This window comes from Hyperoodon ampullatus (assembly GCF_949752795.1).
Source record: "Hyperoodon ampullatus genome assembly, chromosome: 3".
Taxonomy (NCBI): domain Eukaryota; kingdom Metazoa; phylum Chordata; class Mammalia; order Artiodactyla; family Ziphiidae; genus Hyperoodon; species Hyperoodon ampullatus.
In genome coordinates this window covers 43,615,222-43,687,310 of record NC_136916.1, presented here as the reverse complement: position 1 = coordinate 43,687,310, position 72,089 = coordinate 43,615,222, and the positions used below count along the sequence as shown (strand labels likewise).

The window sequence follows — 72,089 nt, the reverse complement described above, 5'->3', positions numbered from 1 at the left end:
CCTGATCACTTGTCACAGAAGCAACTTGCCATGAAATCCGCTAATGCGCCGCGACTCGCCCACCAGGGTAAGCCAGTCTCACAGGCGCGTGCGGGGGTGGGGGTGGGGGGTAGGCCGGGGCAGGCGCTCCTGGGGCCCGGCGTCGCTGGTCCTGCTGAGCCTGTAGCCACGCAAACAGGGTGGGAGCCGAGGGAGGAGGGCAGAAGCCGCGTCACGGCCAGAGAACCGAACGAGGGCGCCCCCCTCCCAGCCTGCCCTCACAGCCTCGGCCGCTAATAAGTCCTCCTGGCAAATTTAAAGTAGCAAATGAGGGCGGGGAGGAGGCCTCCCAAACAGGGTGTAAATAATCCAGGCGTGCCCAGCGTGGTGGCGGGTATGCGAGCGCGCGTCTGCGGTTTGTGCGCGGTTCTCCCGCGAAGCCGCGTGAAGCGGCAGAACCGCACCTGCTGTCGTGCGCGTCGTAGAAGTGCAGCTAGTCAGAGTCACTGACCCGAGGAAATCCCCAAATTAGAACTTGTCTACAGTTCCCTAGGCCGGTTGCCGCTTTCTAAATCCCCCAGGTTGCTTGGCTGTCTCTCCAAATCCAGCCCAAACCTGCTAAGAATGATCACAGGCCACTGTCCTTGCAGCACTGACCGTTATCTCGATGGCAGAAACAGCTTCTCTGGTCAGACAGCTTAAAGCAGCAGCTAAATTCGTGTCTTTTTTTTTTTTTTTTTTCCTTTAATGGCGAAAAGAAGCACAGATTTCCTAATGTTCTTTGTTCATATCGGTTCGGGTGCTGGAAGCTGTCTGACCATGAGCTTTTTCGTTGCGCCTGTTTCATGCAGAGCACTCGGGATGTTTTTTAGTCTTGCATCTTAAATATATATATAGAGAGAGAATGCTTTCCCGATCGTCTTGCAATAGGTTTCTTAAGAACCAGACATGTAGGGAAGCTTTGGGGATTGGATGGTGAGAAAAGCAGACTGGAAGGTACAAATAAACCCAATGCAAATTGAAAACAAATTAAACAGAGGAAATGATTATGAAAGAAGATGAGGGTATTAACTGGTCTGGAAAGAGCAATTTTAAGGTCTGAATTTTTCAGATTTAATGGCCACACATAACAAATTGAAAGGAATTAAATCTATTCTTTTACCTGTGTATTTTTTATTCACAACCAAAGAACACAGGCACTCCTGGGTTTGTCGGTCAAGTGCACATTCTGAGGCATTTCAAAGGACAAGTCAGCTTTGGGGTGCTTTCCTACTTTTTCCATAAACTACAACCAGTTTAATTCTGATGGAAAACAATTTAAGATTTACTTCTGGTTGTAGAAAAAAAGAAAAAAATTTAAATCCTGACAGTTAAACGATTACCAGATTCTAAGGGGTTAATTTGATGTAAATAACCTACTTGCCTGTGAGCACAGAATCTGGAAGTTAGAGGTCCTGGTGGCAAAAAGACTCTGTCTGGTGGTAACAGAGCTTTGTGGGTCTGAGGGGGTCTGGAGAGGCTCTGAGCCTAGCTTTGGGTTTGTTGCATCCCTCTCACTCTCTTAAAACAGTAACTCAAGATGTAAGTAAAAGTGTTTTCATTTTTTATTGATCCCACTAACATCTTTCATTATCCAGCATGTAGCCACAGCAAATTATTGCTCATTTGATACCGAGAATTCTATTGACCATCGCTTTCGTTGGAGAGAGAATTCTAACTACTCTGGCTTCTCTGTAGTCAGAGCTGAGGCTGAGGACATTCCTCGGCTAAAACCCAAGTAAATTGAGCCCTCGGCCTCCAGGAATTGATGGAGATGTGTTCATTACATTGAGCCGCATGAACATGCATAGAGATCTGCTTTTTACTCTGCCTGCCTTGCCCCCACTCTTGCGAAAGGTCGGCCCCTTTGGAACAGATCTGCCTTCTTAGGAGGCTGGGCATTCGTTTCCCTCTCCTGGACCCCTTCTGGCAACTTCTTTCTAGCTCTGGTCAGGGTTAAGGCAATGAAAGCCTGCTCTTGTGATCAATCCTGTGCTCAAAACCACCCCAAGGTGGACACCTACGGAAATCATTACCCCCGCCCCCCCCAAAAAAACTCCTAAAATATCCAGATGAGTGACTTTATAGTCTTGATATAATTTTCTAAATTAAACTGCCATCCACTTCAAGACCCCATGTCATTAAAGAGGGCTAAGTACGGGAGAAGGGAGCTCTGAGTTCAGCATCTGTTCTCTCTTTAGTTGGCAATGGGCGTCCAGCCCCGAATGATAGCCCGGGTGACTCGCGTACTTGGCCAGTGCCTGAACGAGGAGGTGCCCTCTCCCACCCCCGGCCTGGTGAAGGCCTGACCTTTGACCCTAGGGCTAGCAGCTCCAGGGCACTCAAGGCTGAAGAGGGACGAAGGTAGGAAAAAGAGGCTGGAGACATGGTCCGGGAGAGGCCAGGTTTGTTCCCCAAGAAGCTAGTGGCTGAATCTGCCTTCACGCCGAAAGGAACCCGAAGCTGCCCTACAGCAGGGACCACCCGACGTCTCAACCCTCGGGCTGCCTTCCGCCTCCCCAGGGTGGCTTCCTCGGACCTGCGTGTCTGGACCCATGTGCCTTCGCGGCCTCCGTTTGGGCGTCTCCATGAAAAGTGCCCCGACTCTAGGGTGTGCTGACCTGACACTACCGGGGCGAAGAGGGAGACATCGAGCCCGGCAGCAGGTGGGGCTCAACCACCGCTAGCCCGCCGTCAGCGCCCAGCCGGGCCTCTCACATTTCCCAGTAATACATAATCCACGGCTGCTACCCCATAAGCCCTCGACCCCAAGAGAAGGCAAGGACGACCTTGGAGAAGCCATGCCCATGGGGACTCAGTGGAGGAGATGGTTCGGTTGGGTTTCATTTCCACAACCACCAGGAGATAAGTCCCCTCGGTTCCAGAACAAAAGGAGAACCAATTACCGACTTTAACAAATGAGTCGGCGTGTTCAGCCCGCCAAACAGCTCCAACTCCAAAGGTGAAGGCACAGTTGGGGCTCTAAGGGATCCGTCTTGGCAGTTATTTTCCTAACGGTGCTAAGTGTGCGTGAAACTGTTCGCACTCTCTCGAGGGCCGCGCTCCATGAACCCTCGCGCATTTGGGAGCTACTTTGTTCTAGAACAAGGTAGTAACGGGGTGGCAGCATGCTCTGTGCACGCTGGACTCTCACCCAAGAGCAGCGGCCTAGAGATGAGAGTAGATTCTAACTCGGCTTGTGGGGATGGGGGGATAGGGGAGGGGTATTTACGCTGAGATTCACACAGTGGATTTTTAGTTGCTGTTGTTTTCTTTTTGTTTTTAATGTAGATAGCTAACCCTGGCGTTGGTGTAACCAGCGCGCGCGCGCGCGCGCGCCCAGTGCAGTCGTGTTCCTCGAATGCGCGCCCCGCCGGCCACACTTGGAGAATCCAGCCCACAGTGGTTTCGGAAATCCCATTTTCCTGATTGCAGCCCTGGCTCTGGAACCCCGCGAGCCTTCCGGGGGAGGGAGCCCCATCCGGGCCAAGTAGTGGGTCAGACACACACACACACACACACACACACAGACGGAGGCAGTGCTTCGTAGGATCGAAGATCCAGGGTTGCTCGATGGGGATCTGGGAGGCTACGGCTGAGGGAGGCCCTGGCGCTGCCGGAGTTGTGCAACCACTAAAGCAGCGCAATCCTGATAATTATTTTAGGAAGAAAGACCTGGGACCTAGGTTTGAGCTAAAGAGGGTAGGGGCAAGTGACAGATGACCGAGCATTTCTTTGGAATGAGGGAGAACTGAGAACTACCCAGCTGGCCCGGCATTGCCGCAATCTGGACATTAGGAAATATATTCTCCTCGCACACACAGCAGCACACATCTCCTCCGATGGAAAGCTCACCCCTGCCCAGGGAGCCTCTGGCATGGCCACTGCACCTCCCAACTGCTTTTTCAGCCTCCTTCAGGTTTTACCAGGCAAATGAAACAAGAAGAACTCGATAGTAAATTATTTTATTCAGACTTCTGTCTTTTTATGAAAATAAAAGGCAACACTTTGTCATTTTTAATCATATAAGCAGACAATAAACCTAATTTCGATATTGATTTTTTCCAGAATCAAGTGATTTTGCGCAGTGTCTGTTGTATTTCCTTTACGAGGAAGGGCCATTTGCTGGTAGATTGTATGGCTCTAAGACTGCACTACATATAGCTGATTGTGGACTTTGAAGCCAGGTAGCTGAGAGGGGGCTCTTCCTGGGTGGCAGGAAGTTTGGTTTTTGTCTAATTATCTAGATAATGGTTTCAACTTGGCCTCGTCTGGTGCCCTAGGACAGATTTAAGGCTCAACTGGTGCTTTTAGGAGTTATGGCCTCAGAAATACACTTTAATTTTTTTCAAAATCAAAATCAAATAAACAAAAATAAAAACAACAACCCCAAAAATCTTGATGATGTCAGGGGCCCAGACAACACCATGAGGAGCGTTAGCAAGGAGAGTGCACTCTCCCAGCAGCCCCAAGTTCAGGAAAGGGGCATGACCCTGAGCTGGCCAATCTTGGACTGCTGCAAAGGCCCAGCGGAGAAGTGTCAGGGGATGCCAGTTACTGCCAAAGGGCTCAGAGGCATGGATGATTTCTCCGAATACTGGTGCTCTTTCTTTTTTCAAAAACAATATTATATTTGATGTTGATGCCAAATGGAGTTGGCACCTCTCTTGTGAAAGTCTCAAGGTGCAGAGAGATCGGCCAGGCCTCCACCTAGCTCTAGAAGGAAGAGAAGGAGGGAGGGAATGAGGGGAGAAAGCTGCAGAGAAGAAAAGAGTGAGGTGGAAAGAGGAAGGAAAGAAGAAATCAAGAAAAGAGGTGGAGAGGAAAGAAAAACGGAAGGAAGAGGGGGAAGATAGAAATAAAAGGGAAAAGAAGAAGTGAAAAGGACGGTGAAGGAGAGGAAGAAAGGAAAAGAAAAAGGAAAAATAGATTTTAAAAGACCTAATAAAAAATAAAAGTACCCCATCCTTAAGAGGGAAACTGTTTGCTCTATGGACTACCTGGGACTTTTCCCGCAGCTCCGGGTGGTTTCTCCTCCCTCCTGGAACACAGAACAAATTCAAAAACCCTCAGCTCCTACTCCAATCCAAAAGGCTGGACTCAGGGCACACGGACCACTGAGACCCACCTACTAACCCAGCGTCCGCCGACGCCCCCCACATCCTCCGCGGTGAATGACAAAGGTCACTCTCTCCCCCCTACCCCCCCCGCCCCCCACCGCTGCTTCCAAGGGCCTAGGACCCTGGCTGGGGGGAGGGGACCTGGCGGTTCTATGCCCGGCAGAGGGGGATGGAACCTCGGGCCTTCGAGTGACCCTAGGGCTCTGACCTTTTCCGCCGTCCTCCAGGGTCAGTAGTTAACCTTTCGCTCCCCGCCCCCGCCACTCAGTGGCCCTCGGCTAGGGAGAGTGGGTCAATATTTGGGACCAGCATAGGAGGGGGCAGCGCCCAGGTCGAATTGCAAGAGGATGGGGCCCAAACCAGCGTGCTCATTCTGCTCCCCACGCCCAGAAAACCCAGCCTCGGGGCCTCCCTGGTGGCGCAGTGGTTGAGAGTCCGCCTGCCGATGCAGGGGATACGGGTTCGTGCCCCGGTCTGGGAGGATCCCATATGCCGCGGAGCGGCTGGGCCCGTGAGCCATGGCTGCTGAGCCTGTGCATCCGGAGCCTGTGCTCCGCAACGGGAGAGGCCACAACAGTGAGAGGCCCGCGTACCACAAAAAAAAAAAAAAAAAAAAAAAAAAAAAAAAAAAAAAACCCAGCCTCAAGGATCCCTTGCTTGCCCGGCGCTGGATGCCAAGGCCCAGTTAAACCCCGTACCTGGTAAAGAACACGCTGAGGCACGTAGGAAGAGAGTGGACTTCTTTCCTGCCCTGTTTAGAGCAGTTTCTCTTCTTTCAAAGTGTCACACACCCCTCAGACACCAGCCACCCGTTTGCATTTTGGGGATCCGAAGAGCTTTGGTCAGGTGGGAGGCAGTGCAGAGTCAGACTTGTGCCCCCCTCAAGCCCGAAGCATTTAACTCCTCTGTGGGAATAGGTGCCAAGAGAACCAGTGAAGAAATCGAGCCAAAGTCCGTGCTGCCGGGCCCAGCTGATTGCCTCACCATCCCTGCTGGGACAGCAGGAACCAGCCTAGCGCCTGCCCCGTTCCACTAACTTCCGAAAGCGCCTGCGACCGGCGCCCCAGAGGGCTCTCCCGGCGGGGGCCGGGGGAAGGTGGGCGGCAAACCGGAGGCTGCAGAGGCTGGCGGAGCACCCCCCGCCCCCAGCTCCCCGCGGCTTGGGGTTTTCGCGGTCTCCCCAGCTGGAGCCGGGGCCGCCAGGAGCCGAGAGCGTTAGGTTCAAATGCATCAAGGCTCTGAAGTCATTCATCCGGTTTCATAAATAATTTTCTTATTACACTTAAGCCCGATTCCTGCCCCCTTCCCGTTTTCATTGCGGGGTTTCAGCGGCTAAAAAGTTTCTAAGTCGGGTGGGCCGTTGTTTTCCTTTTTCCATCATTAACATCTTTAATATAAGCTATCAATAACCCTGTCGTTCGGAGCCGAGTTTCACGGTATTGATCCACGCGGCTATTCATCTCTGCCATGCAAGACACGGAATAATTTTCGCATTACAGTAGCTTGGATTTGCTTTTAATTCATATTTAAAGCTGCAACCGGCTCGGTGGAGCGCTCTGCGAAAGACTAGAGGCGCCTAATTAATAATAAGTTAGAAACGAAGGAAGGCACCGGCGAATAAATAATTAATACAGACATCTATGTCTCTTTGAATATTGCTCCTTTAAAAATTTAGACTTACCAGGACCATACTGTAAGTCTGCAATTTATATTGCAGGGATGATTTAAGAAAGCTATTTTTTTTCCTTGAAATACAATACTAAATTATTTACAGTGTTTTTGCAAACCTAAGTTCCTTCATTAGCCAGCCCCTCCGGTTTGTTCCTTCCAGGTGGAAAACACTAATTTAAAAAAATAATCATAATAAGAATCATAATAAACTCCCAGGAACCACTGTCTGCAATTAGCGAAGGGTGTTAAGGGTGGGGGCTGATTGGCTGGAAGAGAGGAGTATGGGGTCTGCAGCCTTCCGAGGGGCTGAGAGCTGCCCCGTGGAGGTGGGCGGGGACGGGGGGTTGTTGGGAAGAGAAAACAACAAAATCCAAAATCACTGGGCAGTGACTTTGGGCATTCGATGGTTGCAGAAGAAACAAAGTTTTAGGTAAACTCAGAGTCCTCAAGGGGACTCCAAGAGGGAGGAGGCTATGATTGGGAGGGTCCCAAGTCCTTCCCCCTACTCCCCATGGGGGGAAAAAATATAATTTTTAGAGAAAAGCTATTCAAAGCCAGGTCTGGATTCCAGGCTATCCAGGAGCTGCCAGTGGGCTAGAAGAGATAACAAAATTCAAGTGGGTCAGAGTGACTGAAGATCAGACGATCGGACGAGGTTTTGTGTGAGAGAGACTAGGATTTGTTTGCCATATTGTTAGCAATATTGATTTTTTTGTTACTTGGATTAATGTATGTTAAACAGGGAAATGCAGGCATTAGTCAAGTACATTGTAATCATCTATTGTTGAGACCGACCTTTCTCAGGTGAGTGCTGGAGGCTCAGGACTATGAGGCACTTCCAGGGGCTCAAGACCATCCAGACCCAGGTATGGGCATCCGAGATCCCCCAGGGTCTGGCAGTGTAGGGAGGAGACAACCTCAACTCCAGCTTGCTCTCCCTCCCCCCTCCTTTTAGAATTACAGGCTTATTTAACCAACCCACTACCCCGGTATGTCTGGCTCAATCTGTTGCTGGGTTAAATGATGATTAGAGAAATTGAGAGGTGGAGGCATCCTTGACACCCAAAGTTCCTCACTGCCCCCCATGCATCTTCCCCACAGCCTCCTAGCCCCGCCTCCAGGTCTATTGGCCCTGGTGACCATCCCATCAATCCCCTTGGGTCTCGACCAAGAGTCCCCAAGGCTGGGGACTCGCACATGCCAGTCGGTGGCCTGAGGCTTGGAGGGGAGCACAGCCCCTGCGCCTACACAAGTACATCAAGTACATGCATAACATGCATCTACACCGTTAGGCCTGAAAAAAAGATACGAGGTGGGGAGGGAGACGCCTGGAGACCCTCCCGGCCCCGACTCAGGACCTTGGGTGCTGGCCCGGCCCTGAGAAGCGTGCCTCAGAGACAACGCCCCTCCCCCCATATCGGTCCCCAGGGTCGTCTTCCCTCACCCAATCCCAGCCCCCGCCCCCACCCCCGCAGGCCTTGCCGCCTCACCCTGCCATTGGGAGAGAGGGGTTCTAAGGTCACACACTCTGCTTTTCTTCCCAACCCCCCTCCCGCGCCCTGGGTCACCGCATTTATGGGGCAAGATACCTTCACACACGAAGGTCCCGCCGCATCAAGGTGAAGGTCTTTTCCGAGCTCCACCGACCCTGTAGGGCTTGCACAGAATCCCTTGGGCCTTGGACCGTTCAGAAGGGGGCAAGAGGGTGAGCTTCAGGGTTAAAGGGCGGCGATGGGGGTGGGGGAGAGACTGACGACTCCATAATCGTTCGCTGGAATGGCGCTCGGGCAGGCGCTCGCCCAGAGCCGGAGGGTCCCACAGCCAGAGGCTGCATCTCGTGCCAGCCACGAGGGTGAAGGGGTGAGGAGGCCGAGACTTGCAAGGCGGACAGGGCCGGATGGGCAAGATAAAAAGGAAATGTGTGGAAAGTGTGAAGGGGAAAGGAGAAACGAAGGTTGGGAGGGAAAAAGGAGGCTCGGCCTGGAGAAAACACAAGGCCCGGCGCAGCCCGGGAGGGAGGCACAAGCAAGGGATGGGGAGCCCAGAACACCGGCGTTTCATTTTTAAATCTTCTAGGTGTCTGCAGGTCAAATAAAGACAAGGGCCGTAATGATTATTCTGTTAAATCTATGGTACTTGACTTCGCAAACACTAATTGATTAGACACCAAAATGATTTGTTTAAAGAGTTTTCCTTCCCAAGGGCAGCTGCTCTCGGGCCGGGGTCGGCGTTATCCTGGGAGGCTGCGGAAGAGATCGGCCAACGCGCCGCGCGCCAGGCCGCAGAGGCCGCAGTCGGCCCGGGGCTGTCGGCGCGGGTCCACGCCCCTTCTGCCTCAGGCTCCCGGCTGGCCCGCACTCCGCTACCTCCGCCCTTCCTGTCCTCCAGGTCCGGAGCTTGCTGCACCTGGGGACCTTCGTGAGCCCACTGTGCCTTCTGCCCGCCCCTTTTGCTCTGAGTTGTCCACACTTCGGGTCGCTTTGATCTGCTCCAGAGAAAGGGCCCCCCTCTCCCTTGCCTCTGGCCTCCCCAGCCTCCAGCCCTGGCATTCTCTACCTCGGCGGCGCGCGGCTAACCCAGAGTAGAGCCCCAGAAGGGAGGCACTGGAAGAGCATTAACCACCGCCCCAAATCTGGTAAATTCTTTGCCCCTACCCCACCCCGCAGCCCGGATAGGTCTCCTTTGTAATATACTTCAACAGTACAAAGATAAGACCAAGAAAGAAAATCCACTGAAGGGTTGGCCAGAGAAGGTCACCTGCCCCGGCATCTAGCTGGCTACGTCCGCAGCGGGGTCCTGAAGCCAGCGTGTTCCACCTGGGAGCCTTGGACCCCACCCGAAGCCCCACGGCATCAGGACACCCCTTATCCCTTCAGCGCTCTCAGCTGGAGACCTTGAAAAGCCCTCGCCGAAGTGGGCGACCGTTGGAACGAATCTAAGTCCAAGAGAAGCCGCCTCTAGCTTATCGGATGCCCCAAGAATGGAAGTAACCGGAGATGCTCCCAGAGGGGTCTGAGGTCCTAGAACCGCTGCCCCGACCGCCCTGTGCACCTCCTAGAACCTGGAGTCCTCTGGGGTTGGCACCAGCTGTCAAAGAGCTCTTCACCAGAGCGTCTTCTCTGGGATGTGGAGGGTGTGGTTAGGAGATGGAACAAAGGAGAGTGCAAAACACAGAATAAAAAAAATATTGTTATGAGCAAAAGCCGTAATTTACATTAAAAAGGAAAAAAGGAAACCGAACAGATGAATAAAAAGTATATGAAGGTCAAAGGTTGATGAAGAGGGCTAGAATAATTGATTACTGCTTCCTTGGCCCCCATAAAGTGGAGAGAAGCCATTGACTAATTTTTTTTAACAGTTGTCAATAATGAATCATCAGGCCACCCTCTTCTGAACTTTTTGGCGTTCCATTGTAAGCCAATAGCAATTTTCTGGGGGGGGGGGAACAAAACTCTGCAGAGGTGGGAAGAAGACAGGAAAACCTGGCCAGAAGCACCCAGGACCAAATCCTTCACCCACAGTTATCAAGTGCCCTACTGTGCCAGACACCAAAGGAATGGTTCCTCACCGAGAGTTTAATTCTAGACTTGCTACAGGCATCAGAAATGCTGGTGAGCGGACTTCCCTGGTGGCGCAGTGGTTAAGAATCCACCTACCAATTCAGGGGACACGGGTTTGAGCCCTGGCCCAGGAAGATCCCACATGCCACGGAGCAACTAAGCCCGTGCGCCACAGCTACTGAGCCTGTACTCTAAAGCCTGCGAGCCACAACTACTGAGCCCACGTGGCACAACTACTGAAGCCCACACGCCTAGAGCCCCTGCTCCGCAACAAGAGAAGCCACCGCAATGAGAAGCCGCGCACTGAAACGAAGAGTAACCCCCGCTTGCTGCAACTAGAGAAAGCCCGCTTGCAGCAACAAAGACCCAATGCAGCCAAAAATTAATTAATTAATTAATTTTTTAAAAAAGAGCTTTAAAAGAAAGAAAGAAAGAAAGAAATGCTGGTGAGTTACATTCTGAGGCCCTGGCCAAGGTGTCAGACTCTCCGTGGAGCCCTGGGTGAGGGAATCTTCCCTGACACCCAGGTTTGCTGTTTGTGCGGTCAACATACCGGAAGTTAACATTTGATGGCTCAGAGGGGCTAGAAACAGTTTTTTGGAATGGTCCTGAAAACTGGGACTGGGCCATATGTTACATCTCTGTTGCTCACAAAGAGCACTAAAGCAGTAACTCTGAAACTGATGGAAGGTTCTCAAAGAACCTTGTGTGGCCAGCATTTGGAGGAAAGATCTTATTCTCATTCTCTTTTCTAAGCCTAGTGGGGTCACCTGGCAAGTTCTAGCCCACCCAGAATAGGAAGGATTGCACCTGCCTCACCACCACCAGCAGCACCCCAACAACTACAAAATAAGTAGTCTAAAATCTTTGTTTCCACACTGAAAACATTGCCAGCCACAAGCATCCAGTCCATAGTCTTATTTCCCTTTTTCTTAAATATATACATGTATGAAATGGGGTGGTGACTGACATTATTTTTTTCTTTAAGTTCCCTGCAGCTACTCAAAATCTAACCAGCTGACAATGAGCCCTCCCCTCAGGCTTCTTGGCTGTGATAAAGAACTGTACAGTATCCTGTAATCACATACACTAGACCCACTGAGTAATTTCAAGAGACCCCTCCCTGGCCTCTTTAATCCTCCATAGTGCACCTGATGTTATGCTGGGCAGTGGAAGAGGGAAGGGAAGAGAGGGACAAAATGACAAAAAGCTATCCTAGCCCTCCTGTCCTTCCCCCCCAACACACACACACATACATGTGCATTCACCCTAACTAGGCCTAAGAGCATCCATCCCACCCATCATACATTCTTAGTAATAGGAAAGTTTTCCAAGACACTGAATAAGAATAAAATGTTTCTGAGAAATTACTGCAATTCAGTCAACTACAAGAAAACAAAGGTTAAATGAAAGGAATGAACAGCCAAGAAAGATTAGGGAGATTTGCAAACTCCCCAAGCAAGTCCTGCACTCACATTAGTCCACCATATACAATACTTATCCAGATTTTTACTTTGGCTACTCCTTTAGGGACCAGCACTGAACCAGGCCCCCTTTTCATGGGGGGTGGAGCGGGGGGGGGCGGAGGGAGTTAAGCTCACCTGATCCCAGCCCTCTTCAGGTAGACTCCAGGGGCTCAGCTGAGAGCCTCACATGAAGGAGCGTTTCCAGGATCAAGTCCCTAATTAGTTACACAAAGAGAAAACCATGAACAATTTGTGCATTTGGTGGTATTTACTTCTTTCTTTTAACAAACTGCCTTTGGGAAAGAGAGTTGTCATAAGGGCAAATCGATCACTTCAGGGGGATTAAAATATGGGGGGGAGGCAAACGGTTTAGCTCAAAGTCTGCCTTCTACGTTAACCCATTGTTTGGTCTCATATAAGAGCTACATGCTCTATGTTGTAAGAAATGAGAACAGAAACAATACGGAGCCAAGAATTCAGCTTCCCACCAACATATTGTGATCCACTAGGCAGAAAATATGTTTTAAGCTTGCGTATATGTATGTATGACTAGAGAGATGTAGATACAAGAGTAACTTTAAATAGAGTAATTTTGTTTTCTGAGTTCCTTTTTGTCACTGTATTTTTCCCAAAGACCTTCTACTCTCTGGAGGTTTTAAATTCCTAAATATTCATTGCACAAGCTGATGCTAAGTCCACTGAGATGGACCCCCATCTCCAGGACCTCCATAGGCATTGTTTGGACAAAACAGGAATGTCCGTGGTGATGAAACCAACCAGGTTAACCGATCTCAGGACATGACCACTTTCAAGGAAGGCAGGTAGTGTAACCCACTGGCCTTGACCTACCTTGATCTTGATGTTGCCTAGGCAGTGGTAGGGACCTGGGCAGAGATTGGCCTGCCTGCTCATGCCTTAGCTGGTGAGAAGTTTCCCCCAAGGATAGACTGGCCCAAGCTTTTGCCTAAGGGACTCAGCCACCACTACTACTACCATTCCACCACCCTGACCTCTCCTAGGGTCTGGGAACATTCCCAGCAGAGACACCGGTGGTGGGCTCCGACCTGGTGCCCCAGGAAAGGAACATACAGTCTGAGTTTGGCCACACACACTTTGTTCCATATCCGAACCCATATACCCAGATTCTGAGAAGCTGTCCCCCATTGTGACCACCACTCGCCCGGGGCTGAGGCTCGGCGCTGACCGGGTCATAACTGCCAAGGGCTGGACAATGGGCACATCTGTCCTTTCTCTGAGGGATGAAAGCACCTAAGCGGACACGCTCTGCCTTTTGTTATGTTTTTTTTTCCCTTTCTTTTGTAAATGAAAGAAAGCCGCGGCATGTGGCGGCCGGGTATACGTCCCACACTGGGGGCCTCCCCACGCGTCCCCACCAGGCCCAAGGACCAGGTTCGATTCCGGATTGGACCGTGATTGTGGGAAGCGAACAATTACGCCCGAAGCTGAATTGATTTTCAAATCTGGAGGCTTCTCGCAGGGACGCCGGGAAGAGGGCGTCCCTATGGGCCAAGAAGAGACTGGCGCGCCTGGTCCACCCGGCCGGCGTCAGTCCTTCCCGCAAGCAGCGGCCTCTTGGTGTTTTACCAGGAGGGCCATGAAGAAACCGCAGGAACAGCCCGAGCCTCGGCGGCCCCACCAGAACCCACGAGTTAACATAGGAACCCACCAGGGCACTCACAAAATACACACACACACACACACACACGCCGAGTCATTCACGAAGCGGCGCGCCGCCTTAATTATCAGCTGAGCCGGAGAAGGACCCAGGCGGAGGAGGACAGCGAGGTATGGCCGGGACTGGGACTCTTGGCACTAAGCTCACCTCTTCGCAGAGCATGGAAGAGTCAGGGTGGGCAGAGAATTATCAGGGAGGACAGAGGCTGTCGGGTCAACAGCCACCAGGTTGACCAAGGCCTTTAAAATATTTGCTCCCCTCCCCCTCAAAAGGCCAAGAACCTGAAGATGGGGAGAGCGTGGACTCCCAGAGGCCCTCCCGGGAAACAAGCCAGGGTGGAAGGAGTGATGACACCAGCTGAGGCTCCCCGGGAAACCTGCACCGGGAGGCAGCAACTGGAGAGAGGGGCGATGGCTCTCTAGGCATACTGCGCCACCCGGGAGGCGAGCCCAGCAAGTGTGGCCGAGGGCTGGGAAGAGAGCCCACCCGAGCTAGGGAGCCGAGAGGGACCCAAGTTTCCCAGGGTTGCGGTAGCAGCCCCAGATCGCGCTCTACGTTAGACACTCGCACGTGCGCACCGCCCCCCCGCAGCCCAGCGCCTTACGAGCGGCGCTGGGACCCCCACCTTCATTTGTACGGGGACGTCACGGGCCGCGCGCGCGGGGACTGAGGGGGCGGGGCTGATCCGCGCGCCTGCGCGCTGCGCCCGGCGGGCGTGAGGGCGGGCCGCGGCGGCGGCGGCGGCGGAACAGCGGTCACAGAGTCTGCAACAGTAACCGAGCCATGGCTGGAGCTGGCCAGCGGCGCGGGCAGGCAGCAGCCGCGGAAGGCGCAAGGGGTGCGTCAGGGGAGCCGGGGGCCTCACAATTCTAAGAAGGAGAGGGACGTGAGGGGGCCGGGGGCGGGCGGGCTGGGGGCACCGCGCTCGCCTAACGGCGCGGATCCTTTTCGGAAATTAATATTTAAAAAAAAAAAAGCCGAGGACGCAGAGGGGAAGGTGGGGACAAGAGGGAAGGCGAGACACACTGAGAGGGAGACAGAGCCCCACAGTGAGAGGAAGGAAGGAAGGAAGGCAGCAGTCGCCAGCAGCCGATGTGAAGACCGGACTGCGTGCGCCCTTCGCCGCCTCTGCCCGGCCTCATCGATGTTGTGTCCGCCGCCCGCTCGCCCAGATCACGATGAACGCGCAGCTGACCATGGAGGCGATCGGGGAGCTGCACGGGGTGAGCCATGAGCCGGTGCCTGCCCCTGCCGACTTGCTGGGCGGTAGCCCCCACGCGCGAAGCTCCGTGGCACACCGCGGCAGCCACCTGCCCCCCGCGCACCCGCGCTCGATGGGCATGGCGTCCTTGCTGGACGGCGGCAGCGGCAGCGGCGATTACCACCACCACCACCGGGCCCCCGAGCACAGCCTGGCCGGCCCCCTGCACCCCACCATGACCATGGCCTGCGAGACTCCCCCAGGTATGAGCATGCCCACCACCTACACCACCTTAACCCCTCTGCAGCCGCTGCCGCCCATCTCCACCGTCTCGGACAAGTTCCCCCACCATCACCACCACCACCACCACCACCACCACCCGCACCACCACCAGCGCCTGGCAGGCAACGTGAGCGGTAGCTTCACGCTCATGCGGGACGAGCGCGGGCTGGCCTCCATGAATAACCTCTATACCCCCTATCACAAGGACGTGGCCGGCATGGGCCAGAGCCTCTCTCCCCTCTCCGGCTCCGGTCTGGGCGGCATCCACAACTCCCAGCAAGGGCTCCCCCACTATGCCCACCCGGGCGCCGCCATGCCCACCGACAAGATGCTCACCCCCAATGGCTTCGAAGCCCACCACCCGGCCATGCTCGGCCGTCACGGGGAGCAGCACCTCACGCCCACCTCGGCCGGCATGGTTCCCATCAACGGCCTTCCTCCACACCACCCACACGCCCACCTGAACGCCCAGGGCCACGGGCAACTCCTGGGCACGGCCCGGGAGCCCAACCCTTCGGTAACCGGTGCGCAGGTCAGCAATGGAAGTAATTCAGGGCAGATGGAAGAGATCAATACCAAAGAGGTGGCGCAGCGTATCACCACCGAGCTTAAGCGCTACAGCATACCACAGGCCATCTTCGCGCAGAGGGTGCTCTGTCGCTCCCAAGGGACCCTCTCGGACCTGCTGCGCAACCCCAAACCCTGGAGCAAACTCAAATCCGGCCGGGAGACCTTCCGGAGGATGTGGAAGTGGCTGCAGGAGCCGGAGTTCCAGCGCATGTCGGCGCTCCGCTTAGCAGGTGAGCAGGCCAAGGAGCTGGGCGCGCGGGGAGATAAGGTATTGGGAAAGCTGAAGGGACCCAAGGAGGCAGGGAAGGAGAGAGATTTGTGCACGCTTCATCCCGTCCTCCTTTCACCGAGAGGGGCGTCCCTAGGCCTGGAAGAGCCAGAGCGTGGCTCCAGGGAGCAGACAGCCTCTTCCAGGACTCAGTGCATTGGGCTATGGAAGGCTCCGGGAACTGAGCAGCGCGGCCTGGGTGATTGCAGAGGAGCATTTGTGCTGGGAGACAGCGCAGGAAGCTCGCACGACCGTAGGAGGAAAGAAATCCCAGCACGTGGCTGGATACGGTCCGTGCATCGCTTCTGGGTTTGGCACTCCAGGTTTGTGGGGCGAGAGAGGCGACGCGTGCGTGGAACTGCGTGCAGGTGCTGCCAGCCAGTATCCCTGGCACATACCCGGGCGCTGTGCTGGAGCGTTGCGGGAGCTGCCCGCCAATGTTTAGCTGAACTCGCTGCGGTGACCCCGCTCCCGCGCTCACTTTAGTGACGCGGGGCGGGGTGGGGGGCTGGAGGGTGGGGAGCGCACTCTGGGAGTTCCAGCAAAGGTTCCGAAGCCGCGCGGCGGTGGGTGTGTGGCGCAGACACTCCGTAAGGTTTAGGACGCACTATGCGCTTGTGACCGGCTGTAGAGAGGAAGGCAGATCGTGCCAAGGTCCAGGTGAGGGCGGCCTGGACCCTCACCAACAAGGGAGCTTCTAGCTTAGCCCAGAGACCGATTTCGCTGCCGACTCGCTTAGGGCTTCGCATTTTGTTTTATTCCTCTGCATGAATTTTCGTCTGAATCCCCATGCAGGGGGTGGGAGTGTGAGGGAAAAAAACAAGTCTTCGAGCAGAGGTCTCCGGACCCAAACACCCCGAGGGCCTGGTGTTTCCGAGTTGAGCGGGAAGGTCTTGGCGGCGCTGCGTAGACACAGCGCCCAGTTCCCCCAGCCTCTCTAAGCCAAGGTAAGGGGAAGGCTCTGGCCGGCCCACCGGCGGAGGGGACAACTGACCCCAGCCTGAATCACACGGGAGATTTCAAGCAGATTCAGTGACCCCCTAGGGCGGAGGACAAGCGGAGAGGTAGAGCCAAGGGCAGCCGAGGGTGGACTCGGTTTGATGAGACCCGGGCTGAGTTGATTGACTCCTGGGGTACATGCTGCCACTCCCCCACCCAATCTCAGCCCGGCGCCCTAGCCTGAGTCCTGGCGAAGAAAAAGGTAAAAGCCGGAATGAGGGTTTGTTAATTAACTGGTCGTTCTCCATTAATTCGTCCCTGGAGAACGAGAGACAGTCAATCCGCGCAGAGCCGTGGGCGCTGAGCCGTTTCACAGTCTAAAATCAAAGCAAGAGGCCAGGGCCCCCTCCCCCACATCGTGCGGGCCAATGAGAAGCTAGAGGGAAGCGGGTGCCGGCGTCCCCGCGAGCCTGCCACTCCAGCCGGATGCGACCCAAAGCAGTCTTGGGGTCTGGGTTCTTGTGGCCTCCCTGCTGGAGCTCCGCACCGTCTGAGCCTCTGCCCCACCAGGTTTTCCAGTTCAACCCCGCGCTCGTTGGCTCCAAAGTCCCCACGAGGACTCTTGCAGCCTGAGCCCAGAAGCCAGGAGAGGCTGGGGTGAGGGGACGGGAGGGGGAAGAAAGAGGTTGACAGGGTACCCTCTGGGGCTCCCGCAATTCCACTCTCTAGCTTTCTGTGCAGCCACCAGATTGCCCCCATCCCATGGGTAGACCGAGACCCGAGGGCAGCTGAAGTTCTGGAAGGGACGGCAGAAAATGCTATTCCTCTCCCAGACTGATACGCCTATGCCAGCGTCCAAGGTAGTGCTTTTTCACACGCACACGCCAGCCTCGAGCCCGGCTTCAGGACTTTTTACCGAGGCAGTGCACACACAAGCAGGTTAGTGGGGCTGGGGGAATGGAGGGAGGGGATGCAAATGGAGAGCCGTTCCCCCACCCCGCCCCCAGGGAAGCTCGTTCCAAACCCCCCACCTCCTGAAGGCGCTTGCTCAGGACTTAAATGACTCTCCTTCCCCACTGCCTCCTATTGTCCCCTGGAAAGACAGGCTTATAAATTAGGTTCAGGGACGACCCCGGAGCCCTGGAAACCCGCCTTAGCGCCCTGCCCTGTACGAGCGCCCTCTCACCTCCTCGCATGGGCAGCCCTAGTACTGCTACCTGCACACGGGAAGTGCGGTGGGCGTACCCGCCTGGGCTCACGGGACCCAGGAGGTTATCGAAGGGGCCGCTGCCTGGCACCCAGCAGCGCGTTGAGAGTCCTGCCCAGCCTTTGGACGGAGGCGCGTGGGCTTTTCCTCGGGGGGGGGGGGGGGGAAAAGGAAAATCGGAGACTCTGGCGGGACGTGAGTTTGGCGCCAAACCCCCAGCGAACTCTTTATCCTAAGACCCGGATGCGGTCGTCGCTCCCATTTTCCTTTCTTTAACTTCATTAAAGGGGTGGGGCGGGCTGGGATGAGCGCGGAGCCAGCCGGGATCAATCCCATTACGCAGCAAGGGCCAAGACTTGTTTTTAAGTCACCGAAGAACGAGGAGACCTCCCGTTAACATTTTAATTTGGTGTGTGGCGGGGGCCAACGAGGCCGTTTCCTGAACCGTTCCAATGATCTCTGGTAGGCCCTGACTGCAGGTGACTAAAAACGGATTGCAGGGCATGTTGGACTCAGCTGTGAGCCATTGTCCCCTCCTCCCCACTGCCAGCTCCCGTGCACGGAGGGAGGTGCCACTTGCAGCTCTTGCTCGCCGTTGCACTCAAAGACCCCGCAAACTCGTTTCTACCCCATGCGAGGCAAGGCCCATCGAGGTCGGCTCCTTCGCTGGGTAGCGGGAGAGTGGCTTCTTCATGCCCCTCCTGGTTCCCCAGGTTCTGTACAGCCTGGTGTGGAGGGTCAAAACCGCCCGCCCGCCCGCGGCAGCGTGTTTGGAGAGGCGCTTTCTCTTCACGAAATTACATCGGCTGGCGGACGACGGGAGACAGGAGGAAATTCTCACCAAATTAACTACCTTTAAAAAATCAATATATGTTCCCTCAATGTAACACTTGCTGCTTCCCCATTAAAGTGCAGCGCAACCAGGCTCACGCTGCGTCTCATCCCAGGTGGGGAGGGGGGCTGGGCTGGGCTGTGCCGGTGGGTGGGTGCCCCGCCTCTGACGTGGGCGCCTATTAAGACGCGGGGAGATTAGCTTCCAATTAAAGATTCCAGAAGGCTCCGGCCTCAGTAGGGGAGCTGCCGGCGCAGGAAGAGGCTGCCACTGCACACCCACCAGCGGGTGCTGCAGAGACCCAGCAGGCGAGGCCCGGGGTCGGGCAGGGGTGGGTGCTGCGCCGCTTCGACCCTGCGGTACCTGGAGGCGAAGAAACCTCCCAACGGCGGCGCCAGGGAGCCAGACGGGTCTCCAGCACCCGGGACTGCGCCTGTTTCCTGGACGGGATTTGCCCCAGGAACACCCGGGGACCGGGGGGCGTGGGGAGGGTGGGCAGTCTGACCAGGAGGTGGCCATGAGAAAGTCTCGCCCGGACCAACATGGGCCATGTTTGCCGTAAGTGGCCTTGCTGCCTGGTTGATTGATAACTAACTGGCTCCCGCGCAAGTCCATTTGCTTTTTGTTAATATTTATACCAACGGGTGACGTTTCAACTGTCCCCTCACTTCTCTGGGCCATGGGAGCCAAGCAGAAGGAGTTCGATGCTGGGCCCTGGGAACTCCACTTCTCCAGTCCTCGAAGACTCTGGGCCGGGAGAAAAGCCACAACTGGGCGTGTGGGATGCAGGAACTGGAAGGGTTCCTGGTCCCAAGAGTCGGAGGAGAAGGTGCCAAGTGGACTGGTTCCCCGCCACGCCCGGCGTCTCTGCGGGGCGGTTCTCGGGCAGTGCAGCTGCTCTCAGCCGGCTGCGGCCCAAACAAAGGGCCCGCGGGGCGCTGCCGACAGCGTCCGCCTAGCAGCCTGGGGGCGATGGGGGCTGGCTGCCCCGGACGAGAGCCACCTCCGAAGCTTTATGCTAGACTCCTCCCAGCGTGGCCTGGGGGCCAAACAGTCGTCAGGCGGAGGCCGAGGAGTTCCAGAGTCCCCTCACCAACTCAGGCCTAAGGGTCGCCCGTGCTCCCGGAGAGTTGGCTAGGGACCCCCGCCCACACACTACACACACACACACACACACACACACACACACACACACACACACACGCCAGCCGCACAGGTCTGGCTGTTGGGGACAATCCCCAGAAGGCTCTGCGTGGGCCTTTCTCACAGCCCATGTCTGACCCCTGGAGGGTGTGGAACAATAGTTCTCTCTTGCGGCCCCCACTGGGGAGCACAAACCCCAGGGAGGAGAGGAAGGGGTGCATGGAGTTAAGAAGTGTGCATGTGGTGAAGGTTGGAGCGGAGAGTTTGACTAGAGTGGACAAGACCTGCTGCTGTGGCTTGAGGAGGCCTGATGGTTATTTTGTGGTGACCTGGTGTCAGAACATCGAGCACGGCTGCCTGAGACAATAAACCCCGCGGCCTGTCCCGAGGGTGGTTGGCTCTCCCGCCAGCGGGTGCAGCCCCAGGCCCTTTGGAAGCACCCAGAGGGCGATCGGGGTCAGTAGAGACCCAGTCCTGCCGTCGCTGTTTTGCAGCTGGCACTTGGGACGGTCTGTGCCAACAATAGCACGGTTGTGTTGTAGCAGCAAAGCAACTCAAAGCCCAGGCTGCATCTTTCTTTATCTTCAAGCGCTCAGCGCACCACAGGAAGCTAAACTCTTGCCCTCACTGATGTCCTCCTTGTGGACTCATCTTCCCCACTAACTGCACATGCCCCCTGCGGGCCGCAAGGCCAGGCACCCAGAAAGCCTCTGTGGTTCAACCCGCTGCAGAGAGGAGAGGCTTTGTTTTTAGAACATTGATGTCTTAGTGATTTTCAAAATGAAAACTATTTTGACAAGTAGAGCGTGTAGTGGAGGGAGAAAAGGATACCTAGTGGATCTGTCTTGCTCCTAAACAATTCCTGGGTATTACCCCACTGATGAGACAAAATTGCCATCCCCCCAAATTATACCCCAACCTCTCAAGCTGCATGTTTGGAAATTATATCCAAATTATACTTTTGCTGGCATGTTTTTTGTTTGAGACTATCAGGGTCACAGTAGAGAAGGTGACCCTGGCAGTCTGAAATGGGAGGTTGGGGCTCAGGGTGTAGTGAAGGGAGGGTGGATTAGCGTTCCCTTTGTTGTTTCCCCTTCCAGCTAACTGATGGGAGTTAGAAGGCTGCCCTGAGGCTTTGAGCTTGAAGGTCTTTGTTTGCTGTCTGGTGGGCTGGGTGAAGGGCTCTGGGAGGCCTAGCGGCCTGGAGCCCTGGTGCAGCGTCAGGACCCTGGACAGGGCCTAGCCAGGCCTGTTGCCTGGGTTTCTCTTGCCCCTGGAGGGTGGCTAGGATGGCTTTGAACAGTTGTGATGAGGAAACAAAAACTAACAGCTAATATTTTGAAGTTTATGAGAAATCGTGAGGCCCCACCAGTAGTACACACGGGCACAGTCAAGTAATGGAAAAGATCAAACCTATCCTCGTCGATCAGGTGGTTGATCTTTTTCCTCCCTCCGCAGTAGCTTTCTGTGTGCGTCTGAGTCCATGGGCACACCTGCTTATACAATCGGAATTCGAGTCCCTATGGGTGTGACAGGGGTTGGATCATTAAGCTAAAACGTTCAATTCAGTCCCTTTGATCCGTGCTGGGGAAAATCTATAGTCATCTCTAATCTACAAGGTCTTTGAGGAGGTTGTTACATGAGCTGTTTTGATGTCATCATTTCCACATTCATGGCAAATTCAGCTAATCAAACAGACGCTGCTACCCAAAGTTCTCAGAAGAAATAGCTATTACAGAGTATATCGGTAACATTTATTCTTGATTTCCTTGTAAGAAAGAAAATCCTCAAGTCTAATGAAGGTGGGTAATTAAAAACGAGGTTCTCAAGTGTCTTGCTCCCCAAAATCCATAGTTAGAAGCCTCACCCTTCAAGTAAGAGTGCTCAGTGTTCTTTGTAAATTCCATATATTGGAATAGTTAAGCACCAATTTACTATTTTAAATCAACCAAGGAGCCTTGACGGACTGGATGAGAAGTGACTAGTCTCATTTCAGTCCCCTTGAAAACAGCAGTTTCCACACTTGGCAAAATTGAATGGTCCCCAACCTAGAGTAGCAACAGAAGGAGGGTCCTATTGAAATGATAGTAGTTAGAGGATAAATTTCCTATAATCTTGGATAAAGGATTCAACAAGTATTCATTAAATACTATTTTCATTTTGTGTGTATTTAAATAAGATGGGTAAGCACCTTTGGGAGAAGAAAGCCACATTATTTTTACGTGAAAAGTGTCAGCCTCACAGAGTTTAGTAAAAAGGAAAAAACTGATTCCTAATGTGAATGAATTTAGTGCATAATCATAAATTACTGTCTTCTATCAACAGATTTGAACAGACTTTTATTTTAATACAAGTATGTTAATACTAATGAAGCTTAATTTTCTTCTAAAATTGTAGGATTGGCTTAGATGACCAGACCCATCACAGGGCAATCTTATTATTTTGATACAAACATATAAATTTATGTCTGATCACAGGGTCTTGCTATAGAATCATCCACATTATGTTCCTCCCAAAAGATGTTACATTATCATAAAGTTGGAACAAATTAGCTTCTAGAAATTTTCTTCTCCTTTAGGTGAGACAATTTGATAAGACAACAGCTGAACAGAACCAGACCTTGAAGTACAACCCTCACATTTGTCTTGGCAAGTGATAAGGAAGTCAATTGATAACGAAGGAGTTTAGGTCCACTGTGTACATTTTATTAGTCAGGTACTGTGCTAGGCACATAGATGTTCTCATTTAATACTCACTGTCTGTGCCAGTGGCTCCCAAATCTTGCTATGCATTGGAATCATTTAGGGATCTTTTTAAAAAAATGATTCCTGGCTAAAACCTCAAATATTCTGGCGTTAGTAGTATAGGGCATGACCTGGGCACTAGGATATTTAAGAGCTCTGAGGTGATTTTAATGTGCAGCAAAGTTTGGGAGCTGCTAGTTTACAGGCAATTACCATTATTTTTCCTGTTTCTCTGTTCAAGGAGGTTGAATAACTTACCTGTGATAACACAGCTGGAAATCACTGAGACCCTGAACTCAGCTTTCCCAGCTCAAAGCCCAGAACACCCTTACCCTCCACCCTGTGCCTCGATTATGGGTGCAAGTCCACTAGGTCGGTGGACCCAGAATGTGGAAATGTCTGATTCACTGTCTTAAACACCAATCTGGAAAGTCCCTGCATAATAAGGTCTCAAAATTAGAGAATGTGTGTCTTCCCTCTGGGACTCTCAAAGAGAGTTACTTGTGGAAACTTATTTCTTTTTTACTCAGGACTTATAAGAGAGACTTTTTATTGCTCTCTGGAAGCAGCCAGAGGGAATGTGAGGCAGTCACGGAGCTAGACGTGGAACCCAAGTCTCTCTATCCATTTTTTCACTTAAACAGTTATTCACAGGCAAGACCCATCTCATTAGATGTGTACTGTGGGTAGGACTGGTCCATTGGGAGCCAGCCTGGAGGAGGGCCCAAAGGCCCCAACCTCCCATTCTTTCAGGCATTGGTGTTCTGATCTGCACTTGCACAGCAATTATATTTCTTGGCTTCACATCGGTGCCTGCCTTGCTATTCCAAGCTTGCCTGTTACTCATGTTTTAGAACTCTGCACTAAAAAATAATAAATTGACTTAAACTCTGTATATATGTTGGCAATCATCCAGAGGGCAACTTACAATTTCCCTCAAGCACCGCAAGTTTCCAGTTACCGATGAGTTTCTCGTCTCCCTTTGCATATGCCATAGGGTACGCAGAATCGACAGTTTCTGAAATCGCTGCTTTCATTCTGCATCTGGTGGTGACCTCGTAGTCCCAAAGAGAGGTTATCAAAGGAACATAATAAACTCTATGCTTTTCGCTTTCTTTCCTGATGTCTTCTAAAACAGATCAATGGGGGAAATTAAATAAATAAACGAGCGAAGCGCGCCACCTAGTGACTCGTCTGCTCACTGCAGGTGAAGTGCGTGAGAGGAGTGGCTAACGCGATTCAAGTATTGATGGAGTCACAAAAATCGTTCATTAAGGCAATTTAATCTTTACTATTAAATGTCCTTTCAATTCATTTAGGGTAATTAAGATGCAGTTAAAGTGATTAAATTCTAATTACTTATGCTAGACAAAGACATATTTGTCACAGTAATGCGGTTAACTAAGGACTCAGAAAGAAAGTTAACATTTACTTCAAATGATGCAACTGGAAAAATCAGTTCCTCTTTTCATCATTAATCCAGTGAGCTGGGTGATTATGTAATGGCACTACAAGCTCATTAAATAGAGGAAGTGCTGATTAAAATGACTGCTGGGAGGAAAACCTGAACCAGGAATACCTCAGTACCGTTTGGTCAGCATTCCTAGCAAAATTACTTGGTGTCCTTTCCCTCCAAGCCCGCCCCCCGCCCCAAAGCAATAAGCAGCTCCTGAGTCTTATCCTGACATTAAAAGAGGGATGCCAGGCTTCCCTGGTGGCGCAGTGGTTGAGAGCCCGCCTGCCGATGCAGGGGACACAGGTTCGTGCCCCAGTCCAGGAAGATCCCACATGCCGCAGAGCGTCTGGGCCCATGAGCCATGGCCGCTGAGCCTGCACGACCGGAGCCTGTGCTCCGCAACGGGAGAGGCCACAACAGTGAGAGGCCCACGTACTGCAAAAAAAAAAAAAAAAAAAGAGGGATGCCTCTTGGAAAGCTTTTATTGCCAGCCTGCCAACATTGTTAAACCAAAGATATTTTCAAATGGTAAATGGATTCTTGGGGTAGAGAGGAGCAAGGCATTTGGGCAGGGGAGGTGGAGGGAGGGGTCCCTGTAGGAAACAGCTCCAGGATGAAGATTTTCCCTGCAGGCTTTCGAAGCCACTCTCCTTCACACAGACACCCTTCCTATTAGGCAGTCTTCCTCCCCTCCCCAGTTGCATTTTTACTGCTTCGTATGTGGGGACAGATTCCTTTGTACACATCATGCTTCTTATGCACACTCTGAAGAGCACTAAGTACATCAGCTGCAAACTGGTCTCTTTTCAGAATTTTCCAACATTCACAAGTAAAGGCACCTAAGATTATATACCATCGGATTACTGAGGCTATTTTGCCATAATATCCACAAACAGTTCCCAGCCTCCTACGATATGTTAATTTTGAGTACTCAGAAGAGGAGGATGAATTGAAATTTCACTGCATTTGAAGTTGACCTTCCTCATAACATGGCTTCTTAAACCCACGCCTATCATTTGCCTGGGGGGATGATCCAAGGATGAGGATGATCCGTCAAAAAATTGGGAATTAATTTCCCCAGGGGATCAGTGTCTTTTAATACTGTTAAATTTGCCTATTGAAAACCATTACTATGGAGATTGCATCTTTCCCCTGTTTATCCCATTGAAATTCAGTATTACTATTTACTTCACAAGAAGCTGAAGTTATCAAGTTCATCAGTCTCGGAAGTCAAACAACTACCTTTTAAAGATAAGTTGGCAGTTATTTGAATATTTACGGAGTCATTTTTAATTTACTAGATTGTGTTATCTTAAATTACTAAACCAAATAAACACATTAAAAAAAACACCCTAGACTAAGAAATGAGAGCCCCAGAGACAGGTTCTTGTACTAATTAGCTCTGAGAACTTGTCATTTAACCTTTCTGGGTCTCAGTCTCCTTAAATGTAGAATGAAGGATTTGGCCTTAGGGTCCTTCCAGATCCCACATTCTATGAATGATTGCCTTCTATGATGACTGTGTATCCATGACAGTCTCTTTTCTCAATTTAATGCTCTGTCCCAAAGTCAGGATTCAACAAGGTGTAAGTCCCTGGCACCCATCTCTTGGGCAGAGTCTCAGATCAGCCTCTCCTAACAGATGGCCAGAAGGAAACAGCCTTTCCAGTCAGGAGCACTGCCTCCTGGCACAAAAATATTTCAGCTTGAGGTTACAATACCTGCGTTGGTGAGGATATGGATCATCAGGAATTCATGCACTGCTGGTGGGGATGTAAATTGCCACCGTTGCTTCAAAAGATAATTTGGCTTATAAACCTGAACCCGCAGCTGAACAAAGTCTACCCCTTGGTATATACCCTAGATAAGCTCACAGGTGTTCCTGAAGATGAGTACAAGGATGGTCTGTAACAGCGTTGCTTCTAAGAACAAATAACCAGAAACATCCCAAATGCCCACTGACGAGGAATGCAGGAATAAACTGTGATGTATTCATATAATGCAGGAGTATATTAGAGTAATGAAAATGAATGAGCCACAGCTATACACAACAGCATAGTTGAGTCTTAGGAACAGTGTTGAATTTCTTTAAAAAAAAAAAAAAAAAAAAGAACAAGCTATAGAAAATTACACCAGAACAATACCATTTTTACAAGGCTTAAAAGCAAGAAATGCTAAACAACTTATTGTTTAGAGATACATAAGTATGTGGAAAAAACAAATTAATAATAAACTCAAGTTCCTAAGAGTGGTACCTCCAGTAGGGAAAGGTTAGAGATAAAAGGAGAGAACACCCTTGTAGCTTCACAGACAGCAGATGTTCCTGTTCTTTTGTCAGGTGCTGCCTTCACCAGTGTTCATTTTGTTCCTGTGCTTCCTATCTTAAATATACATGTTTTGTAAGAGGTAAATATTATTTAATTTTAACTTTGGGGAGGAAAAAGATGGTTTCTGTCTGATTCCCCAACCCGAACAACTTGGACCAAATAAACCCCAGGACATTTGAGTTGTCATTTACACAGGTCTTAGCCCTGTACTAAATGTCAGCTTTCTTAGGAATTACATCTGGCCAACTGTGGACAGGGCATAAGATGCGAAAGAGGAAATTTCATTAGATATGGAAAGAGTGGTTTTTTCTTTATTCATTTGAGTACAGCTATGACAGTGCTGTGCTCAGTACTGGGGATGTACTGAGCACAAACAAGTCTTTTGGAGCTCATAGTCTAGTGGGGAAGAGAGACAAATAGCTTGGTTGCTTTTTTGTGCCAAGAAGGAACGGTTTAGGGTGTGATGAAGGAATAGTTTTGAAGATCTGGAGAAAAAGAAAAAACAGGACTTGGTCAGAAATGGGGAAAGAGGTTTTCAGGCAGAGGGAACAATAACATGTGTGGACGCCGTGGGTAAAACCCCTTGCAGAAGATTTCTTGGATCCGAATTATTGTATAGCTGGAAGCTTGTTTCTTCCCCAGCACAGCTGAGTGAAACGATGCCTTCCCATCAGTAACAAAAGCGTTCTCCGAGGCTGTAGTTTTTTGTAGTGGGGAGGGGTGGATGGAGAGTTTCATATTCCTCAAATCAGATTCGTGGCAGAGAGGTGGCAAGAAAATATATGCTGATTAAAAAGCCTCCCAGGTGATTCTACTATAACTCCAAGTTGATAATTAGAATATTGATATTGAGCACTACTATGTATAAAATAAACAACAAGGACCTACTGTATAGCACAGGGAACTATATTCAATATATTGTAATAACCTATAATGGAAAAGAATCTGAAAACAATATATATATATATATATATATGTATAACTGAATCACTTTGCTGTACACCAGGAACTAACACAGCATTGTAAATCAACTATACTTCTATTTAAAAAAGAATATTGATATTGAGAATTTAAGAGCAAATGACTTATATTTTTTCCCCTTTGTTATTTATTTTACTCTTTTTCTGGAATAACCTATAGTTCCATAGCTTTATGTATATTTTTAAATGATATATAATATATATAAATATTGTATCATTATATAATATTTTACTTCTTTTATCTCTTTTGAGGTTAAAAGTTCACTCAAAAATTCAATATTCCTAATTACTCAGCCATAAAAAGAAACGAAATTGAGTTACTTGTAGTGAGGTGGATGGACCTAGAGACTGTCATACAGAATGAAGTAAGTCAGAAAGAGAAAAACAAATACCATATGCTAACACATATATATGGAATCTTAAAAAAAAAAAAAAAGGTTCTGAAGAACCTAGGGGCAGGACAGGAATAAAGATGCAGACATAGAGAATGGACTTGAGGACACCGGGAGAGTGAAGGGTAAGCTGGGACAAAGTGAGAGAGTGGCATGGACATATATACACTACCAAATGTAAAATAGCTAGCTAGTGGGAAGCAGCCACATAGCACAGGGAGATCAGCTGGGTGCTTTGTGACCACCTAGAGGGCTGGGATAGGAAGGGTGGGAGGGAGACACAAGAGGGAGGAGATATGGGGATATATGTATACGTATAGCTGATTCACTTCATTATAAAGCAGAAACTAACACATCATTGTAAAGCAATTATACTCCAATAAATATGTTAAAAAAATTCAATATTCCTATAAGAATGATTGTGTCCATACTCTCCTCCATCTGAAAAACTCTTACTGTTCTCTGGGTCCTTACTACTCAGTGTGGTCCCCAGACCAGCAGCAGAACATGTAAGAAATGCAGACTCTCAGGTTCCACCCCAGACCTACTAAATCTGAACCTGCACCTTGACAAGATCCCTAGGAGATTCATGTGCACATTCAAGTCACTGAGGGTCATATTACATCATTCAGAAGGCCCATTTTCCTTCATTTGCCCTCAGGCTGATGGAGTACCTCCTATGTGAAGGGCGCTGGGCTAAGTACTGGGGCTCAGAAGAGGCACAACCTGCCGTATCCTGGAGGAGCTCACGGGAGGACATGTGTGGGGAAACAAATACTTACACAAATGTCCTTGATGAGTGCTGCAATAGGCAGGAAAACAGTTATGTGGGAGCAGGGAGGAAACTGGAAAGAAGACTGAAAAGAGAGTACATAGGATCTTGTATGCCTATGCCGTCCAAGGGACTTGGGTCTGTGACAGCAGGAGCTGAAGGAAGTTGTGCCCTCTAGTAGAGTGAAGTTGTCAGGCTTGTGCTTTTGAAAGGCAGCATAGTGTGAGCCAATAGGAGAAGTAGCAGCATCAGGGGACTAGCTAGGAGGGTGGCAATAGATGATGAGGGTCGGATTGCATGCCATTGTCAGCAGAGATGGAGAAAATATATATTCTTTTTCAGATTCTTTTCCATTACAGGTTACTACAAGACACTGAATATAGATCCCCATGCCATATAACAGTTCCTTGCTATTCATCTATTTTATATTTTGTAGTGTGTATCTGTTAATCTCAAACTCCTAATTTATCTCCCCCTCCCACCCCATTATCCCCTTTGGTAGTCACAAATTACTTGTTTGCCAAGTCTGTGAGTTTATTTCTGTTTTGTAAATAAGTTTATTTGTATCATTTTTTAGATTCCACATATAAGCGATATCACATGATATTGTCTTTCTCTGTCTGACTTACTTCACTTAATATGATAATCTCTAGGTCCATCCATGTCGCTGCAAATGGCGTTATTTCATTCTTCTTTATGGCTGAGTAACATTCCATTGTATATCTACACCACATTTTCTTTATCCATTCATCTGTCAATGGACATTTAGGTTGCTTCCATGTCTTGCCTATTGTAAATAGTGCTGCAATTAACATAGGGGTGCATGTATCTTTTCAAATTAGAGTTTTCTCCAGATATATGCCTAGGAGTGGATTGCAGGATTATATGATAACTGTATTTTTAGTTTTTTAAGGAACCTCCATCTGTTCTCCATAGTGGCTGCACCAATTTACATTCCCACCAACAGTGCAAGAAGGTTCCTTTTCTCCACGCCCTCTCCAGCATTTATTATTTGTAGACTTTTTAATGATGGTCCAGTGCCTTTTAAAAATAACTTCTTTGTAGAATTATTACTACTAATCAAGAAAAAAGTTGACAAGAATCACCCATAACACCCCCAAACAGAGATAGCCCCCTTTTGTGAATATCTTTCCAATCTCTTCTCAATGGGATGATCCATACATACTATATTATAACTTTTTAAATTAAAAATCCCATGTTATTAAATTTATGATAGAATATTTGAAAATACATAAAAGGAAAATGGAGACAATAAAAACCCCTGGTAATTCCACCATTCCTGCCCCCTCCCAGATACCTCACGAGTAGCACTTATTCATTTAGCAGATATGTATAAATAGGGTGTTTACAGTTTGCAAGACTGCAAAGAGGTCAAAGCCCTCCCTCTGCTCCTGGAGTGCTCTGGATCAAAACGCTTTCTGCACATTTTATGTTTTACAGCTATGCTATAATTTAACCAATCCCCTATTTTTAGATGCTTAGGTTGGTCCATAAATTGATTGGGCAAACATAAATTTTATGACTATATAATATTTCAGAAGCATCATAATTTACATAACCTCTCCAACAACCTTTCATTGGACATTTCAATGATTTCAAGTTTTTGGTTTTGTTTTGTTTTTGCTATTATCAGTCAATGGCACAGCAGTCAGCAACAAACGCAGAACTTTTCTGAATATTTGTTTTCCTCTTTCAAAAATAATTTTTCTCTCATAACTTTGGAAAATATGAAACACTATAAACAATACGACAGGATCAAATCATCCATAATCCCATAACCCAGAGATGATATCTGTTTATGTGTCGGTTTGTTCCCTTCTAGCTTTTTAAAATTATGTAAATAAGATACATTTTTAATTTTTATTTTTCACAAAATTGAGCTCATAAAGGATTTACAGTCAAACTTATCTCAGTGTCATTAAATATTATTCAAAAGCATGATTTAAGAACATTTTATTTGGAAGTTTTTTTCAAATTTTTCAAAAGGTGCAAAAATAAAATAAGAACATTAAACCATTTACCCACCAGTTGACCAACTGTTAACATTTTGCCCCATTTGCTTTATCATTTGTGCACACATGCGTGCTCGCTCTCTCTCTCTCTCAATCTCTCTTTCTCTCTCACTCTGAAATGCACAGAATTTTTTTTCATGAACCGTTTCAGAGTACGTTACATACATCATAGCCCCTCACCCCTACATAGTTTAGAATGTATTTCCACGAGTATGAACCTTCCCTTCTGTAGCCACAGTTCACTTTTGTCCGTTGACCCAGTAATGTCCTTCACAGCATTGTTCTCCAGGAGAGGATCCAGTCTGGGATTGTTTCATATCTCTTCTTTTCTTTAATCTTAAACATTTCCACAGCTTTTTAAACCTTTTATAACATTGAAATGTTTGAAGAATATAGTCCCCACTTTAAAAAAAAAAGATATTTCTCATTTTATGTTTATCTGATGTTTCCTCGTGATTAGATTGAGGTGGTGCTTTCTTGCCCAGAAAGCTGCATGAGTGAGGCGTGTCCTTCTCAGGGGATCACATCTGGAGGCCCATGAAGTCTGTCTGTCTCCCACTTAACTGGAGAGTTAATTTTGATCACTTGGTCAAGGTGTTGCCTAATTTCTCCACTGTATAATCACATTTTTTTTCTCTTTCTCTCTTACAGCTAATAAGCAGTCTGTGGGGAGATACTTTAAGATTATGCAGATATCCTACTCCTCATCAGAATTCCCCACAGATTTAGCATCTATTGATTCTTGCCTGACCTGTTTATCACGACGGCTTCAAAATGATTTTCCATCTCCGGCACTCCTGCCTTGTTTGACAGTCAGCTCTCAGCTTTCTTCTGTGAGCAAGAGCCCCTTCTCTCTCGTTTACTTATCCATTTGTTATTGGATAAGATTCACACATTCCTTTTTTCTCAATGGTTTCTAATTCAATTCTGTACTTACCCATTTTGGTGCTCAAGCTGTCTCAGATTTGACAGTGGGAGCCCCTTTAATCTGGCTCCTCTGTTCTTGTGACTTGTTTCCATCATTCTTTTCCTTCTCCTTCTTCTTCTACTCTTCCCCCTCCTCCTTCTCCTCCATTTTTTTTCTTTTACTTTCTTTCTTTCTTTTTTTTTTTTTTTTTTTTTGCGGTACGCGGGCCTCTCACTGTTGTGGCCTCTCCCGTTGCGGAGCACAGGTTCCGGACGCGCAGGCTCAGCGGCCATGGCTCACGGGCCCAGCCGCTCCGCAGCATGTGGGATCTTCCCGGACCGGGGCACGAACCCGTGTCCCCTGCATCGGCAGGCGGACTCTCAACCACCGCGCCACCAGGGAAGCCCTTTTCTTTTACTTTCTGGCATCATAATAAGATGTTCCAAGCTCATCTGTTACCTACCCTGTCCCAGCGCTAGAATCTGCCCTTTCCTTGATGAGCCCTGGTTTATTCTGGTGGGGAATGGTATTAGAGACCAAGAAGGCCTGGTCACTAGGTGTGCTTATGGCTAGTAGCATGACTTTGTTCTTTGGCCCCCTCAGAAAAATCCAGGAAAAATATGCATGTATATTTACACACACACACACACACACACCCCACAAATATACATATGCACTCATACATATATAATATACACGTGCACATAAACATGCTTACATATATATTTTTAAAATCATGAGTTCGCACAAGTACCTCCACATCTAATTGCAATGTATCCCCGTAGGATTTCTTCTTGCCTACCCTCATTCCATAATTGTGTGTCCCTTCCTCTACGGTGAGAACCCTGGCACTCAATAACATATCCACCCCCCAGCACACATGCACACTTACTCATTTGCTCAGTCCTGAAATACATCTAAAATAATTTCAAAATTGCTTCACCCATACCCGTAAAATAAACAAACCTGCTAAAAATATTTTCTGTAACATTCATTTTCAATTCTTCCCCCATTCATATGCCCCAACATCACTTGGGAACTTGCTAGAAATCCTGCTCATTCAGAAACTCAGGGTAAGAGCCCAGTAATCTGTCTTCTTACAGGCTCTCTAAATGATTCTAAAGCATACTAAAGTTTGAGAAGCACAGCCTGAAATATGCAGAACAGTTTTGTGATATGTGTGTGTGTGTGTGTGTGTGCCTTTGTGCCAACATGTTATTATGTAAAATAATACTTTAAAAGATCCTAAATATAGCAACCATAAAACAGGTGCAGTGCAGACTAATCACAGTCCTTTTGTCAGCAGGCGTGTGGAGGTGTGATGTAGAAGAAGATAAGCCCCCAGTTATTTGTTTCTGTTCCGTTGCCAGCCTGGTGGATAATCAGGAGGAAGAGGGAGGCATGGGTGTGAAGTACCCTCATTTGCCAGAGGGGGCGCTCTGCAGCTCCACAGCAGCCGCCCCTCTGCCCCTTGGCATTAGGAAGTTCTATCAGTTAATGACAGAATCTCCTCCAACTTTATTCTAAATTACCTGGGAAACTTGTTTAAAATGTGTGTTTCGGAATCCCATTCTCTCAGAGGATCTAATTCAGTAGAGATAAGACAGGGTTCCGGAATATACATTTTGAACAAGCCTCCCCTTCATGCTCCCAGGTGATGTTGATGTATTTGACCCACGCCTTACAATTTCTGCTCTGGACTCTAGACCCTGTTTACTCAGAGTGCCATCCTGGACCAGCAACTGAGCAGTGGGCAACTGAGAGCTTGTTAAATGTGCAGAATCTCAGGCTCTGCCCAGACCTGCTGGATCAGAATCTTCATCTTAACAAAATGTCCAAATGACTCAAGTTTGTACACTCAAGTTTGAGGAGCACGAATTTAGAATAGTGGTTCTCAGCCTAGCCTATGTGTTAGAATCACCTGGGGACTTTAAAAGGACTGTGTCTCGGATGTCTCCCCATTTTCTCTGGGGCCACATCTGACTTATTTATCCAACAAGGATGCTGAGTATGCCAAAGAAATAATCCATGGTCTACTCTTACAGAACTCATGGGTTCCTAGTGAGAGAGATGGGTAGGTAATAACTAATTATCTGGGGAGCTCTATGGGCACCGGAGACCACAATCCACCCCAGATGAGAGAGGGGATGGAGAAGCCTTAATAGAAAATGAAATGCTTAAGCTGGGCCTTGATTACATAGGGACAAGAAAGAGAAGGAAGGACATTCTGGGTGAGGGAACAGCTTGAGCAAAGGAATAGAGGTGTGAACATTCACAGTGTATTTAGGACTGACTTCTGAACAGTGTGGCTCAGTGTGGATGGTGGGTGGGCAGTTGTGGGAAGTGAAATGGAAAAGGTGATTGGGGTCAGAGGGTCGAGGTCCTTGAATATCTGATGGAGCGGCCAAGAAGGGCTTTCCTCTCAAGCTTACTAGAGACCCTTATGAAGCCAATTGTATAATACATGTGTCATTGGGAGAACAGCATTTACAATTGACTCTACAGATGACTTTCCAGAAATGCAAACAAGGAAAACCACTAACTTGAAATTAACTGTGAAAAACGTCTGATGACTTGGCGAAAAGTCAAAATTGTAGGTTATTTTTTAAGGAGTTCCATTTTATAACTTCCAATTGCTGTGAATATTATAAAGTGTTATATATGGCTATTAATTAAAGAAATGGGATCAATAAGCTAAGACTTACAATTCACAATAGGCCTGCATGAGATAATAATGCATACTAAGCATGTAATTCATCAGGTCTGCCATTTATTTTGACTGTTTTGCAGAATCAACATCATAACTAGGGCATCGATATCACATATTTCCAATTATTATTATTATAGCCCAAACTATTGAGGGGCTCTTTAAGATGAGGGAGACTGATGTAATAAAACCTCAATGGATCAGGCATTAACAGAAGTTTAGGAATTTAAAAATCAGAATTCCTGAGCCAACCTTTCATTAAAGAGCCACATTACCTTTCGTAACTGACTGAAGGGGCATGTGCGAGGCAGCAGCTTTTCTTCCCACCGGTTCTTTTGAAGCTGCAGTGCAGGGAAAGAGCTTCCAGGAGGGAAGGGTCAGGCGGTCGTGTCTCTTCTGGTGAGTCTCAAAAAGCTTGGGCCTGTGCTCAGGAAAATGTGTGCATCTGACAGTGAATGGCCAGCAAGAGGATGGATGCAAGTATCACAGGGGTATGAAAATGCATTCATTCAACAGGATTCTCAGTTCACCTTTCTGTCCCATGTTCATCCTGTACCACAGGGAACACAGAAAAAATGAGAGAAGACAAAGCTTGCGAGAAGAAGAACTAAGATAGTCTAGAATCACACAAAAAGGGCTGTTTCTGGAGCCATGGAAAGTGAAAGCTGGTGTGATTCTCTGATGTCCTCCCAGTCTGTGCCTGAGGAATACCTGAGCCCCAGCTCCTCCACACCATCACCTCCTCCACACCATCGCCTCCTCCACACCATCAGCTCCTCCGCACCATCACCTCCACACCATCACTTCCACACCATCAGCTCCTCCGCACCATCACCTCCACACCATCACTTCCACACCATCAGCTCCTCCGCACCATCACCTCCACACCATCACTTCCACACCATCAGCTCCTCCACACCATCACCTCCCCACCATCACCCCCTCCACACCATCGCCTCCTCCACACCATCGCCTCCACACTGTCACTGGACCCTGCCGTGGCTCTTTTCTCAGATCTACCATTTACTATTAGGGTGACCTTGGGCCAATCCCTTAACCTCTGAGCCTCAGGCTGTGCATTTGTAAACAAACGTAAACTTTTTTTTTTTAACCACCACCACGATTTTATTCTTAAATAAATGCTCTGTCTAAAGCCAGGTTAGGCAGACAGGTGGGTGGAGATCAGAAGAAGTGCAGATCATGGGCACCTGTGAGCAGTGGGGCTGCCCAGGGAAGCAGCCTACAGCTGTAACAGCACCTGCTTCCCACAGTTGTTGAGTGACATCATAAGGTGATACATGTGTGTGGCTTAGCACAGGGGAAGCAGCTGTACATTTCAGCTGATCCTGTTCCATCCCCCCCAGGCCCAGGCAGCCTCTGCCCTCCTTTGATCATAAAGTCCAATAGCCCTACCTCTTGGGCTACAGCTGTGGAGCTGTCCCTAGAGAAGAGAGATTGATGGAAATATGTTATATGCTGTCTCCAGAAGGACTCCAGGCAGCAGATGGGTGGGAAGGCAGGTCTCTGTCCTGGACATCTCAGTTATAGAAGCAAACAGGGTGGGGTTGTGAGAGGTTCGGGCAACTTTTCCAACCTGAGTTTGATGCAGCAGACCTCTCTTGGCTTTAGCTGCTCCCCATCTTTCCTTCTCCTTTGGGTCAGCTCAGTTTTCTTTTGCTTCCTCTCAGAGCCGATATCCACACGGAGACAGCATCTAGTGCTCCTCTGTCCCGCTACTGAAACTAAACTCACTCTGGTCCCTCTCCCAGGCCAGCATGGGTCTTCGGTGCCCTTCACTGCCTGAGCTCCCTTCATCTCATCTTCCATGCAGCCCGATTTCCTGGATGGGCCAACTGCAATCCTTTCAGCCAGAGCCAGAGCTGTCTGGCTGACAACAGGCCTGCCGCCTGGCCGGCTAGGTCCTCCTACCCCACGCACCGTGGCTCTGGGTTCCCGGGCTCCCCTTACCAGCTACTCCTGCCCGTGTAACCATCCTGGGGAAAGTTTGCATGATGTGTCCGCCATGCTGGCATCTGCCTCCAGGGCACAGTGGAGTTGGAAGTCACCCAGTGAACCAGCTGCGTGTCCATAGGCGAGCCTCCTCACCTCTTTGACACTGTTTTTTCACCTACAGAAAAAGACATAATACCCATTTCTACCTCACTGAGTTTTATGGGGATCACATGGGAAGGTTTAATGGAGGTGATTTAAGTACCATAAAGCAAGGTACAGGGGTGAGTTACAGTGATCATTCTTGACTAAGAATGTCTGCTCTTTGCATGTTTTTATCAAGTCTTTCACACTCATGCCCAGAAGAGTTTCCATAGGTGCTTGAGCTACCCACAAAGTCACAGATACCAGAAAAGCTAGCTTGTGTCCAGCAGGTTGTATTGACCCCACCGCCCTCTCCTGGGCATCACTGTTTCCAGATAGTCTGTGCAGGAGTTCCCTTCCTATGTAAAGGCTGTCCGTGGCCATATCAGTTAGAACTCACTGGAGTAGCTTTTCAAATTGTACTTTATACTGTGTTCTCCAAATTTGCTGCTTAAGAGCTGACAAAACAACTGGGGGCCTGGCTTATGAAAATATGCACAGGACAGCACAGTAACTCAAGGCAAAGCAGATAACACTATGACCCAGAACTACTGGAGTCCGAGCTCTAATCCTGAAGCTGTGGCAGCCCACCCACTGGCTTTTTGATCTCCACAGGATGGGTGCTGGCCTGTAAAATGGGCTTGGGAACCTGCCACGTTCACTTCCATGGTTCCTCCATTCTTGTTTTACTGAAATCTGTTTTATTTGCATGCTTGTTCCTCCACGAACATGTATTGTCTTGTAGAGTTTACTTTGAAAAGCAGTTTCAGCTGTCAAGAGACAGTGTTTGGGGGCTCAGTAGACATGAACAGCAACCCCCCTTGTCCCTGCCACAGTCCAGAAGAGGTTTCCTCTCGGTGGCAAGTGGGGGGTGAGAGCAGAGGGCTCAACCTGTCTGCGTGCCCAGCTACTTCTTTATTAAATAGTTTTACTAAGAAGTAATTTACATGCCATACAATTGACCCATTTAAAGAGTATAAGTCAGTGGTTTTTAATATACTCACAGATGTGCAACCGTCACCACAATCAATTTTACAACCTTTTTATCACCTCCCCAAAAAGAAACCCCATACCCATTAGCAGTCCTGCCCATTTCCCCCCACTACGTACTCAGCCACAGGCAACCACCAACTTCTTTCTGTCCCTATGGATTTGCCTATTCTGGCCCCGCTGCTTTTTTATCCTTTTTCTCTGTCCCTGAAGCCCCAAGGTCCCCAGAGCAGGGTGTGCAGGAATGTTACTACCAAGTCAGTCGGGAATCTGGGAGGAATTTCAGAGTGTGCTTTTTGCCTTCCCAGTGCACCCTACCTTCCCTGGAGGCACTGGAGCAGCAAAGGAGCTGAGGGCCCTAGCAGCTGCCTGGACCCGCCTCCTCCAAATCCAGGCCGGACCTCCCCTGAGTGACTTGGGACATCGCGGGCTTACCTGTTCAAGAGCCCTTGGCCCTGCAGGTTGCAGTTTTCAGCACTGGCACTGGCCTTCAGGGGGAAGACACTGCGTCTCTAGCAGGCCCCTTGAGATGACAGGGCAGTTTCACCATGCCCTGGAATCCCAGCCCTTTCCCTTACTTCTCCCTGGCCCACCTCACCTCAATCACATTCGGACAGCAGACCCTGGAGCAGTTGTATGGAGGAAGTACACGGCCATAGTGCAAGGACTCTCAGGGTAGAAGCCACATGTGATTGGGGAAGCTGCAGGCATACAGTCTCCTTCCTCAGTCCCTTAGAGTCAGACCACCAAAAAAATGTGATTTGAATCACCTAGGCCTGGCTCTGTCTCAGCCCTGCCCGCGCAGGCCTTTCATCCTGCCTCTCTAGGATTCACCATCCAGACCTTGAGGCCCAAACTGTCCTCTCCTCAGGTTAAATTCCCATATTTCCTATTAAATTTGATGCCTCACAGAGCTGTTGCTAAAATTAAATAATGTCTCTAAAGTGACAGACCCATGGCTTACCATTCATCTGACTGCATCCCCATCTTATTCTAGCAGATACTGTGGCTCCCCGGTCACTTGTCTGTGCATCCACCACACACACACATTTCTCCATATTCCTCTTCAGTATAACTAAGATCAGTGAAAATTTTCTGAAGGACCTTTACAAATTGTGATTACAGTTTATGAAGTTCAATTTTCGGGTCTTACCTGGTAGTATTGTTTACTAAGCACACAGGTCTTGTTCCCTTTCCTACCTCATCTGCAAGTGCTCCGCCCCAAAAGTCTTCTCTCCCCACTGCCTGCCAGGAGGGAGAAGGAGGTGGTGGCACAGGGATGGCCTTACAAATGGGGGGAGGGGGCCCGGGAGGGGGCCAGCTAGAGTGAACTGTTCAACCCTCACACCTCTCCGAGTGCCCATTTATGACATAGAATCTGAACTGTACATCTTCCCTCTGGAGTGATGTTGACTTTACACATGTCAAGTCATAGAGCTGCACCTAGAAGGGGTTGTAAGTTACTTAGTCAAGTCCCTTCATTATACAGTTAAGGAAGCTGGACCCAGCCTGTTTAACGGGTTTAACCCAGCCATTCAACTAATTAATGACAGAGCCAGAACCCAAAACTTTTGACAACTAGAGCAGTGCTTTTACAGAACCTTCCTCCCTCCCTCATAGCCTGGGAACATAACGTACACCCTCATTCTACCTGGACCCTTGGCGTTCCTTCCATAAGGGCACATTGAAACATACACTACTGCCCCCAAGAAGACAGCCTCTTCTAATCCACAATTCCATCCTATGTGAAGCAGCCAACTCTGGGACAAATATGCCAAGAACCTCAGGAAGCAAGTTAAGCAAATTTTCCTACATTTTTAATGAAAAAGTAGAAACTAGTAAAAATATAGAGTACCTATTGTTTAATGGCTCAGAGTCCTAGGAGGGCAAATGCATAACTGTTCACAGGGTCTGTGGTAGTTGCTGTTGTTATTGTTTTAATCTCTAAAGCTTATGAGGTCGAAGCAACTGTCAGGAATGTGAGTTTGTGTTTGATCGCCTTCATTCAGGTGAATGTGGATCTGGATTATTTGCAGGACTGGCTGGTGTCCCTGCAGAGCCATTACCTGCTCTTTTTGAGAAGCCATAAAGATGGAGAAGGTGAAATGGAATAGTCAACATAGTGGCTATATATTCTAAAAGACAGAGTAAGGTTGCCTTGGAAATTTTTTAACTGAGATAATATTAGACTTTGGAAACCAGGAAAGACACTGAAGGGGTGTATTCATTGACTCACAGGGCTTTCAACCCTGCAGGGGCCTTAGAATACTGCCTGCTCATTGAAAGGATACAGAAAAAGAGATCAAGTCATGTGTTCAGGTTTATACCACAGGCTAGAGACAGAGCAAAGACCTGAGCCTGCTGTGTAAATTCAATGTTTATACTTGCATCTTGACCAAAGAAAAAAGGAAGGATCTGAAAATTGATTTGCAAACATCTAGAACACTTCTTAAGCGTTTATAGTTTTAACAATCACTTCAGCATAGCTTATCTTATTTAATGCTTATTATAATCCTGTGAGGAAAGAAGGCCATTGTCCTCTATTTTGCAGCTGGGTAAACTAAGGCTCCAGAAGGCAATGGACTTGCCCAAGATCACACATCTATCAGTGGCCACAGAGCTGGGCCTTGAGCTTGTGTCCTGTGAGCCCAGGTTCATCTAAGAAGTTGTATTGTAAGTCCATCTGGCTTTATAAATGTCTCCCAGGCCCACATGTCTGTGCCTACTTATTTTTTTTTAATTTGGTACAACAGATCTTTTTTTTGTAATTGTTATTGAACTATAGTTGATGTACAATGTTGTGTTGTTTTCAGGTGTACGGCAATGTGCCTGCTTATTCCCAGACAAATTCTTGGCAGACTTTTGCATAGTTCAGTCAGCAGTTTAAATGTTGTAATGTCCTTTGTGACGTTAAATCAGGAAAATGAATATAAGTTGATATACAAATGCTTGGCTGACAGCCGATTCTAGGATTTTACTGTATATCATGTTTATATAAAGTGTATTCTAAGACAGGGCTTCTTAAACAGTGAAGGAGTAGTTGTTTGTTTCTAATTTCCATCTGTTCTGGACCAATAGTTTTGATAATACAATAAAAAATATATTACTAGAACAATAATCACAGAATGTTGGAGCAATGTCAAACTGCCACAAAACTTTCTAATTGCTTATTCTCAATTTTCTGATCTTGCTGCAGGTCAGTAACAGTTTACAGACCAGCATAGGTCTGGCAACCACATTTTGAGAGACACTGTTCTAAGCAACACCATTCCTGAGAGAAATTCCCTGAATAAAGAGTTGCTTAATAAATAAGTTTGGGAGACCCCATACGCTAGAAAATATCAGTGCACATTAGCATATTAAAGGCTCTGAGAAGTCCTGCATTAAAGAAGCTTGCTTAATCATTAATTAACTCAGCATTTCCCAAACTGCCTGACCTCGAAACTCAATATTCATGGAATGCCTTTCAACATCCTGCAGAATTCATATTTCTTGAAATACCCTTGGCTCTGTCCTGCCAACTATGGGCAAAGCATAGGCCCCAGTCATGCCTGAGATGAAAGCTTGTCCTTTGCCCACAGCCTCATGCATTGCTTTAAAAAAAAATTCTTTATAATCTTTTATTCTTGTGGTGCACAAAATCATTCTCTGCCTTTTACCATCTTCCACGTCTACTTCTGTCTCCCATATAGTACTGACTGTAGGTGACCTCATTCCCAGAGAAGATCAAAGTCACCTGAGACAGCCCCACTACACTTTGCCACTGCATCCTACAAACATATCTGCTTGCCCACCTTCATGGAGGTGACTCATGACGGGTCTTCCTCCTCTTCAGTACTACCTTACACGTGCAACAGGAATCTTCCTCCCTTTAATCCAGTTCTATAATAACTATTCTACCTTTAATGAAAACTGTACACCCACACAAAAAAGTATAACTTTCCCATAAAACATATGCAGTGTTGTTCCCTAAGCAGCAGTTCCTGTTGTCAGACTTTGCTCCCACTCTCTCTCTCTCCACTGCACACTTGTGTGGATCAGTTGCTGATTTCCTACCTTATAATGGGTAATCTCTATCTTGAAATGAATTCCATGGGAATGCCAAAGCACTGCTCTCATTTATATTCTCTTAACAGGTCTCACAACTATAATTCTGTACAAGCTTCTAGAGGCATGATTTTATTTCTGTGGGTTGCTTCTCCTGGGCACCTTGTTGAGGTTACCCACTGACTGTCAACAAGCTTTAGTCTGCTCCCCATTCTACAGATACCTCTGCTTCCTTATTCAGCCACTCCAACTTCTGCACAAAGTTCTTTCCAGGTAAAACCACACACATTTAGTCACAGATACCCCATCCAGTACCCATATGGGTACTGAGCTCCCCTTATAGCCAGGCACTATGCCAGCCTGCCCTGGAAAGACATAATGAGTCTGCCAGGCTCCTTGCTCCAGGAGAATCCCACTTCCCAGGTTCTAACATTGAGAGCTCGGGTCAGGAACTTCCAAACTGCATTTCCCCAACATTAGTATTATATGAGACACTGATAGACAGTCTCTACCAAACAAGGTTCTGGAATTAAATAAATTTGGGAAACAAAATTATATTTGCTAAACACGTATTACGCATTTTGAGGAAGAGGCTATATAGTAGGTTTTTCTAAATGTACTTGGCCTGCAAACCATCTTTTCAAGTAACTCCTATTTGAGGCAATATCATACCTCTGATGCCATTTGGGAAAGGGTGGCTCTGGAGTAGCTTCAGCCCACTCAGTCCTGCCAAATGCTAAGGACCACATTGAAGTCATTCAGATACCTTAGTTATGTAGAAAATAGATATCTCTTTGTGATTTCCCTTAGTTCTGCCTTTTTTTAAAGATTTATTTTGATGTGGACCATTTTTAAAGTCTTTGTTGAATTTGTTACAATATTGCTTCTGTTTTATGTTTTGGTTTTTTGGCTGCGAGGCATATGGGATCTTAGCCCCCTGACCAGGGATCGAACCCTCACCCCTTGCATTGGAAAGCGAAGTCTTAACCACTGGACCACCAGGGAAGTCCCTGTTCTGCCTTTTGAATGATAAATAAGTTGAGTCTGCACCCGATGCTCAGTTATTTATTTTTCCATAGGTATGTGTTCTGTGCAATTTACCATCTAGGTCCCTAATGACTTCCCAGTCTGTCTTCCTAACCCAGATCTCTTCCCTGAGCTCCAGGCCCCATATATCCTGCCGTCTGCTGGACAACCACCTACTGGAGATCTTTAACAGGATGTCCAACACGCATTTCAAATGGATTTGTCCCACATAGAAGTGATTACTGCTCTCATAAAACTCATTTCTCCATCTGCATTCCCTAATGGCCTTATTACTACCATCCAATCAGAAACCTGGGAGATGTTCCGAACTCCAGCCTCCCAGCCAGGTTGTTATTACTGATTCCTCTTGATTCTACCTTCCAAGAAGCTCTTAAATTTGCTTCCTATTTTCCATCTTCAACTGCCATTGTCTGTCTTGGGGTCCTCGTTACACTGATTTTCTTCTTTTTTTTTTTTTTTTTGCGGTACGCGGGCCTCTCACTGCCGTGGCCTCTCCCGTTGCGGAGCACAGGCTCCGGGCGCGCAGGCTCAGGGGCCATGGCTCACGGGCCCAGCCGCTCCGCGGCATGTGGGATCTTCCCGGACCGGGGCACAAACCCATATCCCCTGCATCGGCAGGCGGACTCTCAACCACTGTGCCACCAGGGAAGCCCTACACTGATTTTCTAATTGGCTTCTGTCTTAGGTCAGGTTTTCTGAGAAACAGACTCTGAGACTTGCATGCAGGAAGGTTATCAAAGAGGGCTATGGAGATTAACCCCTGTCGGGGGAGTGGAGGAAGTAAGACCAGGCAGATGGAGTTGAACTTTGGTGTAGCTGCAAAAATAGCCTCAACCAATCCTACAGGGTGCTCTGGAATTAGATAACCCTTCAGAGTTGTCCCTACTTGATGCAAGGGTTTGGGGTGGGGGAGCCTTAAACCAATACATCCCTACTGTCTTCAACCTCCACCATCCATACTCCCATCCCCTACTCCCCTATCCCCCACTGGGTGTGGCTTGTCCCCCAACTGCACCCCAGGGTGGCCTAACCTTTGACCAAGGGCAATTCCCAGTATGGACCTCAGCTGAGAGCCACCAGCCTCTTCCAGCAGGTACAAGAATGAGTGAGTGCCTTAGTCCTGAAGGGGGTCAGAGTGGCATACACAGCATACTGGTCCTGAATCTTGATGCTTTCCAATTCATCCCCCACACCACCACCAGAGGGGTTTTTCTAAACCCAAATTTAATCACACAACACTCTTACTCAAAACCTTACCTACAAGATAGTTCAAATTTGATCTCTGTCTACCTGTGAAGTATGTATGTACTTGCATGTACTCTTGCCCCACTACCAATCTACTACTACTTATCAGTTCTTCATGAATGCTGTTCCCCCTGCTGGGAATGAGATTTTCCCACTTTTCTCACTAGCAAACTCCTATTCATCCTTTAGGGCCTAGCGTAAGCACCCCTCTTGTGTGATGCCTTCCTTAATATCCTCAAGCAGAGATAATATCCCATATACTCTTTTCATGCTCTTGCAGTTATTTGTTTACATAACCACTAGACTGACCTCCTTAACAGAAAGGCTTGTGTTATATTCATCTTTGAATGTAAGTGAATGAATCAACCAGCCATGTGTATCAGTATTATATAAAGCTGTGTCTACATGGGCTGACTCAATCTAACTAGGCTTGACTTCAGCCTAGTCAGCTTTTTTTTTCCAGGGACTTAATCTAGTTGCCCAGTGAAGGCTATGGGTTCCTGGTGGGGAGGGACTCTATCTGGGGACTCTCACCTAGTTTAGTATATGTAGCTCAATGCTCTGAGGGAGCTGGGCGTTTAATAAATATTTCCCATTATGTTGATGCTTTCTGTCATGGTGGGCAAAGGGCATAGCCAGTGATCTATGGAATGTGTTATAAAAGGTACCAGAAGACGTGACTAGCCTAAAAATCTCTCTTTTATGACTGAGGTCTCCCCTCATGTCCATTCTGAAATTCTTATTCTTATATCTCCTGATATATTGGACCTGTGGTCCCTAGAGTTAGGCAAATGCACTCTGGGGCCTGGGCAAGCTGATGCACCTGTAGAAGAGAATTTCTATGTCTATTTATGTTATTTTACCCCTTTAAATGTTTCTATATTTTGTGTATGCTTTTTAATTTACTACTGTATAATAATACAGTAGTATAGTAACACATGCATATCATTTATAAAGAAATAATGTAAGGGAATGTAATACTCCAAACATTTTTTACTAAATAGCACATGATTAAAAAAACCTGGAGACTCCTAGCTTGGACTCCAAAGACTAGAGGCTTCTTCAACCTTTACCCATTAGCTTTTTAGCTGCTCTGATTGCCTAGCTAATTTTTGCTCAAGGGCACCTAAGGCCTTAAGGGAATCCACGATGTGGAGCAGCTGGGAATGAAAGGTAGGGGCAGGCTGAAGAGCAGAGATACCTGGGGAGAGTACAGAGGCTGCATCTAGCCAGAGCTGGTGAACCATCTAAGGAGGAATTGAGAACCTGGAATACAAAATGACAGTGGGGGAGCAGGAGAGAGCAGTAGGCAGGGCAGCCAGCTGAAGGCGACATGAAAGAGCGACAGTCCCTACCTCCACCAGGAAGATGCCCTGCCCTGTCTGCCTTTCGCTGTGGTTGGAGCGCACATCAGAGTGTAGCCAGCCAGGTGTGAAGGTAGCCATGGCTGCTCCAGAACCCCTACACAGGGGAGCTGCGGGACAGGAAGCTGATTGGAGTTAGGGCATAGGAGCTAACCAGAGCACTGTTCTTACTTGAGTTGCGTGGTTATTTGGGGATGGCTTGCAGGAATTCATTGATGGTGGAGATTGGGGGCGGGGAGGGGGAGGGAGTCATTAGCAATTCAGTGCCCCTTTGGCAAGTGGAAGCTAGTGAGCTACATTAGGCGAGAAAGAGGAGTACAGCATCTGAGGTGAGGAGACCCTGATCCAGCACCAAACCCTGCGGACCTGAGGACCACATTGGGATGATGCACCAGAATAGCTCTAGCAGCCTAGAGGCAGCTTCATGATACAGGACCAAAAGGCATGCGCAGGGAATGGGCCTTTTCAGTGGAGATGAGGTAAGGGAAGAGGGGGACTCCAAGAGTAAGACTCTCGTAAAGGACAAAAGAGAGGCACAGGGAGACCCCAAAGGTGAACGAGGCTAATGTCACAGGTTTAGCCCCAGTGTCGAGGAGGTGGGTTTCACCACAGCTCCCCAAGTCCTGGTTCCACTGAAGAATCAGTGGAAAACTGTTTGATGGGCATGGTAGGACACTCTATACAGAGTTTTCTTACATACAGTTTCCCAGGAAGCACAAGAGATCGGAAGGGGAGCAAATGCAATTCCTTTTTATTTGGTTTTTAGACCCTCACATAGGCTCTTAGTATTCCACTAGCAGCAGACCGTAAATCCTTTGAGGGCTACAACCACTTCTAGATGATAAAACTTTGCATTTGTAAAGCACTTTAGTTAACGTTATCTTTTACATATTATTTCATATATGCTTACCACACCCAGCAAGGTAGATGTTCTTATATCCACTTTACATATAGTGATATAAAAGTTCGAACAATAAGTTCATTTGTCTAAAACCCAACATTCTGCAGATGAGAAATCGAGGCCCAGGTGTCGGTTAATTGATTTGCCACCAACAAAATACAGATGCTCATCAAAGCCAGGACCCATGCCCAGGACTCACAGAACTCCACCTCCTCCTCACTCTCCATGCTTTTGTTATACTTCCCTCGCAGCCCACGATGGTGCTAAAGTCAGAGGTCAGCAGACAGAATGTAGCCATGAGGATTGCCTAACAGATTTTATGGGCTGTGCTCTCAATTCTCCCAGGCAGTGTCTTCTAACACCCTCTGTGCTTCTTTGCAGCATGCAAAAGGAAAGAGCAAGAACACGGGAAAGATAGAGGCAACACACCCAAAAAGCCCAGGTTGGTCTTCACAGATGTCCAGCGTCGAACTCTACACGCAATATTCAAGGAAAATAAGCGTCCATCCAAAGAATTGCAAATTACCATTTCCCAGCAGCTGGGGTTGGAGCTCAGCACCGTCAGCAACTTCTTCATGAACGCGAGGAGGAGGAGTCTGGACAAGTGGCAGGACGAGGGCAGCTCCAATTCGGGCAACTCATCTTCTTCATCAAGCACTTGTACCAAAGCATGAAGGAATAACCACAAACTGAAACCTCGGTGGAAAAGCTTTAAATGAAAAAAAAAAATTTTTTAAAGACCAGGACCTCAAGATAGCAGGTTTATACTTAGAAATATTTGAAGAAAAAAAAAGTGTTATTTATAGTCCAAAGAAACCAAAGACTTAGCTCACCTGCATTCGGACTTTGTTCGGAGACACACACTTCAGCCAGGTGATGACTTGGCAAGAAAAATTACTAGCGGGAAGACACCACTGGATCTTACAGCTTCAGTCCATGATCATCCTCGCTGTGCTTGGCTGTTTCGTGGTTTGGAGCATAGTGATTTTGAGCCATTGAGTGGACATCTTTAAGATCAGACTTTCTCATCCACTCCACTGCGCCACGAAGGTGTATGGTGTCTCAGTACTGTGTGTGGGTATGTGCATGAATATACACACATACACACACACACACCACCACCTCCACCACCACCACCATCACCACCACCACCTCCACCACCACCAGTGGTTAGGGACTTAGGCAGGGCTGGTCTTCAGGAAGGGTTGTGCTGTAGGAGTGCAACCAACATAGTGTGGGGTTGTCTGAGTTCATTGGCTTAGGAGTGTGATTTTGCTCGTCTAGCCTAGCGTTTGAACCTGCAGGCCCGCGACCTAAATGCAGATTCAAACCCAGCAAAGAAATTTGAATGACACCTAAACCAGTGCATTCTCTTTGTTTGTTAAGGACTGTTCAGATATTTTTTAAGAAATGAAACAAGAGTCCATCCATTAAAAAAGAAAATCACCTAGGTACCAAAGAACACAATATTATAGTGCAGGTATTTTATTGCAATGATTTTAATAACCAAAGCTATTTTTACACAAGATACTATGTAAAGTTATACGTATGAACTGATCTAGCTGTAATACACATACCACGTAGAATCATGACTATTATTTATGACTCTTGAAGCATTTGAAATATTAGTTTTCAGAACTGGCAAGAAAGAATGTAGCTTCAGGGAAGCAATATCATAACAGAGAGGTCAATGCAGTATACATATACATCCAGATGGCACCCTCCCTTTCGGGATCCATAAATGTCACTTAAGTAAACATATAGACATGATTCCATGGTCTGTTCATAGCTGAGAAAACCTGGGGATTCTTCTGAAGTAGGACCGATTTGTAAACTTAGAAAACTAAGTTTAACAGGACAGGTAACTAAATTAGAAAATTTGTTCAAAGTAATGCTTTTTAGTAAAAGGCCACTGAATAAAGGACCCCATACTTAGGTTAATTCGACTTAAATTTGCTTTATGCATTTGACACCAAATACCTATTTAAAATACTTTACAAACACACAAAATAAGCAGACGAACATTATTATTAAAATGAACTATGCAGTTCATTATATCCTGAAAATATAATCAACTGATTTTATTGCCAACCCCAGACATTTTGTGACTTGGACACCAATAAAAATAGCAAGTGCAATGGAGAAATGGTGGGACTGCATAGAAAAAGCAAGAGTTCTAGTGGAAGACAAGACCTTGGGTTCCATAGGTATTAAGCTATTTATTTCACTAAGCATAGCCTCTAAAGAATACTACATTCTTTCTTGCTACTACATTAAGCTGGAAATTTTATAGCATAGATTCCACTCTCTAACAGGGACAGATTAAAAACTAGACCTGAACTTACAAATACAAAATTTTAAATTTCTATTTTTCCAAATCACTTAACCAGGGCTATAGAAATCAAGGCAAATAATAATAATAATAATAATAATAATAGTAGTAGTACAGTTGTTCTGGTAGTACCCAAGTGAATTGCTTGATTCCCAGGAAAATTCTCTCTGGATTCAGTTGAACTGTAACTCGCATAAGTAGATGCCTTTTGTACTAATAGGTAAAGAATTGGGTACTCTTAATCACCACACCTAACTAGAAATATAAAATTAAATATTATCTCAACAATAAGCTGTTTATTGAGATTTGTTAAAATGCTAAAGAAAAAATTATACTATTTTGACACAAAACCTAACTCCTTAGGATCAAATCTCAGCATCTTGTCCAGGTCTAGAAGCAGCAGGCACCTGGAGAGATGAGGCTAAACCCACAAGCCATCTGTGTCTCCTTCATGTCTGCTGTGGGATGAGAAAAGGAAATCAAGACATACTTCTCCTTTAATGAAACAGTGCATTTGCCTTGACACATTTTGTCTTAGTATTTTTTTTAATCTCGCCCCAAATTCCATCTTTAAATTTTCCCTTCTAAATATGGCACAATTATAGTTCAGCTATTAAAAGAGATCATTTAAATGGCCACCCTTCGAGATTTGCTAAAAATGTAATCTTGTCAATGACATAAATGAAAAAGAAAAAAACTGATGAACTTTTTCTCTCTCTCCAGGAAAGGAAGGGGCCAGGGTACAGCTGTATAATGTATTTATCATTTAGGAGGGAGGAAAGCCTTATTTATTTAAAACATGAGCATTTTAAATGCAGGGAAATTCAAGTTGTATCTACACACAATCTTACCAAATTCAATACCCCAGGAAAAACAAAAGTTGAATTCAGACAACCATGTCTTTTGCTTTGTTTTTCCTATATAATCCCCTCAGATTAATCTGACTGTGATTTACATTTTCAACCAATTATTTTGGTACTGTGTAGACACAGTCTCAAAGAATATTGCTACATTTTTAAGATTCCCACCATAATTTTTTTTTTTTTTTTCGCTGTGCCTCCCAGCATTCAGGATCTTAGTTCCCCAACCAGGGATCAAACCCATGCCCCCTGCAGTGGAAGCATGGAGTCCTAACCACTGGACCACCAGGGAAGTCCCCATAATGTTTTTTTTTTCTTTTTGAAAAATAACCAGTGATCCTATTTGCTAACACCAAAGATAATTTTCATACCAGCATTGAATTTGCACCCATTATGCAATTTCAGGGCCTAGAGATATATTTTCTCATAAACAGATGCACAAATCAGAGCCTGAAAAGCAGTTTTTTTTTTTTGCTTGACTCTTTAAGCATACCCACAACCTTTGCTTTTTAGAAATCCTAGTGGACAAACTCAGCTTCTCACAAGCAATACATGTATTACATCATGTATGAGTGATTCTTTATTGCTTCTGACTTGGCACATAGAAAATGCTTCTATTCTTGTTTAGTCTAGCGTTAATTTATGACTCAGGTTTCTTCACCTACCACACTCTACAGAGCAGATCCCGTGCCATTTGTTCATGCATCGTTTCTCAATCCTTTAGCGAAATTCACCTAAAAAGATATCTCACTCTTTTCTTTGTATGCCTGTTTATTCCAAAACTGCACTCCAAATAACACATTTTGGGTTTTTTTTGGTAGAATGGAAGTTAGACTGGTTTGGGCCATATATCATTCAGGTCCTCTCATGACCGGAAGCTTCCCTGAAAGGGGGCCAAGAGAAAGAGTGGGAGGTGTGATGTCTGGACACTCCAAAAGCCCAGACATCAGTAAATGTTCAGGTAAAAGAATTCTGCATGTCAGACACTGAGTATTCCAGTTCCTGGGTGCAGCTGGAACAGATCCCCAAAACCAAAGAAAATGTGTGGGGAAATTTAGAAGTTCTAACTGAATATGTCACTCACTCTGCCCCTCAAAAGCATAATTTTCCAGGAAAAAAAGTAAAAGCTCTGTGCTGTTTTTGGATTCATGCCACTCCCATTGCTACCCCAGGTGAACGACCGGTCTTTGCAGGTTAAATGCAAACTTTGCTATACCAAAGAGTCCTAGGACATTTTCACATGAGCTATAAAGGCATTTTCCCTAAGAAAGGTCCTCCCTTCTTTGTACATAAAGGATGAAAACTATGCATTTAGCAAACAAAGAGAAAGCACTTCTCCCTTCCCTATCTAGTTGTTTAGGGTGCGTTCAAACTCCAGAGGCCGTTTTGAGATGCGATTGGCCTTCTGGATTATTCTTGTGGTGTGGTTAGCTTTACAGTACATTTGGTAACTATTTCCTAAATAGTAAGGACAAAGAAGCAGAAGGTAAGAAATAGCTACTTCCACGTGTATTAAAAAAAAAAAAAAGTGTAAAGATCTACTATTTATAGTGTGAACCAAAGACGCTACCTCACTCGATTTCCATTGGTGATTTTAATCACATTGATGATACCAAAGAATACCAAAGATATTTTCATGCACGGCCTTGGTCTGCAGAAGGAACTCCGCCCCTTCTCCTCCCCCGCCTCTTCTACCCGCCTCACTCTTCACTCAGTGTGTAATCTTGTCTTCATTCTTAATAATAATAATACGATAATGATAACAACAACGTTAGCAGATACTACTCTTATTACTGGTAGCTCTACTTGTAAATCTCTAGGCAAACATGTTGCAACCTTTGTAAACTCCTAGGACGAGTGCCTTGCTTGAACCAAAGTGTTAAACCGCTGTTGACCTCTCTCACCTTATACTCTTTGAATACCTCAGCCTCTTAGAAAGGCCACTAATGAAAAAAAAAAAAAAAGGAATAATTATTCACCGTGGTGCTTTTTCCGTGCAACCATGCAATGAAACTTTCTTTGATACCAAAGGATGACTTTTTTTCCCCCCAATTTCTTGCTGATAGACCAAAGCTCCTCCTCCTCGCTCCCTCTCAGAGTTCCCCCCACTTCACCGAGTCCCTTCACCAGGCAGGCCGTGCATCACTTTTACCAATTCCTCCAAATACCTCATAGTAAGAAAGTTTTAGGGTTATGTTGTATAGAGAGTCTATGTGATAAGGCAGAACTTACTAGTTTGATAACTGTTAAGGTTACTTTTAAAAAAACTTTATAATTCTTATTTATTTTGTAGTTTGTATGTTGGGGATGTCCCCCGCCCCCCACTTCGGTTTGGGGTTTATTTTCTCAGAAGAACTGCTCTGTTGCTCAAGGAAGACTTAATTTCTGGAAATGTTCCCCAGGTGGGTTAAGGGTTGTGTAAAAATGCAAGAATAGAATAAGAAATGATTTTCATTTTGATGGTTACTTATGAAGTTTCTGTGTTTCGTAGTAAATTTGTTTCCACAGGGTAAAAAAAGTATGTATAATCTCTTTTTTGTGAAACTGGTTCCTATTTTTCTCTATAATGTGCTGTGATTTTTTTAATTTAAATTACACTTTATATGAGCTTATTTAATCACTGCATTAATTTATGACTGTATTGTTTTTTAAATGTATATAGTAGAATGGAAATGGCCAAAGCTTTACATTACAATCTTTTTTTTCTCGATGCTAAGATAAGCTGAAGGCAAGAGCTTCTCTTAACTGCAGGGTGTATCTTTAGCTTTTCTTAGCAGGCACTTCAATGTGTGTTGTGAACACTGCCAGGCTCCCCCCTCAAAAAATCTGTACATGCCAAAATGGGTGTTTCGAGGTAGTCTTTTTTTTTTTTTTGTCACTTAGAAGAAAGGCATCGTTCTTGTTCTTCCTTTAATTTATTAAGTTTTTTTTTTTAAGAAAAGATTACTTTGCAGGTTAGACCTGAAATTCCAAAGAATTTAAGACTTGTTTAATGTTTCAAAGCACCGGCATTTGTGAGAAACTTTGCTACTTTTTTTTTTTTTAACCATTCCCCCGGGTGTGAGAAGTAAAAAGTGTAAAAACCCAAAGAGACAAGCTAACTTGAATTTGGAAATGCTCTTAAGTTTCACCAAGTTTCTGAACTGCTTCAAGGCAGGGGACGGGGCATGGAGACATTTCCTTTCACAGAGCTAAGAGAGTATCATGGTTCCATACCGTGCAGAGAAAGTCAAGGGTGAGGGGCAGCTGACCTGGCCCCTGCCTGTCTAGCCAACCCACGGAAGAAGCAAAACACGATTGCTGAGCCCCAATTAGCAATCAAGTTTAAGAAAGATGTTTCAAAGCTATGTATTCCTCCCCACGTTGTTTTCTTGGAATCTACTACCCACAATTACTCCCTTCTCACCCCAAACCACCTCCCCACAACCAGAATTAGAAGAATTCTCAAATGTCAGAGTCCCAGGTGTGAATGAACTTCAGACTTATTTCAGTTTGTCTCTTCTCACTCTTCATCTTCCCAGTAGTTTTCTTGTCCACACTAAAGATGGTCCCTGCCCCAGGCCCCCTTAATTGAGGCTGTTCAGGTACTTGGCCCTGCTTCAGATCAGCACACACGAAGAATTCTCAACTGACTAGGGCATCCTCAAAACACCCAGTGCCCGCTATTTTGTTTTATTTTGCTAAAATAAGTTGCTTCAACTACATGGCATAAATCCATAGATGTAAATACTTTTTCTCCCAATACAAGAATTTTACCTTATTTTCTTTTGCAGGGGTGTTTGGGGTGGGGAAGGAAAGGGAGGGTTTAGACTTTGGGTCAAATGTTACATTTTCTTAGAAACATTTTTATACTTGTTATGTATTTTAATAGGGCAATAAATCTGCTCTGAGTTGCAGGATCATTCAGTGCTCTGTTGGTAAGCATTGATTAATTACTTGTTTTTAATACAAATGCTGTGCAGTGAATTATAGAAAGCCCAGGAAAATGGTTGAGGGAGTAGACTTTTACCATCAGCAATGAAACACTGAACAGAGTTATATTCACAAGGTCGTATTTTCTGTTTCTGTGTGAGTCTCGATTTTTCGTGGTATGTTCTGCATTTATTACATAATCATTGTGGGTTCATTTTACATTTGCCGTCTGAACCAAGTGACAAGTATTTTTTAACAAAATAAACTTTAAAACATTGTCTTCCACTTGCTTCGGTAGTTGTCTTCATATCTCCCTGTGTTTCCTGTCCCTTCTGAAGTCAGCCCATCTGTCACTCACTTAGACCTGTCCTTTCCCTCTCTTCTATTTTCAGTACCTTTGACCTTAGCTATTGTTTGAGTGTGACTCAGTTTCCCTGTTCAAGTTAGCTTGATGGTTTATTATGTAAGGAGGGTGCCTAAGACAATCATCAGGTAAAAAAAAAAAAAAAAAAGATCAGTAGAGTAGAAAATCTTCCAAGAGCAGAGGGAGTTCTTCCTTAGCAATGAAAAAAAGAAAAAAAAAAAGGTAAATACATAATTAAATAATAATTTTAAAACCTAACCATGAGGGGCTTAGAAGATTTTTGATAAAAGACAAATGTTGCTGTCATTTTCTTTGTCAATTAGAAAGCAGTGGTAGTTTCTACGTTGCATCTACATTTCAGACTAAATGATTATCGTACCCAGTTATGGTTGTTTGCTGATATTTTGTCTCTCTTTCTCTCTGTCCAATGCTTCTTCTGTATTTTTGTGTGTAGCAACAAAAAGTGTAATGCATTAGGCGTTATTCTGGTTTATGAGTATCTCCTGTACTGCATTAAGGTTTCTTTCATTTGTTTTAAGCTTCGTTACTGTTCTCACTTTATGCCGTGCAATATCATCAGCTGTGTTTGCTAAGCAAAAAAGAAAAAAAGAAAAAAAGCAAGTGATGATGCCATCATGCTTTTCAGTGTTAAAATGTTTCAGCATTTATGTAGTCACCAAAATGTAGTAAATAAAATGTTGGATTTTCCAGCACTTTAAATTTAGACAATTCTTGCCTTCTTTTGTTTTTATTCTCTCTTCAATCCTCAGTGAGTGGCTTGTGGGTTTTCTTTGGAGGAAGGGTGAAGTTAAGAGGACAACAGGCTTGAGAACTCAAGCCAGTGCCATGATTTAAAGAAAGATTAATTAGGGGAAAAGAAAGAAAGAGGTGTTCTCTAGTGGAGCAGGAGGACGTTTTTAAATGGAAGTGGGACGTTCTATTTGTAGATGTTAGCCATTTATATTAACCTGATTGACCCTCGGAAGAAATGAAAGTTATTATTAGAGAGGATGGCCTTTAAAATCCTCTCCAATAAAATAACTCGTGCATGTGTGTGTTGTATGTGTGTGGAGCTAGGAGAGGGCTGAGAAATTAGGACCCTCTTGTATTTTAATAGAGTATATACTGACTGAGTAAAAGGCCTGGCTCAGGGAAAAGAGAAACTGGGTTTGGAATTCCTGCTGTACTGATTACTAGCTATGTGACTTTGGGCAAATAATTTAATTACTTAACATCCCTAAATCTCAGTTTCCTCATCTGTAAAATGGGGATAAATCTCTATATTACAGGGTTGCTGTGAGGATTAGAAATTTGAAGTGAGTTAAGCTTAGCACAGTGTCTGGCATATGACAAATCTTCAGTAAATCTTAGCTATTTGTATTATTATTGGTAAATATCTTAAAATGCAGATTTTTTCCAATTTAAGAAAAACACTACTTTCTAAGTCAGGTTTTTTCATTTTTTAAATATAAGAGCAGGGCTACTTTATTGACATAATCCCAGTAATTACATCATATTCTCCAGAGGTAGGTGGGGAAAGCTGTAGAATAAAATGTGAATGTGGCCCTCTCAAGTGGTCCAGTGGGTTGACCCTGAAGAGGTCTCCATCTTAATGTCTATGTACCAAGACACTAGAAAGGAAAAAAGAATTATCTGTTGGGTGGAAGTTTTTGAAGGGCGGGTGACTTTGAGCCTTACAAAGGAGGGGGAGACTTCTGGAGGCATCCCAAACACCATCCCCTAAAGACTTCAGCTATGGAGTCCATAAGAGAGTGGAGTTAATTTGGGTAGATTTAGGAAGCTCCACAGGGAGGACCTAGGGGGATTAAAGTCCCTGAGGAAAGGTTATAAATAAAGCCCAGGGGAGGGAAGCCAGAAGAAACATGGAAGTCTCCAGATGGGGTCAGTATTTCTCTTCTATTTCACTGAAGTGCTGAAAATAGTGTGCGTACATACTGCTTGCAGATGACAAACAAATATTTATAAATTTTAATTGATTTCAATTCCTTCCAAAGCAGTTTTTCCTATTTCTCCCCTCCTGGGCAGGGTCCTCACTTCCAGTGATTACACTTTTGAAGAGTATGATGCACTCAGTAAATGTGTTCACGGGCATGAAGGAGGTGATGGGAGAGAATGTGCCTTGTTCTTTTCTCAGGTGTTTAAACTTTACCCAACCTCCAACCCTCTGACGTGTTACTGAAACCGTGGGTAATCTTTAGTCAAATCCGTTTCACCTGCCTTCACTAATCAAGGTCATTTCAATTGTTGCTACAAAAGACTTTCGTGTCCTCTAGGGGCCCGTAGCCTAAACAGTAAGATGTTTGCCTGAGTTGTTTTCCAGCTGTGTCTAGTTCAAGCTGAGCTGGTGAAGACTGGATAGGACCACTGACCCTCCAACTGGGTATACAAGGGCGTCCACTCAGTGACCTTTTGACATCAGAGGGCTGAAAACTCCACCTTCAGATCATGCCAAGCACCTCCATTCATGAAGGTGCGGAGCCCTGTAGTTTAGTTAACGACTGTGCAGAACCACAATTCCCACACCTTTTTCCAATCACCTCTCCCCATGCTCCCCAAGCCTCAGACCACCCTGCTTCTTTATTCTTTATCCCATAAATACCACAAGCCCCTTGCTTTCAGGGAAGTGGGTCTGAAATTTGCTTTCTGGTCTCCTAGCTTGGCTGTCTTGTGAATAAAACCCTCTCTTTGCTGCAAACTTTGGCATCTCTGCCCATCAGGCAAACCAAACTTGGTTCAGCAACAGAACCACAAGAAGTTTCCACTACCAGGTCATTCACTTTCCTCCACTTGAATTTTAGTCAAGTTGCTGTGGTCAGGACCACAGTGTTTATTACATCAGCCAGTTCCTTAGAAAATGTTAAGCGGGAGTATTTTTGCTTTTGGTGTCTTCTTTAAGTTTTTTTTTTTTTTTTTTTTTTTTTTTTTGCGGTACGCGGGCCTCTCACTGTTGTGGCCTCTCCCGTTGCGGAGCACAGGCTCCGGACGCGCAGGCTCAGCGGCCATGGCTCGCGGGCCCAGCCGCTCCGCGGCATGTGGGATCTTCCCGGACCAGGGCACAGACCCGTGTCCCCTGCATCGGCAGGCAGACTCTCAACCACTGCACCACCAGGGAAGCTCCTTTAAGATTTTTTGATTTGGAGTCGGGGGAAGGGATTAGGTCTCAAAAGCCACCTCTCAAAAAAAAAAAAAAAAGAATAAAAAAAGCCATCTTTCCAAGACAAGCATTTTGGTCATAGGGTATGGCATCTTTTTCTAACCAGCAGCCTAAGAAAACAGGTATTGAAACCAACACCTGGGGAGTGACATCAGCAAGATGCCCAAATAAGAAGTTCCTCACTCATATCCCCTCTTCAACAATAACAGTTTGGCATACATCCAAGGAAAAAAGTGCCTTTGTGGGAGCTGTGGGATCCAGCACCATACAGCAAGGAACCTGGGTGGAGTCTCGCCCACCTGTGCATTGGGTAATAGACATACAGACTTCAGTTGTAGCCGCGGACCCACAATGGACTGTGAGCTGGCTGCACCCCCTCTTGGCTGTGGTCTAGGAGCCCCTGGAGAACACTGTCTTAGACAAGTTACCCATGGACAAGAGAGCTTTTGTTGAAGTCCAGGAGTCCAGCAGAGAAGTTCCAGCACAACATTAGAGCAAAAATAAATGAGATTGGATGCATTGGGGAAGGTAAGAGGAACAGTTTAACTTTAGTGCATCACCCAAAGCAGCAAAGCTCAGGGCCAAGAGATACCTTCTTGGCCTGTGATTTCTCCCACAGGGGAAAATGAGAGTATGTGAGTGAGCACCCATTTTCCCCAGCTGTGCAGGATGCTGCCAAAGAGGTCCATTTCTCTCTCACTCCATCCAGAGTACAGAATTGTGAGCTCACAGCTGGGGTAGGAAGTGGCAGGAAGAGTGGCAGATAGGACTCTCAGTGGGCATTAAAATGATGCAGATCCTACTAACTACATCACAGACTCCATCAAGAAGCTCACCCATGATCTGCTGGGGATGCCTTGCGGACAGATCCCCTCCAACTGGCCATGGGCACCCCCAACTTATTAAGGAAAAAATGGCTAAAAACTTACCAAACCTGGGGAGAGATTTAGACATCCCAAGTTCATGGAGCTCATAAGTCCCCAAACAAACTTAAAGAGATCTTCTTTAGGACACATTATAATAAAGCTGTCAAAAATCAAAGACAAATAGAGCATCTTAAAGTAGCAAGAGAAAAGCTTGTAACTTACAAGGGAACCACCAGAAGGCTATCAGCGGATTTCTCCACAGAAACCTTACAGGTCAGGAGAGAATAGAATGATATATTCAAAGTGCTGAAAGAAAAAAATATATCAATCAAGAATACACTATCCAGCAAAGTCATCCTTCATAAATGAAGCAGCGATAAAGACTTTTCCAGACAAACAAAAACTAAGGGAGTTCATTACCACTAAACCTGCCTTATAAGAAATGCTGAAAGACATTCTTCAAACTGAAATGAAAGGATGCTAATTAGTAATGTGAAAACATATGAAAATATACAACACACCAATAAAGGTAAGTATATATTCAAATTCAGAATACTATAATATATAATATGGTGGTGGGTTAACCAATTACCTCTAGTATAAAGGTTAAAGGAGAAAAGTATTAGAAATAACTATACCTATAATAATTTATTAATGAATACACAATATAAAAAGAGGTAAATTGTGACATCAGAAACATAAAAGAGGGGAAGTAAAAAGATAGAGTTTTTGTATGCACTCAAAGTTAAGTTGTTATCAGCTTAAAATAGACCATTATGTTGATAAAATGTTTTATGTAAGCCTCATGGTAGTCACAAAGCACAAAAGATAAAGAGAAGGGAATCAAAGCATACCACTATAGAAAATCATCAATTCACAAAGGAAAGGAGGGACTTCCCTAGTGGCACAGTGGTTAAGAATCCGCCTGCCAATGCAGGGGACACGGGTTCGAGCCCTGGTCCGGAAGATCCCACATGCCACAGAGCAGCTAAGCCCATGGGCCACAACTACTGAGCCTGCGCTCTAGAGCCCAGGAGCCACAACTACTGAAGCCTGCGTGCCTAGAGCCCATGCTCTGCAACAAGAGAAGCCATGGCAATGAGGAGCCCGCGCCCTGCAACAAAGAGTAGCCCGCGCCCTGCAACAAAGAGTAGCCCCCGCTCTCTGCAACTAGAGAAAGCCCGCACGTAGCAATGAAGACCCAACGCAGCCAAAAATAAATAAATAAATAAACTTTTTTTTTTTTTTTTTAAGTGTTAAGGTCAAGAAAGACTGAGGAATTGTCACTATTGGAGAAGACTCAGGAGACTTGACAATGAGAGCTCCTGGACTGGATTCTGGACAAGAAAAAGGGTATTAGTAGGAAAACAGTCAAAATTCAAATTAGGTCTTTAGAGTAGCTAAAAGTATTGTGTCGGTGTTAGTTTCCTGGTTTCAATAATTGCACTATGGTTATGTAAAATGTGACTATTAGGCGTAGCTGAATAAAGGGTAGACAGAACTCCCTGTACTATTTGTGCAACGTTTCTGTAAGTCTAAAATTATTTCAACATAAAAGGTTTAAAAACTTTGCTTTAAACAACTTTTCCCAAATTCATTTTTCTCTGAAGTGCAGTTGTGGACCCCTTCTTTGCTTTATAGGTTGCTAACAATAACGTGAATATCAGCAGCCCAGTCACTTACAACAAAGCACCTTGTCTTGGAAACCCTAGGTGTTAACGTTTTCCGGGACACAGCTCCTTAGTTATATACAGTTTGGCCAGTAGGTGGCAGCACTTGACCAGTTTCTCATAGGCCAAACCCAGGAAGAACGAGCGATGAGATTGAAGAGGGAGGTGAAACAATGAGACGTCCTGGACACAGGAGGTAAAGGTGACATTGTCATTATTTGATGTACAGTCACTCTAGGGTGATCCATTTTTATGGGCACTGAAGTGATGAGGCATGGAGGAAAGAACTTGTAAACAGTGATGTAAGGCTTGGAGGCAAAATCATCCGCCCCACCCTATCCCCACTGGCTCCCACCCCAGCCTGGAGCATCAGGAAGAAGCCCTCCACACTGCCTCCACCAGGTGCTAATGCCACACTATTGAAAGGACAACAACAGGTGACTTTGTGAGATTTTTAAAGAATGAATTACAAAGAAACTATAAATCATTAATAGTATAAAAGTTTAATAATTTTAAAATAAGACAGTTTACCAAATTTCTTTTTGGTTTTTCTGAGAATGGTAGGCCTGGAAGGAACTCCACTCATTCTCTTTCTTCTCTCTGCTATCTTCTCTCCCAAACCCCAGAACTGCTCCCATCAGTCTAACACCTGACCTCAGTGTCTCAGCCATCTTTTCGTAGTCGCCGAACCCCAGGCGGTCAGGAGAGACCACAGCCAGCAAGTGCCAGAACTAGGACTTCAAGCCAAGACTTTGATGAGTCCAGTCCTCCTTCCATGGGGTGGAAACCCATCCTAAGCCCCTGCCTTTCATGTGTGAAGGTGTGGACTCCCAGGTGACAGGGATGGGATGATTTCCAGTACTGGGCACCAAGGAGTCCCCGATGAAGCTGAGCTGTGCTAAGATGAACTCTACCTGTAATTGTTAAAACATATAAATATATATACATTTTGTTGCTGTTGTTTTGTCTTGGTTTTTTTGGCTGCACAGCATGCAGGATCTTAGTTCCCCGACCAGGGATCGAACCCGCGCACCCTGCAGTGGAAGCGTGGAGTCTTAACCACTGGACCACCAGGGAAGTCCCTAAAATCTATATTTTAATAATACTTTATATTCTGATTTTTCTAGACTGAGAGCTTTTCTTCCTTATTCCACTATCCAACCTGACTAACCTTTTCTTTCCCCCACTGAAGTGGGAGGATGGATAATGGTTGTGAAACATAAAACCCAAAATTTCTGACCAGGACTTCCTGCTACTTCTGAAGCTTCTCCCAGAGTGACCTCAATCACTAGGCCTGAAACCAAACAAACAAGAGAAATCTATTTAAAGATACCCTTTATACCACACCTAATCCATAGCCTACTGCTAATGGACAGATGGACATCGTGCTGCCTGCTTGGTGAGCACTCACCACCTGGCCTCCTGCAACTGCCCCCCCAGCCTCTTCAGCAAAGCAGCAGGTTAGAAGGATGTGTGGAAGGACATGGCCTTCAGAATTAGCCAGAACCAGCAGGGACCTCAGCTTGAGAGATATCAGGACTGACAAGGATGAGCTTCAGGAATCAGTTCCAGTAGGAGCTGTTCTTGAGTTTCTGGTCCAGTCCAGGTGGAGGCCACTGAGGGCAGCTGTCTCTGCGGGAGTCTCAAGGTCTAGTCCAAACCAGCCATCACAGAGCTGGAGGGCCCAGATCACAGGTAGTCCTTCTCATTGGCGCTGCCTGAGAAAGGACTTCTTACTTAGAAAGTCAAGGTGCAGACAATTCTGAGGTCTGTCTGCTTGGGGGACACTGAAGTCCCACACAACTCAGTCCCCGCAGTTCACTTTGACCTACAGCAGACTGAGGCCCAGCGCACAGGTTGCAGTCCCAAGCCTTTTGTGCTGCCTCGGAGCCTCTTGCCACATCTGCAGCTGAATGTGACAGGATGTGGGTAAGAGGGCTTGAGACTGTGATGCAACAATCCCTGGCTTTACATAACACATGCCCGCTCTGCTGAATGTGCAAAACTTAATACAAGAACTCAACCCCGCAAAGAGGCAGCTCAAGAAAGACAGCCATGCTTGGCTGCAAACAGCCCATGGTGCCCTGGTTGCCAGTGGTGACACTTGTTTTAACCAGAACAAAAGTGAAAATGTAGCCCAGACCTATTACCCTACCCTGATCTGGTAACCTTCATTTTAAGAGCTTCAAGGTCTGGGGGAAAACAAACAAACAAACAAAAACAGTTTGTTAACTTCAGTACACATCTTTTTTTTTTTTTTTTTTTTTTTTTTGGCTGCGTTGGGTCTTCGTTGCTGCCTATGGGCTTCCTCTAGTTGCAGCAAGCTAGGGCTACTCATTGCAGTGGCTTCTCTTGTTGCAGAACACAGGCTCTAGGTGCACAGGCTTCAGTAGTTGTGGCTTGTGGGCTCTAGAGTGCAGGATAAGTAGTTGTGGCACATGGGCTTAGTTGTTCCATGGCATGTGGTATCTTCCTGGACCAGGGCTTGAACCCGTGTCCCCTGCATTGGCAGGCAGATTCTTAACCACTGTGCCACCAGGGAAGTCCTGACATCTTTTTAAAATTTTTTTTTTTTTTGCGGCATGCGGGCCTCTCACTGTTGTGGCCTCTCCCATTGCGGAGCACAGGCTCCGGACGTGCAGTCTCAGCACCCATGGCTCACGGGCCCAGCCGCTCCGCGGCATGTGGGATCTTCCCGGACCGCGGCACGAACCCTTGTCCCCTGCATCGGCAGGTGGACTCTCAACCACTGCGCCACCAGGGAAGCCCCTAAAATAATATTTTTTTATAGTCAAAAGAACATTTTCACATTTAGCCATATTAAATTATATAATTATATTCCTTAATATATAATTCCCAGTTAAAATTCAAATTTCTCAAATTGTCCTTAAAAATGTTGTTTAAAGCTGGTTTGTCTAAACTAGGATCCAATATAAAAGGATCCTACATTGCACCTGCTCTTATGTGCCTATTGTCTCTTAATCTACAACATTCCCTTTTCTCATGCTACTGACTGACCGTTTGGAGACGTGGGGTCAGTTGACCTGCAGAATGCCTGCCTCCTGGGTGTGTCTGATAACTTCTTCTAGATGTGGTTTGCTTGTTTCTCTATCCCTCGACTTTCCTGTAACCTGGAAGTTATATCTAAAAGTTAGAGATTCAGGTGGAACCTGAATCTAAATGTATTTTATAAAATGGAGAAAGTGTCCCACAGAAAAGCTGAATGGCATAAATGACAATCATATATTACGTAAAGTAACACACGTGTATGAAGTGGTACCACTCAGGCCACCTTTATCTTAATCTCATGAAACACAAAACCTACTTACTTATCCATTGTATGGATGGGAATCTACTTATAATTCTACCTTTAAAATCTTGTAAGTCACTATTGTTAATAATTCCATAGCAGTAATAAGAAAGGTCTACTTTTTTTTCCCCTAACTCTAAAGTATATCAGAACAAGACTCAAGTTCACGGAAGAGCACTTGGAGCCTGTTACGTTTTTAAGCATAATTTGCTATTTGAATAAACATAAACTACAAAGAAATCCTTTTAGTTATCATAGCAGTAACAGAATTCCATAGTCTCTATGGACAATTTTGCAATTCAAGTCCATGTAGAAATGGTAATTTTCCTTCCCGAAGAGAAATAAAGAAATGGCGTTCATTACAATGAAGACCTTGTAAGTGCAGAAATGTGGAAGTGTGAAACTTAGAATACTATAAATATGTTTATGATTAAAAAAAAAAAATAGGGCTTCCCTGGTGGCGCAGTGGTTGAGAGTCCGCCTGCCGATGCAGGGGACGCAGTTTCGTGCCCCAGTCCAGGAAGATCCCACATGCCGCGGAGCGGCTGGGCCCGTGAGCCATGGCCGCCGAGCCTGCGCGTCTGGACCCTGTGCTCCACAATGGGAGAGGCCACAACAGTGAGAGGCCCGCATACCGCAAAAGGAAAAAAAAAAAAAATCTTGTAAGTCACAAACATGTGGTCAAATATGACTTAGAAGATATCAACATAAAAGAAATCAGGAAACACCCCTGTTTTGTCTTGGGAAATGGATCCGTTTCCAGTTTTTGACTCACAACCCTACCCTGACCCCACTCCTGTCTGGTCCCTGTCCAACCCATCCACTTCACGCATTCTCTGCCTGGGCCCTGCCTCAGCCCTAACCCCACAGGTGAGAGATCAACAGCAGCGACAACAAATCCAGGTTGAAATTCTACCTTGTTCTCACAGTGTACAAGGGCTCCTCATTTCAAAACTTTATTTACCCCAAATTCTAAATAATTTTCCATGTTTTGTGGAATAAATCATTTGTTCTACGAGCTTGTGTCTTCCACAAACAAGTCACCTTAAAGTGATCTCAGCCATTTCTTCTGTTCTAGGAAATGTGATCCTCTGGACCTTCCTTAAGATGGGTCAGCTGTGCCCTCTGTGATGGTGATCATGGAACACTGGGCAGCTACTGGGAAGGATACACTCCATCTTCAAGTGCTAAGTTACTCTCAGAGTAAATCATTCTGTAAAACAAAGGTGAGGGTGAGGCAAGGAGCCACACCTGTGTGCTCACAAGCAGGTGAAAAACTGGTGGTGGGGTGCTGTAAGGGGACACCTATTTTACGTATGCCTGAATATATATGGGCTATTTCTGGAAGGATATATAAGAGTCTAAAGAGTATAACTGCAGGGAGACTGAGGGTATGGGGCGGAAGACTAATTTTACTGTATAACCTTCTGCACTATTTGAATATTTTTTACCATGTGCACGTATGACTTTTTCACCAACCACAGTTTTGTAGGTTGTTTGTTTAACGCATTGATCCATAGGGTAACCGTTCTCAGGAGGATTTGCTTTTTCCCGTGTCTTCAGCTAAAGGCATCTGTCAGTGATAGCATTTCAGGTGGCTGGTTATCAGGGAAGGGAAGCTATTTTACCCAGAAGAAGGTCTGTCCCAACTCTGCCGACAGCTCAGGGCAGGCCTCACCACACTTCCGAGAGAAGTGTAGTGGGAGCTATGCTTGTATTGGGGCAGCTTTCCAGAAGGAGGATGCCCTGGTCAGCCAGGGGTGGCTGGGCCTTTACTGCCCCTCTGCAGGGTAAAGCCTTGCTCTCCCCCAGCCAGAGCAGAGAGAGGTATTTTTAACCTTGGTGTTGGCTTACACAGAGGTTCAGGTGTTCTCCAGGGTGTACTGTGAGACAAGAAAGCTGAGATACGACTCTTAGACTCGTTTGCCCTACCTCAGTGTGCTGGTTTTATGCTCCTTGGAGAACTGGACTGTAAAAGCTGTAATAAGTAAAAACTATTTATTATGCTTCCCCCCCAAACCCTTTGGATATCGTCTTTCTTTTGTTTCTGACAAAAGAAAGTGCAGGGATGGGCAGCTCACCAGACCCCCACCCCCATGGGAAAAGGGACAGAAAAATTACCTCCATATCATCTTAGCTACACCAGGAAGACAAACCAGATGTGGGTGTGTTACAGAAGAACTAGAATCACAGGTAGGCTATTTAGGTCCTCTTCCGAAGGTGGTGTGCATTAGTCTTAAGATCTAATGGCACATGCGTGAGAAATATCAAGTCAACAGGAAATTGATCGTGGTGTCTATGAGATGAAGACAAAAGTTGAAGCATGTGTGTTACACAGAAAGAGTCTTAGGAAATTGAAGGATGGTGAATTTTTTTCTCGCCAAATGAGAGAGCGAAGGGATACTGATTTACAGATTTATTAACAAAAGAGGGATACAGACATATCACTTAGGTAAACATATATCCCTGTAAGCCACTAGTGACACAGGTGCTGGGCTAGATAGGAACTTTTCTGGGCCCATTTGGAGATAATCACTCCTTGCCTCAGGAGAAAGGAAGGTAAACTTAAGCAGGTAGTGAGTTTGTTTCGAAAAAGAAACAATAGGAAGTTATAAACCTATGGAGACCACCAAAATTCTGATTACAAGGCTATGTGATCTTTTAATTCCACAGCCTTCCAGAAAATGGCACCCCTTGAAGAATCTAAATCAAACTCAGTGCAGGATCTTGCGGTTCACACTGGTCTAAGGATAAGCTTGCTCCTAGCCGTCTTTCAGATCATGGTAAACTAAGCCCTGGCTGCGCTCGTGTCACTGACATGGAATGCTCCCAGTTACGAGCCAGGGCAGGGTAATATATACTGTCTAGCTCTCTGTCTTGTTCCAGATTCCAGATGCCTCTTTGGAACCCCTCAAGGAGTCCTCAGGGCTGGAAGGGAGGAAGGTCACTTCCAGTCTTCTGAGTCACCTCAGAGAGGTAGCCTTGGTACCCAACTGTTCTCAGCTGTGGCCCCTCTCCATCTCTCAGCTGCATTCCTGCTTCCCAACTGCTTATCCCTCTTCTTCATGTTGGGTCTTATCTCTTAGCTTTTTTTTTTTTTTTTTTTTTGGTACGCGGGCCTCTCACTGTTGCGGCCTCTCCCGTTGCGGAGCACAGGCTCCGGACGCGCAGGCTCAGCGGCCATGGCTCACGGGCCCAGCTACTCCGCAGCATGTGGGATCTTCCCAGACCAGGGCACAAACCCATGTCTCCTCCATCGGCAGGCGGACTCTCAACCACTGCGCCACCAGGGAAGCCCAGATTTTATACTTTAATATGAATAAAATGAATATTTTCTTACTCAGAATTTAAAAACTATTCTTTGTTTTTAATTTCACAGCCTATTCTAGGGCTTCTTAGTCTGATAAATCAGAGGGTCATAATTCTGGAAAAGGAAATAATTGTTATAATAAATATTCTTTTTATTTCCTTAGCTCTTATGTTTGTTTCAGGTTGTTTGTTATATTATCATAGTTTGATTGATTTCCCTCTGGAGAAGGTCAAATTCCCTGGAACATTTGATGTCATTACTTAGAAATGAAGTAGGGGTTATGTGTTTATTAAAAGTTATCCACAAGATTGACTCAGAAACCAAAAGTCGTACATTGATATTTTTTGCCTCAAAAATCTTACTGGTATGCTTCCATACTTGAATTTGAATGCTGTTTTAAATTAACAGTTTATACAGTAATCAATAGTTGGTAGGGGGCCTCCCTGGTGGCGCAGTGGTTGAGAGTCCGCCTGCCGATGCAGGGGATACGGGTTCGTGCCCCGGTCTGGGAGGATCCCATATGCCGCGGAGCGGCTGGGCCCGTGAGCCATGGCTGCTGAGCCTGCGCATCCGGAGCCTGTGCTCCGCAACGGGAGAGGCCACAACAGTGAGAGGCCCGCATACCACAAAAAAAAAAAAAAAAAAAAAAAAAAAAAAAAAAAATAGTTGGTAGGATTTGCTCTAAGTATTGAAACTACAATGTCCCACTGTATTTTTTTCAGATGTAAATTTAAGCAAATCTTCCGATATCATTATATTTTGAGATTGCACACCCTAAGTGTGGGACATAAATCTATGTGGCAACAAGCCAGGAGATAACCAGTGGATCCATCACTCTTGGGACGTGGGGTTGGCCCATCCCTGAACTAAAACCCAACTTGCCCTGACTGTATCCCTGCAACCATCTCCAGTAGCTTCAACTTCCAGAAATCTGGTTTGGAGCTTGTGCAGATCTCCTCTCTTTCCTCTCCCTCAGGAGTCAAACGCTGAGCCAGAGCAGTAACCCATAGACCATCTTTCCTCCTCAAAGCCCTGGGGGAGAGAGAGAGCCAGCCTGTGCCTCCCCAGTTTACCTCTAAGAAAGCCAAAGCTGCCAGCACAGTCACTAACCTTCCCAGCTCATTCTCTTCACCAGCATTATCACTGTCAGTCATGAAGTCAGAGATTTTCGTCTCCCTCACTGATCCTGGTACAGGTCAGATACCACTATTTTTTTACTGAAGTATGATTGATTTACAATGTTGTGTTAGTTTCAGGTGTACAGCAAAGTGATTTATATATATATATATATATATATATATATTCTTTTTAAGATTCTTTTTCATTATAGGTTACTGCAAGATATTGACTATACCTTGTATCCCTGTGGTGTATAGTAGGTCCTTGTTGTTTATCTATTTTATATATAGTAGTGTGTATCTGTTAATCCCAAACTCCTAAATTATCCCTCCCAACACCCCCACTATTCCCTGTGGTAACCATAAGTTTGTTTTCTATGTCTATGAGTCTATTTCTGTTTTGTAAATGTTGAATAAGTTCATTTATATCATTTTCTTGGATTCCACATATAAGTGATATCATATGTATGATATTTGTCTTTCTTTGACTTCACTTAATATGATAATCTCTAGTCGATCCATGTTGCTACAAATGGTATTATTTCATGCTTTTTTATGGCTGAATAGTATTCCATTGTATATATGTACCACATCTTCTTTATCCATTCATCTGTCGATGGACATTTAGGCTGCTTTCATGTCTTGGCTCTTGTAAATAGTGGTGCAATGAAAATTGGGGTACATATATCTTTTCGAATTAGTGTTTTCATCAGATACCACTATTGATGGGAGAGAGGGAGGCAAGGAATTTCAGATCAGATGAGGGCAGGATGCATGTTTCCTAATTAAACTTAATAATGTAGGAACTATGGAGGTGACACATTAAACAGAGATATTTCATTCCTTCCTAACTTTATACCAATACTGAAGGACTTTTAGATTACTTATGGTAGCTACCGTCTCAGAGAGCTCCTCCTATGTGTGGTCTATGTGTGCCCCATGATCTCCAACACCCAAAGTAAGGTCAAATGGAATCACAGGGCCATGTCCACACTCACACAATGTGCAGGAATATAAACATGTGACCCTCCGCATCATCAATGCAGCATTTTCTAAGCCAAAACTGTGTACTCAAAATTGTGTTCTGGGTGTTGAGAAAACACCATAATGCATGAGACTTTTCCTGCCCTGAAGAAAAGTATAATCTATTAGAGAGCCAAGACTAGCAACAGGAAACTATTTGAAAACAGTGAGAGATAACATTTAATCAGAAATCATAACTTAAATCAGAGAGATCAAAATGGCAGAAACTATAATGCATCGTGGGGTATATGGTCTGGGGAGAAGCATTTACTCTTTTTGGACCTCAGTTTCCTTGTTGATTTTTGTCTTGTTTTGTTTTTAGGTAAACATAATATTAATCCCTTAGCATCTTTTGAATGATCCTGGGATGCACAAATATAACACAGTATGTGTCAGCACTTTGAAAAATTCTTAGTACTATTCTAATGTAGGGCTTTATTTTTATTGCTGTGCTCATTGCCATTATGATTATGATTACAATACTTGGAGCTCAGAGAAAGGAGTGGTCCTGTTACTCAGTGAAGCCTGCTCAGAGAAGGAAGTGTCTGGAAACCTGAGCCAGCCTGGAAGGATGTGCAGGATTCAGAAGGGGCACGAACACCTCGGGGTGGCGGGAAGAACAGCCAGAGCAGAGGCAAGGAGAGAATGTGAAGGATGTGAGGCATCAATCAGGTGCCCACTTGGCTGCACAGAGGGATTGCTGTGGGGAGAAACAGAACACATATTTGGATGGATAAGGAGACTGACCTAGGGCAGACCTTACCATCACGGTACAGCATGAGTCCTACAGCTAGAAGGGGAGAAGTCAGCATTTCCATTGTTCAAGACTAGGGGTTTGCTTAGAAAAAGCAAAGAATATTTACCAGTTCAGATGTCCAGAGAATTAAAATGCTCATTCTACTACCCTTCCCAAGTACTGTCCTGTTCTTCCAAGTGAGTGTATCCTTTTCCTGGGGCTTTAGTTGTATCCAGCCCAGGGCTTAGCAGATAATTAGTATCCTGAATCTAACTGGCTGAATTGAACCCATGCCACCTGTATTATCTTTCATCATCACTGCCACTGTTGCTCCCTGGTCCCTTTAAGTTACCAATGACCTCATTCGATGCCAACCAAGGGTCATTTCTTTGTCTTCATCCTTGACCTCTGCCGAATCTGTGCCTGGTCCTTACTCATGCCACGTGTTCACAGAAGACTGTATTGTCTGCTTGGCACTGGGAACAATTCCATCCCCGATTCCCAGGCAAACAGCTTCAGAATTCTGCCTGAAATTTAAACCACTGAGACATCTACACCTGTAAACCAGTGTTTTCCTTTAAAATTCAGATGCATCCAAGGTGACTAAGGAGGGCTAAGATTCACGCTTCATTGTTAATTATTTTAATTAATTTATTTTTCTCCTACCGTCTACCTATGAGCTGCACTTAAAGGAATGAAGGAATGCTTGTTTTGACACGTTTAGAAGGAAGGAAAGGACATCTGGAAGATGAAGGAATCAGAGGGCAGCAGACTGAACAGCAGATTGAGGATAACAAAGATGAATGTAATTTTCAAAATTTTTCAAACCTCAGCCTTGCCGGTGCACATATATCCAGGTTCCCCCTTCCAGCTTTTCTCCTCCAGTCCAGGCTTTTCTCCTCCAACAGCCTCAGAAGGGAGAGGCAGCTTCCAATGAAAAGAAATATAAACGACTTTCTTCCCTCAAACAAGTCCTGTGGGGTTCTCAGGAGGGACTCCTTGGCTCCTTTTCAAGACTGACCTCAGAGTTTCAGTTGCAAATGCTCCAACTACAAATTCCATCTGCCGCCCCCGACTCACTCACCCATGAGCAAGAGTGAGTGAATGTCACCCGGCTCCTGATTCAAACTTGGGCTCATTTAAAAATATAACTTTCAGGACCCAACTGTTCTGGAATGTTCTTCGGAGAGGTTAAGACTGAGTCACATGACAACCGAGGGAACACTTCTCTCCTTCTTCTCATGCTCCATTGTTGACCCCTAAAATAGTGACTTCTGCCCACACTTTGTCCTCTCAGGGAAGCGAGAAAGCTGCTCCCAGCTCTGCCCTTTGGGGAGGAGTGACTGATATGACCTGGCAGATGGGGGTAAAGGTCACACCACTTGCTTGCTCTCTCTGGCTGAAACCTGCCTGCACATTCTCCTCTCTGCTTTTATTCCCATGAGGCAAGCAGAGCTGGGCAGGGGCCTGCCTTCTGGAGGCCAGTGTCTCCCGGGCCTCCTCTCTGAGTCTGATAGGGAGTGAGGGCAGAAACTCCCTTTCCTGCAGAGCAGTTCCCTCTACCCACAGGTAGAGCTGAAGGCCCTACCTAGACCACAGGTGCAAGCTGTGCTCTCTAGTCCAGCTTCAGCATTAGTAAAGGTGTGGTTTTATTCCCACTAGATTTTTGTGCCTATCTCTCAACTGACTCAGAGCCTGAAGGGAGGAAGCATGGATTTGACTGGCATCCCTAAGATGTCAATGACAACTTGAGGAGATGTGATTGGCAAAGAATTCTACCCCCTTGCTTCTCAGTGCCCCCCGAAGAACAAGCATCTATCCTGATACATTTTCTTAGCGATCTTGCCCGCCCTCCTCACCTCCACCCCTAGCCTTCACCTTCCCCCGTCCCCATTTGGACCTGGGGTTTGTCAAATGTATTCTGTGGGCCAGAGAACACCTAAAGCTGGAGATGTGGACCTAGTCATTCACAAGTTATATCCTGTTCCACTCCCTTCCAGTGTCCCACAGGCTTTGATTTTGGGCACACCATGGATCACCAGGGTATTTCAAATGCTCTAAGAGCCTGCACCCCAAGATACACTTAAGTCTATGTCGTTTCCTTGTGTAGTTATCAATATTAAGAGAAAGAGTGGACCATTTTAAAAATCCTTACTATCCTTTAGGAAAAACCACCGTGGGAATACCATTATTATTTATCAATGGGACCTTTCATAACCCTAAATATTTTTATCTTTCAAGCAAACATTTGACGGATTACTTTTAAAGAAAGACACTTTTTGTTTCTCATATTACAAAGTGGGTTTAGAACAATAATTCCAGAATTCAATTACATTGTCAGAGTTGTCTGACACCAACTATTATTGCAATGGCTCATAAAAAGCAATGAAATGAAAAAAAAAAAACACCATTGTTTTTATGACTGGAAGGTTGGCTAGCGAGCTGTCATGACCATTTTCCGATTAGAATAATTATATTCCATCTACATATTTTCCACCTATAATTCAGCTTGGATTGACCTGTAATAGGAAAAGTCATGTCTCAGGGTGCAGTGGTTGAGAGTCCGCCTGCCGATGCAGGGGACGCGGGTTCATGCCCTGGTCCAGGAGGATCCCACATGCCACGGAGCAGCTGGGCCTGTGAGCTATGGCTGCTGAGCCTGCGTGTCCGGAGCCTGTGCTCCGCAACGGGAGAGGCCACAACAGTGAGAGGCCCATGTACAGCAAAAATAATAATAATAATAATAATAAAGCAATTTTAATAGCCCTATTTTGTAGCTGATCAAATTCTAAGCCATAAAAACTATCAAATGAAGTTAATTTGTATACTTTGAGGTAACATAATATTTAAATAGAAAGCACACATTTTCCTAAAGTCTGTTGCTCTAAGATATTGCTGTTAATAAACATTTCTAAGCAAAAGTATTCTTATATCTGATGCTTGGAGCAAATGCTTAAATTTCTGCACTATTATGAATACATATGAATGGGTGAAAATTCTGGTTGAAAATCTTTGAGGAAGGGTTTTGCTCAGTCACACAAAAAATCATACATGCTGGACTTCCCTGGTGGCACAGTGGTTACGAATCCACCTGGCAATGCAGGGGACACAGGTTCAAGCCCTCATCCAGGAAGATCCCACATGCCACAGAGCAACTAAGCCTATGCACCGCAACTACTGAGCCTGCACTCTAGAGCCCGTGAGCCACAAATACTGAGTCTGTGTGCCACAACTACTGAAGCCTGCACGCCTAGAGCCCACGCTCTGCAACAAGAGAAGCCACTGCAATGAGAAACCCGTGCACTGCAACAAAGAGTAGCCCCCGCTCGCCACAACTAGAGAAAGCCTGCGTGCAGTAATGAAGACCCAGCGCAGCCAAAAATAAATAATTAATTTAAACAAATATTTTTAAAAAAATCATACATGCTCACAAA

General features: G+C 46.2%; 1 protein-coding gene across 1 annotated transcript; it reads left to right on the top strand.

Moving 5' to 3' along the window:
* Positions 1 to 14,709: 14,709 nt before the first annotated feature.
* Positions 14,710 to 46,653, top strand: ONECUT1 (one cut homeobox 1; the record flags this gene model as incomplete). The annotated part of the gene is made up of 2 exons (XM_079698907.1): positions 14,710 to 15,814; positions 46,361 to 46,653. 2 exons carry the CDS (start codon positions 14,710 to 14,712, stop codon positions 46,651 to 46,653), a joined length of 1,398 nt encoding a protein of 465 aa, XP_079555033.1.
* Between the last annotated feature and the right edge of the window lie 25,436 nt (positions 46,654 to 72,089).